Below are 72089 nucleotides of genomic sequence, written 5' to 3' on the forward strand. Positions count from 1 at the left end.
ATTCATTGGCCAAACTACACGAAAAGTAAAGAATAGAATCCTACAGCACTGCAGCTGGTTACGCTGCTAAGTCCTAGGGGTCCCCCTGGTGAATCATTTCTGTGTAAAGAGAGATGACACAGACAGCTTGAAATAGTGGGTGGTTGAAAAGGTCCTCCACCACTCCAGAGGTGGTGACATTGCATCTTCCCTCAATTACAAAGATGCAAATGGATAAATACCTTGAACACTGTGAACCAGGGCCTGAACGAATTAGAGATGACTTGTAGATAACTAGGGTTCTTATCAAAGAAATAAATTATATCATATTGTTTAACCTTGAAGGCCAAAACTATTGCATATTGGTTTAACCTTTTGTCACTGTCCACATACTTATGAGTCTCGTACACATATGTGGTATTTTAGATGTAACTTGTTTTCACTGTCCACATACTTCTAAATCTCGTACGCACATTTTATGTTGGATGTAATCTGTCCATGCTTCACATGGTACCCTATTTATGGAAAATGGAAGGCACTTTTTGGACTATTTTCAATGTCCCTAGTAGTAAATAATCATCACACAATGATACAAAAGCTGGTCAATATGTGCATTGATGTAAACAGTTTTAATATATCAGGAGACTCACTGCGATATAGTGCAAAGGCCGGATGCTATGTAGTTTTGGCAACCAAATCGATACACTATGCCTGCAATTTTTGAAATCAGTAATCTCTTTGCAGTGTTATCAATGTAACGAGTAGTAAATGGTCAAGATTCAATGTCATAAAGGCTGGATATGATGTGCGTTGATGTATATGATTTTACCAAACCATTTGTTAAGTGATTGTTGTTCGAGATGCCAATGTCTATTATAAATATAGATCAGCATTCCATACATACAAAGGAACCTGTCCTTCAGCCTCTCCTTTTCCCACAATCCTGGAAAATGTTGCCTTCATTGACACAGTTGTAGCCTCTTGCTACTGTAAATCATCGAGTCATCAGGCACACTCGATGACTCAGCAGTTATATTTAATAAAAGCAGGATATTATGCGCGTTGATGTAGACAATTTTACAATGTTATTATGCGTGTCTACATCAACGCGCATAATATACTTCTTTTATAACATTAAATATAACAGCTGAGTCATCGTGTGTGCCTGATGACTCGATGATTTACAGTAGCCAAAGGCTGGGATCATATTTGTTAAGTGATTGTTGTTCCAATTGCCAGAGATCAGCATTCTGTTTCCTTGACTGACACATTTGTAGCCTCTGGCTACGGTCCATCATGACATCATCATGCGCACGCGATGATTCATCCTAAATATCTTAGCATGTCCTCCGGCGCTGGCTTACCTTTCACTCGGCAGCTCGCCTTTGTCGAGGTAAGACATGCTCGCATTTTAGGCCTTTGTTCCTGCCAAGTTACTCAATTTGGTTTTAACTTAATATGCGGCATTACTCACCACAGCTTACCCGCATTGTAATCTCTCGCAAACACACCCGGTGCGATATTAACGGCACTGCTTCTCACTTTTTTGAGAACTCACTCGCATTGTACCAAGGCATTCTCAACTTGTTTTTAACTTAATAGACGGCATCACCACCGCTTACCCGCATTGGACGCTCTCGCATATCGCACTTTATAAGGCAAAATACACCTGATGCAATGTTAACTGCAATGCTTCCCACTTTTCTTGAGAACTTACTCACATTGTCTGCTGTACCGGCAACACGCACCCAATACCATGTTAAACACTGACATCACCGGGCCATTTATCACAACGTTGTTAACCCTTTAAATCACTGGGCGACTAAGGTTTTGAGCGGATATCACATTTTAAGCAGTAATTTAACCTTTTAGGCTGTATTCCATGAGCTCTCTCTGGGCACTCCTTCCAGGGATCTCCACCTGGTTTTTGCTTACAAATGCGGCTCCACCCTGCTTCCATGCGGGTTTCAGAATGTGCTTCATTATGGCTCATGCGTATTTTACACAGCAGGACACAATACCCCAGGCGGCCTCACTCCATCCCACATCACCGGGCCGATATGCTGATTATCCTCGTCTGTGGGCATCGGACACAAGGGTAGTAGTGCAGTCTTGGCACACTCATGCATGCCTGATCTGATTCAATGTAATATAATCGCACACTTTGCTTGGTCCATGGCTTACTTCACTCTTTTTATCACGCAGTGTCTGTCTATGGATCTGGTTTCCAATTGGAGCATTGTGATTCCTACTCTTGGTCCCCTCTAGATAATAGCTCTACCTCCTTACACTTTTCCCTGTGAGCTAGCTCGATTCTTGTCGCCACTTTTACCATTATTCTTTCCATTGGAAGGATCCAACCGGATGGTGGATCTGGCTTGCTTATACTCTGCTAAAGATATTTAGTATTTGATACCATCCCTATAGTAGGTCATTTGACTTTCGGTCTTTGCGGATAAACCATGTGAAACACACTAGAGCTAATGCTAATTTGTGTTTACCTTGATAGGCTGTCCTTTCTATGTGTTGAAGAAGACCCACTGTGATTCACAATCACACATCATCTTGGGTCGAAAAATCAACGTACCTCACAATTCATATCCTATGTTCTTCATTCCATGCCAAACGACAAAATTATTAGGAGGCTTATTGGACATTCATATGTCTAGGAACGGATGAGTATTGATGTCAACATTTTATATACTATTTTGTAAAGCACTGTATATATTACCTTCACCTATAACACCTTGTCACCTTTAGATCACTGGTTTACAAAAAGTCACTCATCTTTATATCAACGATTTTCATTGCTTTTGACAGTCTTTCAATTTTGTAATTGAAATAGAAATATATATCAACCATGAGCTTGCAATATATCTACATTGATTGACTTCACATATATGTGGTTCCATTTCTTTCTGCATAGTTAATGTTGTAATTGTAAAATAAATTAAGTTCACCCAACAGAACCATTTGTATTATAATTGTTTGATGCCCAGGTTCTGAGGCATACTGGGTTACCACATTAAATTTTATGTGAAGGTCGAAGTTGTGCTGCAAATAATGAATTACTAAAGGCTTGCAGGCAGATTCATCAAAATGTCACACAAAGCAGTGCAGCAAGACACCTTGCTGCATTGCGGGAGAGGGCGGGACTGTGACATATTTAAGATTATATAGTACATTCCTGTCCTCTATATCAAAAAGGAGAAGGGGGACCAGGAGCTAATTATGGTCCAGTGCCCGTGCTCCAATGTCAAATCGTATAACCAAAGAGGGGGGTCACTTTTCCGTTGGGGTGGGTGCTGTAGAGTCACACTCACATCGAGAAGTGAGTTAGTAGGAAAAAAAAGGGAGTTCAGAAAGATATAACTAGGGCGGGAACCCTCTTCGTGAGGGGGTAAAAGACACTTCTTGTCTCTTGTTGCCCTCACACACCCAAAAAGATGTCATGCTTCATCATTGGGCGATTGCTCCTCGTCGGGCCGGTGCTGCAATGCTCTAATGGTCCCCTGAAGGGTCACTTTGGGGGAGATCTTTTTAAGCGAACAGCCGTATGATGAATGCGGGTATGTGGATAGAGTCTATGTGCACAATGAAGGTGTATGTGAGTGAGTGAGATAAAAATGGCTAAGGGATACTGGAAGAGGAAGTCTTTATTAGTGTATGTACCCTTGTCATGCTAAAAATCCAAGAGGTTGTGAGTTACGTCTATGAGTAGTAATGTACTCTGGGTAACTAAAATGGTCAGGTCGGCATGGTTTCGCGCTCAAACGATCATAGCGATCCTATGCACTTCACCAGGACCGGTGATAACTAGTAAAAAGTGCAGTGAAAAAGTCCAAATGCTAGGAGTATACTAGCCCTCATATAAGTGGAGTGAGTGCGGGCTGTGGATACTACTGCACCACTTCAACTAATTAGTTGATCTACTCCTAAAGGAAACCTAAAGCGGCATGGAGAATTACTCCATGGGCTTCGGCGTAGGTATCTCCGTAGCTTCACGGGGTTTACTGGTACCAGTTGCTTCTCAGCACCTCACCAACCTTGCGCCGGCCCGGATCCTTGCTCTGGCGCACTATTTGCTGCCTAGTGCCAATGCAGGCTCACTTACACCATGGTTCTAAGGTGCCTGTGTTGCAGGCAGTATTGTTTTTTTGCAGGAAGTGGCACCATGCTGCGCAACAATTATCATCTGTGTGTGCTGCAGAATATAGCACACATAGAATGAGGAAAAAACAAGGAGAAATTGAGATAGTTGTTCTTTGGTACGCCTACCCTGGAAGGCATAGAATTTGACAAAATCCCAGATGTACCATTCATAGTAAATCTTTGAATGCACCAAAATCCTGGGTGGAATGTATGGGAACACTGATGCAACACCCAAGAAACACCTCCTTGGGCAGAGTAACGTGAGGCATTGACATGTGCTGCCTTGCATTACTCCAGATTTGCCAAGCCACGCAGGGCCTCGCAAGGTGGCATTGCATGGCGTGGTAAATCTGGATCTAGGTTTTGCATTGACCTGTGTTCCCTTATGTGTTGCAAGGGTGATGTAAAACCATTGATAAATATGCTCCTCAGTCGGGCCATATCTGGGTAACAATTATATTGAACATGACCTATAACTGTCGACTGCAGAGAACATCCCTGGGACTGCACCCACTTAGGGTGTTGTCTGGTCCGCACCACTTCAAGATTGCTGAATGGCAAGCTATGGACTGCACCTGTTGTAGCTGCGACTGTGATCACCGAAGCTGCCATGGCCAGACCCACAACAAACCTCAAGGAACCAAGGGCCGTATGTACGAAACTTCAATTTTGTATTTCCTAAATAGTGAATCCTAAAATATCACTATTTAGGAAATTGTGATTTCCTAATAGCAATTCCTATAGAGTCTGAGTCCCTATGAGGAAATCTCTATTTGGGAAATGCAAAAGCGTCTGTTCACATGGGACTAATGCCCATAGTTACAAATGGTTTAGCATTTTCAAATTTGCAATTTCCTAATAGGAAATCACAAGTTTAGAAATGCAAAAGCAAGGGTACCTGTGGGTCTAAGGCCTTCCTTAAAGCCTCTCCAAAAAGTGGTGCACATGTGAAGCGCACAAATGCCCTAGTGGCGCGTGCGCACTCTATAGCACAACCAAAACTGCAGTTTCGGGTGGCTTTTTATATTTTGCACATCGTTATCATCAACTTGATATCTATGGAAGTAGCATTTCCTAAATGCCCATTTCGCAATTAGGAAATGCTTTGTGCATGTGCTTAGGAAATCACAAATAGGAATTCCCTATTTGCAATTTCCTATTTTTATGATCACAAATTGCAATTTGCAACTGCGGGGTACAATTTGCAATTTGCAACTGCGTTTCTGCTTTGCTACATATGGAAAATCCATTTAGTATTTCTTAATGGCTCAAAATAGCAATGTGATCCATTAAGAAATTCTAAATAGCTTTGTATATTTGGCCCATGGTGCTTCAACCACAGGAAGATGCCTGGGTGGATGCAATATCAAAAGATCCCACACCCAGCAGTATGCATCTGATACATGCTGGTTTTGTGCGGTTTTCCACAAGTATGAGGGAGAACCCATTCAGAATGCAATGCGGCAGTTGAAACGACTCCTGAGACTCTTTTGCCCATTATGGGGTAAGACAAACAGACTGAGCATGCACATTTTGTGAACTACGAGAGATTGAGACTGCAGCTAAGCTGAATTCATGCTCGTCCTGTTTGCCCTAAGAGTGAGGTGAACCCATTACCACAGACGTTGCCCTAGGAGAGGGTGGTGAGGGTGTCTGGTCAGTGTAAAGCATCAGTAACAGTATTCTTGAACAGGGTGACACCAGTTCTAACTTTTATTTCTGTAATAGGAGATATGTATTTATAGTCAGGTGTGAAAAAAGGATCATTTAGAATTACTGTGAATTGATTAAACTTTGACATTCATTGTGCTTGTGATTCTCTTTCTGCTCCTTCATTGTACTAATTGTCTGAGTATGTGTCATCACATAGCACAGAATAATTGGTTCAATGTACCATCTAGTGTGGTTCACCAAACCAGCACTCTAAAGTCACACTTGATCTGCACTTCCGGGGCAAAAAAAAATCATAAATGGTTGAGGATGAATTGGAGGAGTCTAATCAGTTACTTAGAATAGAAGCCATGAGCCCTCTCCCTCCCGGTCAAGACCCCCAACAAAAGAAACACGTTCTCCAACTACACGACCGAAGTTGCTAATTGAACGGAAGACAAATGTCTCAAGCTCAACACCAACAAGAAAGAACTAGTGGTCTTTGGCAAGAAAACCTCACCATGGGAAAGCAACTGGTGGCTGGCCAAACTCAGAGCACACCAAGAACGTAGGAATAATCATCAGCAGCAAACTGGACATAACTGCACAAGTCAATGCGGTCACTGAATCCTTCATCCAGACCCTGAAGATGCTACTGCAAATCTCAAAATGCCTTCCAAGCAAAACTGTTAAAACTGTCAGTCATGCACTATTCAGCAGTAAGTTAGACTACAGGAATACCCTGTTCAACGAGATCCCCAAGCAACTCACTAGAAGACTACAAACCATCCAGACTCATTCTCACCCTCTGATACAGGACATACATCACACCACACCTACACAAGCTCTCTCATTTCAAACTCCTCACACACATTCAAGGCCTATAATCCAATTCGACTGACTTTTTATTAAAGCTAATCCTGACCCATTACTCAATGACTGTCGAGCAACCTACTTCAGCCGCTCGAGTTCCATCCCGCCATGGTACCTGAAGACCCATTCTCTCTACTGCCTACTAGCCCCTCCCCTACCCAACCATGTCGAGTCCTGACCTAGCCGTGTCTGGGGAAAACTCCTATACTATTGTCTACCCCCCAAAGCTCTCCAAAACCACCACTAAATCATTCAAGCACGCTGCCCTAAAAAGACACCCTGAGACGCTCATATCCAACATGCGCTACTGCGCGGACATCGGCACAGTCATTAATGACCTCATCTTCTATTCCAAAAGAACCGCCTCCTGGCAAAAAACCCTTGTGCACCTTCTCAATATTCGTTCAACCAGGAACATTCCACACGGCACTAGGCTCGCAGTAGCACCTTCCCCAACCTTGCGAGCTGACCTCACCATCACCCTCTACAAAAACGGCATCATTCTAATCCAAGCCTCAACCTACAACCTCAACAAATTCTGAGACCTCTTCCCCCTTCTCAGAAACCACGTGCATAACTCCGACTGGATAACCAATACCCGCACCAATGACCCACCACCACGCCATCCTAACAGATCCAGCCATCCATTTACTAGTCCTCCAAGGGTCTCAACTTCTGCTCACCCAATCCCCCTATCATGTCTCCTGTCCCTAACAGATCCAGCCATCCATTTACTAGTCCTCCAAGGGTCTCCACTTCGGCTCACCCAATCCCCCCTATCATGTCTCCTGCCATCAGCATTTCCCCTACACCTGTGATCTCCTCCCACCTAGTGCCCCCCTCTGTCGAGGAGACTGATACACTCCCAATGTCCCCTGCCCCTGAGAGAGCCAGACCTCTAAATGGCTCCCTCCTCTAGTCTCCCCAACCAAGGCACCTATAACAGAACCACCCCTAGACCCCTGAGCTCCTCCCCGCCAGTCATCTACCAAAATCGCGAGCTAGATACTCCGCCTCCAAAGACCCCTGAGCCTGCTTCAGCCAATCCCCTGCCACTATCACATGCCCCTTTGACTGATCCTGAAATTTCGAACCCTCGTCCCTTCGTACCCCTTGTTTATACTAATCTTGAAACTTTGCACTCCAGAGCATCCAAACTCACCCAGAGCATTCATAGCTCCATTCTGGACCTTATGAACCTCCTTCAGCTTGCCGAGATCTCACTGGCTAACCTCAAGTCACCGCATGCTTCCCCCCCACCAAACACCGAGTTTCCCAAGCAACCTTTCCCGCTACCTCTGAGACATCTTCGCCCACGCAAACAACCCTGCCTCCTCTCTGAGGAGGAATCCCAGACTCTCGCACTCACATACAACGCTCCCACTGCCTCCTCTAATCCTCTAGACCTCACAGGAAAGAAAATCCTAGCCATCCTCCAAGACCACAACTCTATCCCAGCCATCCCCCATCCGCTAAATACGAGTCCCGAACACGCATCAGCACGGTCACCATTAACCCCAATAGGCCAGCTACCCTCCACAACAGAAGTGTGGTAAAAAGCAACCTGGTGCCTGTAGTTCTATCTGTCCAGACTCCTGACTCTCTTAACAACACCCCCTTATCTGGTCTTTTAATTAACTGCCGTTCAGCAGTCAAACATGCCGCTGACATTACTGACCTCGTCCTGGACAAAAACCTAGCCCAAGCCATACTAACTGAATTCTGGCTAAATGAATACTCTTCCCCTTGCCTGGATATATTAGTCCTGCCCAACTACAACATCGCCAGACTGGATAGACACTCCAATAAGAAAGGAGGAGGCATAGCCTGCATCTACCGATCCTCCCTGCTTGTCACAGAACTCGTAACAGACACCTCAGACTCCTGCGAATATCTCACACTCTCCGTCTGCAGCAACTCATTACACCTCTGTAACTTGCACATCTTCTACCACCCACCAGGTCCAAATGATGCTTTCACTGATCACCTTCTGGAAATCATGACAACAACGATTTCCTCCAATGCCACAGAGGTCTTCCTGGTTGATTTCAACCTGCATTGGAATGACGCTAAAGATCCCTACGTCAATGCCATCAAAGACCTTCTAACTGACCAAGCCCTGACCCAAGTCTGCTCTATGCCAACCCACTCAAAAGGAGCCATCCTTGACTGGATCATTTCTAAGGAGTCCGCTGTCAAGCTTATCTCCATAGACCCCTTGACTGGTCTGACCATCACTCCATATCCTTCATTTTACCCGGGACCTGCAAGACAAAGTCGTCTCAACCGGTGATTCCCAAACGCTGGACCAGAGACACTAAGAACCTAGACTTTATGAAACTTGAGGCTCGCTGCAAATCTGACCTACCCCCCTCTTGCACATAACCAAGGTTAGCAATCTCAATGAGCACAACTCATCGTCCATTTCAAACATTCTGGACGACCTTGCCCCTCTAAAACTAAAAAGAACACAAATCAAAGACAGAAACCCTTGGTTCACTGGCTCCCTCAACATGGAGAGGAGATCCCTACGTCATTCTGAAAGAAACTGGAGACAACACCCCTCCGCAGCGCATCTAAAACTTCTGTGCCAGGCGAAAAATGCCTACAACAAGCACATCATCAATTCCAAAAAAGAATACTTCAGATCGGAATTGGGGAATGCCAAGAATAGACCCCAAAAGCTCTTTGAACTGGTCAAATTCCAATCTAATAAACTGGCTAAAACACTGAAAAAATCCCCCAAATCGCTAATATCGTCAGATGAATTCTCCTCCTTCTTCGCTGATAAAATCACAGCATTAGAAATTGAACTCAGTACCACCACCTGCCCCCAACCGCCTCCTGCTCTGCCACACTCTTCCGCTCCTATCATCCTGGCCTCTCCTAAAAACCAAGCCTGCTGGACTGACTTTGAATACTATAATGAAGACTCCATCTCAAAAATCCTCTCTACCTTAAAACCAAACAACCACTTCAATGACCCGCTACCTTCCAACTGCCTCGCTGCTGCCTCCCAATCAATTGTTTCTTGCTGGACTACAATTATCAATGCCTCTCTCCAGCAGGGCTTGATCCCGGACCCTTTGAAAGCCGGCCAAGTCCTCCCCATCTTGAAAAAGCCTTCACTGGAGACAGCCTCCCCTGACAATTTCAGACCTATCTCCAATATCCCGCTACTAGCCAAAGTATTGGAGAAGTGTGTTCAAGCAACTAAGCCAGCACATCAACAACTTCCACCTATTCGATGACTTCCAATCTGGATTCAGACCAGGGCACAGCACCAAAACAGCTATGCTCCACATCGTGGACGATGCCCTTCAAACCCTAGACCAAGGCAAAACCTGCCTTCTAATCCTCCTTGATCTATCCTCCACCTTCGATACGGTCAACCATGAAAAACTACTTGAACGTCTCAGACTCAGGATGGGTCTGGATGGCGTGGTACTAGAATGGTTCACGTCCTTACTCCACAACCGCTCTCAGAGATTCCTCATTAACGGCAAACTTTCAGTTCCCACCCCGGTCACAGTCGGAGTCCCCCAAGGTTCAACGCTCTCCCCCACCCTCTTTAACCTTTACCTAGAGCCACTCACCGAAGTTCTCCGTTCCGCCAACATCTCCTACCATATGTATGCGGACGACACCCAAATATACATCAACATCTCTTCCCTCAATGAGATCCTCTCCCTGAACGAGACCCTGAAACTAACTGTCCAATGGCTAGCCAATAACCAACTCAAACTGAATGCAAAGAAAACTGAATTTCTCCTAATCTCCCCATCAAAAGCCAACCCGGAAATTCAGATGTGGATAAAGGCCACCACAACCCTGAACTGCCCACTGACCATTGTGGACTCTGCCAAATCCCTGGGCATAATCCTCGACAGTAACCTCAATATGAGAGACCACATTAACTCGATGGCCAAAGCAGCCAGATTCCACTTGAGATACCTTTGGAAGCTGAAACCTTTCATTGATGCACCGGACTTAAAAATGGCAGTTCAAGCACTTGTCATCTCCAGACTGGAATACGGCTGTTCCACCCTCACAGGATTACCTGAGACCTCCTTAGCGCCTCTAAAAGCCTGCCTCAAAGCGGCTGCCAGACTACTCACAGGTACCAGAAAGTTTGACCACATCTCTCCACAAACGAAAGCGCTGAACTGGCTCCCCCTGGAGGCCAGAATTCAGCTTCAATTGGCATGCACTATACACAAGGCTCTATACACAAACTCCCCTGCTTATCTGGCACAGAAATTAGTGATATCCGGAGGAAGCAGGAATTCCAGGTCCACCAGAAACCTCCTGCTCCAACCTGCCTCCTTTAAAAAAAAAAGCACCTACAACAGGGCGTTCACCGGAGTAGCACCAAGAATTTGGAACTCTCTCCCACCTTCCATCAGGAAAATCCCTCTTCTAGCATGCTTCAAAAATGAGACTAAACCCTTCCTCATGGGTATATTCCTCGCCTAAGGCCTGCCCGCAACCACCTCATTGAGCGGTACTACTCTATGACTACCGCTTTCCCATATCACTAACTGCCCACGACGAGAACATATGGAACCTTTGTTTTTGCTTCTGACTCTGACGATGACTGTAACCATACATGTTGATCTTGTTTGTCTGCACTTTAAACATTTTGCTTGTTCAACAATGTATACCGTGTAAAGCGCTTTGATACCCTCACGGATCATGTTCGCGCTCTATAAAACACAAAAATAAATAAATAAATAAAATAAAAAACTGCACAACTTAAGCTCCGCCTACCCGAACTGTGGTATCTCCTTCCACCAGCCAACAAGACACCTTCGCTCCCCAGGATCCTTATTCACACATATCCCATGCATAAACAGAACCAAATCAGGAGGAGAGGAGTCCTCTTACATCGCTCCTAAAGTTTGAATTTTTAGCCTCCTACTCCCACTGCCGGCCAGCAAAGCTCGCAGGTGGTGTGGGGGGGTGGCTCGTGTGATGCTTTTAAAAAAAAGAATAAAAAAATAAAACTTACCTTGTGCCGCTGGGTCCTGTGTTTTCTCTCCTACTCGCCTGTGTCCGACTCCAGGTCGAACATGAAGCAAGCAGCCAGGCTCCCACCACTAAGCCAATCACAATGCTCCAATGGAACGTTGTGATCGGTCTGAGTGCTGTGACACGGCCTTCAGCCAGGTGCTGTAGGAGTGGGCATGATCTCCAAGCATGCTGTAATGCAGCCTGCCTGGAGACCAGGGGAGTGCGCATGACTGTTTTGGGCGGCCTGAGGGGGCTGACCAAACAATCATTGCGCACAGGATTGTCTACCACTCCTCCCCTACAGCTCCGCCCCGCCCCCACACGCACTGTCACAGCAGGATGAAAAAATAAAATGATGATACCATTCCGTTATTATCTTTGTATTATTTCCTTTCTTTGCTGCTCTTGGCAGTGGGGCAAAGCTATTCCACCTTAGCGGAGGAGCCGCCACTGCCTACTCCTCCTCCTCAATTCTTGAATTCTGCAACAAGCTGAAGACCTGGCTTTTCAATTAACTAACTTGACATGGGCAGGGCCAGGCACACACACACCTGCTCAGCACCACGATTCCCTTGCAGGTAGTAGTGTGCTTTACAAATACACATAATGTAAGCAAGAAAATTGAACCCCCATTCCGTGTTTTGGTAGTCAAAAACAGACACAACCTGAGTTGAAGTTGGCCCCCCTCACGTCTCTGGGTCATGGTGCCCATGAGTCGTGTCATGCTTTTGAATCAGGATGTGTGAAGAGTGAAGATGTGTGCAGACGTGCTTTCATCCCAGTCCTCCTGTGCTCTGGATAACCTGGCACCTCATGATTGCGAAGAATAGCTCAAGCTCGTAATTGGGCTTCGGGAGACAAGTCCTCGGTTCAGAGCGAGAGAATGCGCTCTCCCTCCCTATAACGCTGACTAAAACATTGCTCTCGGTCTCAAATAGCTTTGATGCAAACGTATAGGGCATATACATAAAATACATTTCTGAAGAATTCTAATTCCGGTAACAGTGATGGTGGGCAAGATAGATTTGATGGACACTCTAAAATTCCAAAAGCAATTATAAATGTTATCTAGAGGGCGACAGCGTGAGGAATCAAAAGTCTTGAAAAAAGTGGACAGTCATAGCAGCTAAGGACAGCATCCACCTACGGTATATTGGATTGTACCTTATACATCCCTCGGCCTCTCACACACACGCACAAATTGTATAAACGTATCCTATTTGCTGCCATGGTGGATTGTATTCAACTCCACGAGAGACAGCGAGAGTTGCATATATATGTAAATGCCGTTTAAGAATGAAGAAAAATGGCCAAGACTCTCTCGAAAAAAGCGCAGCAGAATCACCCTCAAGGTTGCTTTGTTTAGGGGGTGCAAATTCGCAGGGTGAGCCTGAAATGAGCATCTGTGCTCTCTTGTCTGTGCCCCCTCCCTCCCTGCCACCAGAAGCCCATTGTGCGCCGGGTGCGTATGGCTAGAACCGCACGTACCCACCACACGCGCACAATGGTCGGAGGAACAGGCGCTGGGTGCTGCACTCACGTCTTCAGTGAGGTGAACGGAGGGCGCCATCTGCATCACCGACGCGTGACGGTGACAACAGTGTAGTAGAGGGGAAGCTGTCAGGAACATTCCACAATGAAAAACATGCGTCCTTTCAGTCTGCACGCGTCACTGGGATGCATCACTGAGTGTGTGCCCCCGCCGTTCCCGAGCCAGCACCGTGACCCGGGGCCAAAGGCCGGCATAGAAACTCCCCCGGGGTCTGTCAGCTGCCTCTGAGGGGGGAGGAGGGAATCCCGGTCAGGGGTTGTCTGGCTTCCTATTCCCGGCAGAGTTGTGGGAGGAGGGAGGGTGGGGCTGGGGCTGGAGGTGGAAGGTGAGCTCGGAAGTTTTGCGGCACCTATGGGGAAGGGGGAGTGACCTTGTCACCGCAGCGTCGGCCGGCACCAATCAGGTAGGCCGGCCGGCATACACTCCTCCTTGGCAAATAGTTAATCTGATGGGAGCGCCATGCTTCAGCCTATAAATGCACTCTGGGGCAGTGCTGCTGGCATACAATCCTAGATCTTTTTAGGAGCACGAGACAGCACCTCAGCCTCAAGGACCCTTCCGCGATGACTGCAGCCTGGCCCCTCTGCTGCTGGTTGCTCTGCTGCTGCGCCATGCTCCACACGGCGCACAGCTCCGAGCTCTTCCGCTGCGCCCCCTGCTCAGAAGAGCGCATGGCCCTCTGTCCGCCAGTGGCCCCTGAGTGTCCGGAGCTGGCGAGAGAGCCAGGCTGCGGCTGCTGCCTGACCTGTGCCCTGCCCCGTGGCGCCTCCTGTGGGGTGTACACTGCGCGCTGCGGACGTGGGCTCAGCTGCCAGGTGGCCGCCGGCGAGCTCAGGCCAGTGCACGCTCTCAACCGGGGCCAGGGGACGTGCGTGGAGCTAGAGGAGACGGAGAGGATGCGGAGCCCCGACACAGCCACAGGTACTGCCTGAGCGCGAGGAGAAGCACGTGGCACAGAGTGCGTGAAGGGAGCCGGGAGGGAGCCGGCGTTTGTGGAGGCGCACGCCAATAGGAAGCGCGCACCAGGATGGTCTGATGGCACACGGAGGGCGAAGAAGGACGAAAGGGCTCTAGGGCATAAGAGGGGGCCTGGCACGCAGAGACTAGAGGCACGTGGTATGAGGAGCTCAGGGGGGAGCGTGGCATAGGCGGAAGCAACGGGGATGCGTGGTTTTAGCACAGGGACGAGCGGTGTGGCCATAAGACATGGAAGGCGCATGAAAAATAGAGACCGTGGGAGGGGTGATGGACATAGGGAATGGTGCTTGTGTGGTACGCGTGGAGAAGAGGATGGGGAATGTGGCTTCGAGACTAAAGAGGGTCCATGTCACAGGAGGGGCGCCCTGATGCCGAGATAAAAAGAGGGCGCTTGGCACGAAGAGACCAGAAAATCAGGCATGATATGCAGAGTCAAGCAGGGTGCATGACACAGAGCGGCCAGAGGAGGACACTTTCGGCACAGGGAGTAAAGGAATATGCATGACAGAGAGAGAGAAGAAGAAGCTGGAAGATGGCCACGTGATATACAGAGCCCGGGGTGCGCATGCTGGGAGTCAGAGGGGTGGCATGGGATTCAAAGAGCCAACTGCAGAGAAGGGGTCATTGGGCGCAGAAATTCCCGAGTGGCTTGCAGTGCATAGACCACAAAGGAAGGGGTTGTGGAGAGTTTCGTGGGTGACGCCTTGTGACTAGCGAGCAGTGAGTGAGACATGGGCATAAATGCCAAATAAAAGCATAGTGCACAAGGAGCAGTGTAAAAGGGTGGGACGCTAACAGCCAGACAATATGGATGATGCATAAGAAAGAGAGGGGCCAATGGGATGTGGGCAACCAGGGAAGGCACGTGCTACACGGCATGCGAGAGGCCATGTGGCACAGCCGGTGGCTGCTACATAGAGAATACGGAAGGATGCATAGGCAGAGATAGCTATGGACTTGAAAGACTGGGAAGGCGCATACTTTTCAGACATTAGCGATGGGGTAGGGTGGAACAGGGGATGCAGAAGTTGTTCTTTAAATAGCAGATATGAAGGCTTGGAACTTTAAGAGCTATGGAGGGACCATGTTACGTAGTCAATAAGCAACCGGGCCTAAGGGTGGTGGAGGCATAGAAAAATGTGAGCATGGAAGAGGTTAGCAGCGCATAGCTGAGGAGCGGTCTATTGAGGCTAGGTGCAATTGTCATAGAGGCATGGAGAGCACAGCACGCGTGGCGAGACAAGGATGCCGAGTGACGCATAAGGGGCAGGTGAGAGGGCGAGGCACGCAGAGATGCAATAAGGTACAGAGCATAACGGGTGCATGGAAAGGAGAACAAGTGGAGATGGGGGAACATGGCTAATGGGTGCCCGGGAGGGCGCACAGTGCAGTGATAGAGAGGTGTAGCTAATGGGGACATGGAAGGGCGCACAGTATAGAGGTGGGGGAGCATGACGTATGGGTTCATGGAACGGCGCACAGTATAGAGATGGGTTGCATAGCTCATGAGTGCATGAAAGGGTGCACAGTATAGAGATGGGGAGCATAGCTTATGGGTGCATGTAAGGGCGCACAGAATAGATATGGGGGAAAATAACTCATGGGTGCATGGAAGGGCTCACAGTATAGAGACTGGGGAGCATAGCTTAGGGGGCATGGAAGGGCGCACAGTATAGAGATGGGGGAGAGCACAGCTTAGGGGGGCATAGAAGAGCGCACAGTATAGAGATGGGGGAACATAGCTTACGGGTGCATGGAAGGGCGCACAGTATAGAGACGGGGAGCATAGCTTAGGGGGCATGGAAGGGCGCACAGTATAGAGACGGGGAGAGCACAGCTTATGGGTGCATGGAAGGGCGCACAGTATAGAGATGGGGAGCACAGCTTAGGGGGGCATAGAAGAGCGCACAGTATAGAGATGGGGAACATAGCTTATGGGTTCATAGAAGAGCGCACAGTATAGAGACGGGGAGAATAGCTTATGGGTGCATGGAAGGGCGCACAGTATAGAGACGGGGAGCATAGCTTAGGGGGCATGGAAGGGCGCACAGTATAGAGACGGGGAGCATAGCTTAGGGGGCATGGAAGGGCGCACAGTATAGAGATGGGGCGCATAGCTTATGGGTGCATGGAAGGGCGCACAGTATAGAGATGGGAGACATGGAAGAGCGCACAGTATAGAGATGGGGGAGCATAGCTTATGGTTGCATGGAAGGGCGCACAGTATAGAGATGGGAGACATGGAAGAGCGCACAGTTTAGAGATGGGGGAGCATAGCTATGGGCGCATGGAAAGGCTCACAGTATAGAGACGGGGGAGCATAGCTTAGGGGGCATGGAAGGGCGCACAGTATAGAGACGGGGAGCATAGCTTATGGGTGCATGGAAGGGCGCACAGTTTAGAGATGGGGGAGCATAGCTTATGGGCGCATGGAAAGGCTCACAGTATAGAGACGGGGGAGCATAGCTTAGGGGGCATGGAAGGGTGAACAAAAAGCAGAGAAAGGAGGAGCATAGCAAATGGATGCCAGGAAGGGCACACGGTAGAGAGATGGGTTAGCATAGCTTATGGGTGCCCAGAAGAACGCACAAGTATAAAGATGGAGGAGCATAGCTAATGGGAGCCTGGAAGGGCGCACAGCTTGGTGGGCATGTGCCACAGTGAGGTACAGTGGAAAGGGCTTAGCATTTCGAAATGGTGCGTGGGACAAGGTCTCTGTGAGGGCCGGGAACAATATGGAGCCGTGAGGGAGACATAGAACACGGCATACTGGTGGCACAAAGGGAGCCTCGTTAGGTAGTGGAAGTAGCGCGAAGGGAGCATTAAACACGTGAGACGCAGGAACATCGAAGTCTGAGAGGACGGAGGGATTCAGGACTGCATCACTCATGCACCTGGGAGCCACAGAGCGCGGATACGGGAGATGAAGCCGAGAGGGAGGTGATAGCATGGTGCGTAGAGAGCACGGGTGTCTTCCTAGGGGCAGGGGCATATAGAGAATGTGACTGAGACATGGTGGATGGAGAGCTGGTCACGGCACGCGCTTTGTCTGCGCAGAGAGAGAGAAGAGGATTGTCATCTACCGAGTATGCATAGTGCGTGTATAAAGAGCATGGCTAGACATATAGCACGCGCTGGGCATGCAGCTAGAAGAAGGGCCCCACTGGTGACGGGTGCACGTGCGCCTAGGCACGGCCGACCATTGCCGTGGCTCCTGCTCTGCGCGCGGCTCTGAGCTCTGATCCGTTACAGACCCGAGACCCGAAGATCAAATTGTGCACGAGTGAAAAGGTCTAGTGGTTATTGATTAAGGTCGACGTCTACTCTAGAGTAGAAAATGACCAGGGTTGAGACTCGGTTGAAACAGCGTGATCTGTGAGACCGGTGTACAGCGCCCCTGTGCTCTCGGAGGTAAGACTGGCCTGATGTCCGGGACTTAAAATGTGCGCCATCTTGGATGGGTTCAGGGGTGCGTGGATGGGCCATTGAGAAAGACTTTGCCACCCACAGTGGCGTAATTCAAGATGATGGTCCCTCAGCAGAATGTCGTAGGGGCGTCAGAGACTACATAACTCGTAGACTTGCATAGGCTCTAGATTACTTGGGGTCCCCTTGGAGGGTGGTGACCCAAATGAACCTCGGGGGCCTGTGTTATGCCCCATGGCCAGCGACAGCTGTGCCGGGCTCTAATTAGGGGCCAGCCACTTTAAGGCAGGGCGAGATTGGGGCCTGCAGAGATGGACAGGTCTCGGACAACGCCGAGTCCCTCCCTGGACCAGCCTCAATGCCTCCCTCATACCCACCACCTCATGCTCTCGCCTCATCGGTGCATCAACCTCCAGAGCGGGTACTAGTGGTGGCGCGTGCTGCCGATGTCCACGAGAGAAGAGCGAGCCAGAGCGCAGGCTTTGCCACGAGGGCACCCCACTGCCAGGAAATAGGGCAGCGATCAATTAGCAAAGGGGCAGAGCTTCTTTTTCGAACACTACATACAGACATAAAGCACTCTGTAATTAAGAAGAACGCTACCGGTATACCATTTTGGTGTATAGTCTAGTCGTGTCCGTTTAATGTCACCCGACCGTCACCTCGTACCTCTGGGCGTAGAGACAGCGCACCAGGCTGTGGGAGCTCTCTTTCCGCATTGGCGGAAGGACTCCGCGCTGCCAGGTGCCCTGCTATCCGAGCATCGCTGGAAACAGGGCTCGCCCTGCATTCGGACTATGGTACGTCTACATGGCCTGCAACTTTCGCTCGGGACAAACCACAGACCTGCACGTGCGTAATTTTACCTCCAGATGCCAACTAGCCCTCAACGTCACCAAAGGTCTTAAAATATTGTATTTTTTTTCTTTACACAGTCGATAGTAACAAACGCATTACTTGAAGGGGTTTTCCCTTCGCCTTTTCGTACAACTATAACATATATGAGATTGCCCCGCTCAAAATGCACTAGGTTCGATGTATTTAATATGCATTATCCCGCTGTTTAATACTCTTTTCTTCAGTCCTCAAACAGGATGCTTCAGAAAGGTGCGCCTTCCCTTTTTAAAAAGAAAGTCCTCTTGAATTATGTCCAATGAAGGGGCCAAAATCACTCCTTGACGTGCGAGAGCAACGGCTCGCAGGATTATACAAATGGCCTTTTCTGGTGGGAAGAACAGATTGTAAGAAAAGTTAAACCACGTGCCTGAAGTCGCGTGGATACACGTTTACTAAATTAACCACGTCAGTGGTACTCATTTCACCAATGTCTGACTGATGAAAGGCTGAGCAAAAAGTAGAGTTTAGAATCGTTACGCTGCACGTTGGATTTCTCCAAGAGTGACAGTTTGAAGAGGAAGCGGCTGCAACTAGACCACTCTTCCCTGACGAAGTAATTTAGAACCTGTCGTGTGCCATGGTTATCTAAAACAGAAGATAAAGGTAACCTCCTATCAAATAAAAGGCATACTGACAATTTAGGTGCACAAACAGTCTGCAGCTAAAGATAAGAGAAGTGATGGGTACATAGAAAGAAACTCGCGCGCTCGCTGATTTCACAGTATCACAGGCAGTGCACACGAACAGACCAGCTCCCTGGCTTGCCACTCAAATGCACTCATCTCTCCCTGGACCCTGACAGACGAGGCATTGCTATTTTGGTTTTCAGTATTGTCACACTGGTGGGTGTTGCTTCTAGAGCTGTTAGTGCCCTAACTTAGAGCCCTGCGCTCCGTGCAATCTTTGCCGTCATTGCATCAGTTTCTATGAACATGCATGCGCACGGTTCCAGGACACAAAGGCAACACCCTGCCTGGTTGCGCAGACAATGCATGACGGACAGCGCTCTTCGGGCCTTCCCGCCTCACACCCGGGGAGGCGCCTCTACCGCCCGCGGCGCTCTTGCGTCAGTCCCGTTGCATCAGTCTGCGTGGAGCTGCCCAACGCCGGGCCGGGCCGCTTTGATGCTTTGTGCTGCGTCCGCTTTTGGCACCGTCCCGCGCTTTTCATCAGAGTCACGCTGGATGGGGATTAGGAACCAGAAAGATACCAGGGCAAGCGTGACGCAGCAGATAGTGCAAGAGCGGCTGCGTATTTCAGCATTATTTTCAAATGGGAGTTGGTCTAATAACCTTGCATCTTTCCGAAACTGAAGGTCAGAGAGGTGTGGCGCAAAGATAATTTGTTTAACATATACTTGAATGCGCTGGCAGTATACTGAACACTGCAGAGTGACACATTTGAGTATTTGTTTCATATAACAGAAAATCAAAAGTGCTTTAAGAAGCAATTCTGACCTAGTTTGTAAGGCAGGACCTGCACAGACTCATAGACATCAGGCACCCACAAAGCCCCCTCCCATTCACCGTTTTGTTCACGGAGTACACTTCGTAACCCGCAGGGCCACGTAGCTGTGTCCAGAGATCCCCAGTCCGAAACACCGGAAGCTGCAACTACAACAAGAGATGCCCACAAATTGGTCGCACAAATCTGAGGGTGTGTCCGCATCTCATTAATCTCATATTCTGTTTGCTGCCCCTGTGGTCAACGTATCCCCCGAAAATGGCGCTTCCTGAAGATTCTTTAAGGCTAATGTTCTACATGTTTGCAAGCGTTCTACATTGTGGAAAGTGGGGCATATACGTAATGTGTGCAAGATGTCACAATGCGTTCAAGTGGGGAAGCCAAGATTAGAAATAAACTCAACAGGACGAAAAGCTAACAGTTTCTATGCAAGTGAACCGTCCACTAGCAGCTGCAGTTGCATCAGTCAGTAGCTGAACCAATGCTCCTATTTTGTGGAGAGCCCCATTAATAGACTCTCTGATACCCGATATTGCTGGCAGATTGTGTTCGGTAGCTATCTTTTCTGGAAAGCACCTGCATTCACCATTGTCCAGGAGCGTGCCATCGAATGAATCTCCAAGTATTCCTATAAAAGGGTGTATACCTATACGGTGCTAGGGCTGTGGTAAGTCTGCATCAACAGACTCGGAGACAGTGACATGAAACAAAATGGCCCCTGCTGAAGTGACCGATTGATCAGGTTTGACTTTCACACACATCACCTTTTTACAAAGGATTGAAATGGGTAAAGTGCTAGTGTCCCTAAGGACAGGAGGTAATGATGTTTTAAAACCATTTAGTGACTTGACTAAACCAGTCCAGCAGTTGTTAGGATGTTGACACACCAGCTCTATAAGATCCTTTCCCTTCTAGAGGCAGCCACCTTGGCTTACCCCTACCTTTAACCCCTAACCCCTCCTACCATGACAGGAGGCACTTCTGACCTCGCCTAGTTTGACCCTCCCCAAGTCTGTTTTCCCCAGGTCTTGCCTCGCCTGACCGTTCTAGAAGCTCGCTGTATGGTCCAAGGCCTTGTCTGACCTTAACATGAGCCCGCGCTTCATTTTCCCCTGGTCTTGTCTTGCTTGCACCTCACCAGAGTCTACTTCGCCCTTGGGGGCATTTCCTTTTTTGACCCTCATAGCCAACAAGTCTCCTCTGCGCTCCACTATTGGGAACCCAGTGCCCCCCTTCAGACATCACCCTGCCTGACTCCTCAAAGACCCATTCTGCCCCTTCTTTGAGCTCACCGTGTACCCAGAATCCACACTGAAGGTGACTGGAGTCCGTTAAGTCCCAAGTCCCCCCTCAGCCTGCAAAAGGGTTCCAGGTTCTTGCTCTCAGGCACGTGTCTCTGCGTGAGGGCCGTTTATCCGATCCATCGGGCATGTAAATTGCCTATCGCCGGTCTCTGTGGACTACGAGCCCCCCTGAGTTTGCGAGCCGCTGAGACACGTCACGGCTCTGTCCCTGGCTCTCACGTCCGGACGGGCAGGCTTTGCAATTCCGGTGACTCCAAGTGAGTTCCAGTTTTAAAATCCTGAGAACGCAGGTCGTCCCTCAGTCCCCCGAGGACGCAGTGACGCTGTTGAGTTTCCACAAGTATTTTAAGCAGCCAGGAAATGGAGGCGAGCTGCCCGGGTGTATTCTTCCTGCAGAACAATGTGTGACCCTCCACGTGACGCGGAGTGGACATCACGTCTTGCACAGGGACCTGTGAGAGTGTTCGCTCGGAAGTAGAATGCGCACGAGGATGTCCGGGTAGAGTTGCAAGGACAGAGCAAGTTCCCATAGCCTTGGAATCCCATCGAGGCCGCTGCAAAGGTCAGGCGGGTTGGGGGAAAGCGCGAGTCAGATGGGTATCTCATGTTCCAAGTTAAACTACGCAATACCTGTACTTATTACACTTACCCCTCACAGCACGTCTCTGACTTTTATCGTCCCATAGTAGATTTCAGAACTATCGCATCTGGGTGTTGGGAAGAAGTTTAGCATGAAATATCACGTGACACTTTGGTGCACCGTTTGGAGAATTTGAATACCGGAACAATTCTTATTGTTTAGACAAAAGTTTCACCTCATGAGCACTAATTTGGAGCCCGAATAGAGCAATCCGCAAGAAAAGATGTCGAATTAACTTTGCAAAATGCCTCCTACTGCAGGGCACCACACGTGGCATTTTACGATTTTTAAACATTTTGATCCACATGAGCTTTAAAGTTTTTTTGTTGTTGTTGAAATGTGGACATTTTTCTGCAGTTGGCGCATTCCATGACAAGTGTGGTAAATCTATATATATATGAAGAAAAGGACACTGTCACAGATAGGATCATACATTTCCAGAGGCCTTACTTATTAACCTGTCAGGTTTTATGTTCGATGTACCTCTCTACACCCTTAACAACTACCCTTCATTTCAGTTCTTTATTGTATGAAGTGCTAAGAATATATGCAGCTGAACGTCATCCTCCCAGAAGAAATAAAAACAAGTCTTTCTTTAAAGTTAAGAATGAACACATATTGGCCCAGACCTACAAAGAGACGCAACCCCAACGCAAAATGCTTTTTGGCATTTACAAAGCTGTGCAAATGTTGATTTGCTTGGCTTTGTAAGAAAAAGTAACTCAGTGCAGTCCATAGCTCTGCCTTAGGTTACTCTGTGACTGTTAGACCTTCCATGGTTGATGCATGGGCGTTGCTAACTAGTTCATTTAAGTGTTTTTGTGTTTCCATTGTATTACTTTTTTTCGCTCCAATGTTGATAACAGTGATCAATTTTGTGCAACACGTCCTTTCTTTTGTTTCTTTAAAGTCAAATGTATTTAATTATATGTTTATGGTACTTGAAACTAACTTCTTCATCGTATACGCACAGCCTTGAAAAAAGTCCCAAGTCTGCATGCCGATTAGGGGGCGAAACGTGTTGGCAGGCTTTGATTTTCCTTTCCCGGGTTGAACATAGCATACATGTTGATATACGAGACGCTGCTGTGATAAATCTCTGTATTAAAATAACATAGTGTCTGTCTACATTTCAAGATTGAAAATAAATTTATCTTGAATATTCTACACATTCTTACATTGTCTACTATAGAACTTAAAAATTAAATCTTTCTGAAAAATGCACAATGTGACTTTCACAACAAATGATGGTGAATCAAAGCACAGCTTCTGTGAAATAAATCAGGTAATTTTAAAGACCTGACAGATAGTTCCCATCTCAACTCATACACATCCCCTCCTAGTGGTATTACTGTTGCTCAGCAATTTGATATGTGAAGCCCAGTCATGATGGGACATTACCATAACAGGCAAGTTGAATTTCCAAACACTTTTTTCAACATGGGTTGTTAGGAAATTGAAACAGTAGAAGCTCCGAATATTGCTTCACAAATAAGAGAAAAGCACATCCCCTAGTGTTAGTGTAAAATCTTCCAAGTTCACCTTTAACTTTCAGAATCCTTAGGGTGGACTTGCTCATTTGAAGCACAGTGACTAGTGCACATTTTGCCTTCACTGAGAATCATTTAAACGCTGCTGGACATTGCACGTCAGTGCTTAGACATATTTTTTATACTATGCTTTAACTGGCTCATATGTTTTTCGACATTAATTGTTACTCTGTGCAGTCCAGTTGATTCCAGTTTCGCACAGAACTGCTCAAGAAGTATTAAGTTGTGGTTATATTGCTATGCTTTTTTACCGATGTATATATATTTTTTTCTGTGGGTCAAGTACTGCCCAATGTCAAACACCCATATGCTGCACCTAAATCTAGTAGAAGCACTGTGCAAGCAACCAATCAACTGGCCTTTACAGAAGAGTTTCATGGCTTGTTTATTTAAGAGTACATTGGCTTGAAATGAGGACCATCCAAATATCTCAAGCTTCTACCACAAGGTGGCGCTATGCTGTTGACATGGCTCATTTGCTTCCAATAACACTTAACCTAAACAAGTTTCAGCATGCAGTTTTAATCACGTCCCTGTTGCAAACAATTATTTTAACCAAGCAAACACTTTACAATCTCATGTGCCATGACTGTTCTTTGTTGGGTTTGATCAAACTGCTATAATTGCCCTAATATTAAATAAACCAGTACATAAATACACTGCACCCCACTTTTCACAGTGTCACAGATGAAGTTGTCCTCTCTACAACTGAACATCCAAAGTGACAGGGTTAGTAAATGACAGAAAATCATAATTGGCACAAAAAACTTAAGCAAAACAAAAAAATTCAGACCGGAGTTTACATAAGATCTTACTTGATTGAAGGAAGACCAAGAAAAGTAGTTCAGGAAATGACTCTTAAAAAGAATTAAACGATGTATCGGGGGTGTGAGATGTCGAAACTGAGTTTGAACCTCTCCTTTCTTTAAATCAATACCTTCCTTTTTATACTTGTCCTGTCTGGACCTGTAAGCTGATGTTCAGTGCCTGATTTACAGCTTATTTTATGATCTGGAAGAGCGGGGGCATCAGATAAGCTTTTCATCATTCATTTCCTGCGGATATATTTTCTGCTCGGCAAGGGACTCAATGTGCGTGCGCTCCTTGTGAAGGAATTACGGTTAATCATCACCATACACTGTCCTGATCCTGTAAAACTGCAGACATGCACTCAAAGGCAAAGCAAGGAACATGGAGGCTTACAGCAGATTAATGCTACGCCACCTCACCATGTCGTCATCACGACTGACGCGTGGCAATCAAGTAATATCTAATTTTTCACTCAGCCACTCCGCAGTGGCAAATTAAATAGCATTTTGGTCTGTAGTGCCCTTGCTTCCTCAGAATTATTGGGCTTAGCCTTTTCCCATAGACATATCAGGCCAATGCCCATTTTACGCGTGGGGTTTGCCAAGGCACTTTGATTTTACTAAAGTTATATGTATTATATATTTACTTATAGGGGCTTTCCGCAAGACCTCTTCCTCCATTGTAATGTTGTGTCATTCACAGTGGGTCAGCCCACCTTAGCCATTGGCTAAACTCACTGTGAGTGAAGAGTGTTCTGCCTTTTCACAAGGAACACACCCACACACAAAGTAGTTCCCTTCATTGTCAGGGGCTTCCATGGCAATCTGTGTTTTCTGAGACCAAATGCTTTTAGCCTTTTGTTTTTAGATTGACGAGGAACTGTCAGATTCCCCAACAATAAAAATGTGCAAAAACTGTGACAAAACAGAACAAGCATTGGTAAATCCAAAAGGCTGGCACCCAAAACACCAGGCCTTTTGGCTTTGCCAATGCTTCTCTGGCTTTAGAGTCAAGGTCTGTATGTGTATTTGAATGTATGTTATAATGCCAAACTCTAGCATAAATAGCTGTCAAATGACCCTGTGTCTTGAGGGTGAAATAAGCAAATTGGGCGTGTTTCCTTTTCAGTCAGCACTAAGCATGCTGGGACTTTGAGTCAGTGGCCACATACATATCGGAAAGTGAAGCCTCATGTCCCAAAATGTTTTGTGCTGTGGCCTGTAAAATCAGGACTGCCAGAGGGCCACACGTGTGGCATATGGACAACTGACAGCTATGAGACTAGCACTTTCAAAGTCAAGCTCCTGCCAGGATTCATTTTAACCCGTTTACCGCGGTGGCGGGCATTCTACACAGTGGGTGGGGCTGTGTCAGCCAACAGTCGTACACAGCACCCGGAAGGTAGTGCTTGCATCAGCCGTTGGCCGATGCGAGCACGGAACGGGTTAACAAACATTGGTTTTCGAGCCGCCCACTTCCATAAATTGAATCTTCAAGGCACACTGAAGTTATGACTTCCCTTTGAAAGTAGTCCACCAAAAGAAGCACACTATCTCCACTCCCTCTTTCTGCTGTAAGGACATCACTCTGGAAATCTGTGTGGATTACCGCTTTCCTTTCTACATGTTGCTGTGGCTAGAATAGCCCGAACCTATGGGCGGCTTCTTTCAGATTCTGAAGATACAAAAAGGACACATCAATAAAGAAATTGTGCTTCTGATATCAAAGGAATAGAGGACTAGACTATGAAAGGAAATCAAGTTAGGGGATTTTGTTAGGTGTACTTAATGCATCCTCTCTTGCTATTGCTGTGCGATTGCACAAAATGATGATGTGCTCTTCAGTGTTATTATAAACAAATGAGATAAATATATTTCTTTGTATGTTTATAATTTCTATGAAGATGTCAAAGAATTAGAAACGTTTCACTTGCCATGCCCTTAACCATTCAGGAGCGCTGTTGGTCCCTTGTTGGGTCACCGAAACCTGTTCGGTCACTACGTCTTTTGACAACAAACCCCTCTGTGCCAGGCCCGTGCTAGTTCCCACACCTATTGGATTAAGTGATAGCTGGGTCCCCTAAATATATTGGACCAGATGTATGACCATTATATTTTGCGACTCGCAATTTACGATTTTAACGACTCGCAATTTGAGAAATGCAGAATGAAATGTACTAATGTGTCTCAGTCACATAGGCGATTCCCAATGGGGCCGCATATGACCGACTCATCAATATTCATGGGGCAGATCGCAATTTGCGACCCATTGGGAATGGACAATAACACAGGGATGGTTTCCTGCTTGGGACGGAAGACCACCCACCCATCTGTGTTTGCCTTTAAAAAAAGCGACATTTGTTTTATCCGCAGCCTGCTTTTCAGAAAGGAAAATGGAATGTGTTTCAAAAAAGAAAAATGAAACATTTGCTTAATTATTAAGAGCAGACAGTGGCATGGAGGCCCACTGCCTGCTTTTAAAAAATGTTTTCAATGCCAGTCACCTACTTGAAGTACGAGATAAACTGCTATTGTTTTATGACCGCATTTCTGTTGCAAAACAATCATACATGCCTTTGCGACTCACTAATCGGAAAGGGACCCCCTTGGCACACCCCCTCCTAATAGCAACTCAAAAACCCTATTTAGCGAGTCAGCAATAGGTTGCAGACCCATAAAATAAGGTTAGTACATGCCAGAGACTGCTTTAGCGGTCACAAATGGCTCGATTCTCTATTTGTGACCGCTGAAAATGGTCATACATCTGGCCCATTGAGATTTACCTTCACTGAGTTACCCAAGACTGTTAAGTAATACCCATATTGGGTCACCAAAATCTAATAGGTTATGTTTTCAAAGTGTCATCCAAAACTGTAGGGTGATGCCTTTGCTGAATCACCCAAACCTGTTGACATGCCCTTGCTGGGAGAACATTTCTTTAGGGGGGTAAGGTGCTCTCTGCTTCATGCAAACCTGTACACAATGCCCACTCAGTCAACCAAAAGTATTGGGTCATGCCCACACCAGGTCACCCAAACCTAGTTGGCTATGGTGTCGCTAGGTTACCCAGACCAGTTTAATCATGCCTTCATAGGGTCACTCAGACCAGCTTTGGCCGTTCGACTTGTGGGTCACACAGACATGTTTGTCCATACTTATACTTGGTCACACAGTCCTGTAGCACCATGCTCATATTGAGTCACCCTGGCTTATTTATGTTTGAGAGCCCTAGTGTTTTACGAACAGTTTTCTGTTAATATTTCACCATTTGTTTGAGGTCAACAAATAATAGGGCTGCCAATATTTCCCAGTGTGGCACAGTTTGTTGTCATGCTTTCCATGCAAAGCAAATTTGTTTTCTTACGATGAAGAAATAGCACTGCTGTATTTGACTTTGTGCTAGAACAGGATTAAATGTGTTTTTAAAGTCACATAGCTACTTGTACTTAAATCAGTTTCACTAGAGGTGGCCACCGAAAAATGACTGTAAGAAGGCACGACCCAGCCATTGGCGATAGCTAGAAAGTGGTGTGTGCTGAATTAATGTCAAATTGGCTTAGTTTTTTGAGCTTGCAAAGTTGCACTTAGCAAAGTCGCAAAATCCGCAATCTTTGCAAACCTTAGCTGTGAGTTAAGTTTCCAGAAATCAAGATTTTGGAGGAAAAATGTCTTACAAACACTGTCTGTGCATGAGTTATTCTACTGAAAGTAAGGTTTTGTGGGTCATCACCAGTCTTCAGTTTTACTGTCTGTTGTTCCATGCTTGAATATGCTGCTCACAGAATACTCTTTTGGAAATTTAGCATTTTCAGTGCTGGTTGTCAAAGACACCATCATTAGGGTTCTGTAGTGATGCTTTCTGTACATTTTCATAAGAGTGGGTTGGCTATTGGGGATGGATGTAAGCCCACTGTATGAAACTAGCATTGACCTTCACTATCTGACCTGATATGAAAGGATAGCACAATGTGGGACGAATTGAGTACATGATTATCCTCTTCCAGGCAGAGAGAGTGCAAGCACTTAAAAAAAAAACATCTCTCCTTAAAGGTGCCACACTTGCAGTACATACTCTTTAACTGTGCTAGGGATCAGTGAGCCACGCTCACACTGCATGCACCTATCGGTATTCAATATGCCACAGGTTCGAATGCTATCAGAACTATTTACCTTTTCAAAACTCGAAGGCTGACAAATTGAGTCCTGTTGAATTGGGTAAAAATGCAATCACCTCTTTCAAATGAGTACTATAAAATGGCAAACCATGAGATAGAAGGGGCTGTAAAAAGGACTATTTTTATTATCTTTCTGTAAGAGCTTTGGGCTTGTTTGAGATTTTACCAATTGCATAAGATATGTTTTGCAGAGTTTCAATCTAACTAATGACAATTCATTTTCTCTTGGCAGATATCAAGGAATCTACTGAGCATGAAGGCACTGATCTCACCCAAGACCAAATGCAGGCGAACTTCCGCCCCTCTGTGTCTGGCAGCTACGACAAAGAAGACTCACTCAACACCAACAGCGCCTATGAACGCATGAAAGCAAAGCGACTCCTTGAAAGGAAAAAGTGGAAAGAGCAGCAGGTGAGTGGAGAGTTGCATGAAATCACTGCATGCCATGGTATAAAGACATGACATAAAAAGAGCACATTTGGTTCCATAACAGGATGTAGTCAATGCATGAGACCAAGGGAGCCTTTCTGCAGAGTTGCAAAAGGTTCAGATTTCCTTCAGTATTACAGTTACTTCCCGCTCCAAGTTTTCACATTTCCCAAATCTGGTATCTGCATCTTCCCCACTCACAAGTTAGATGAGTTTTTTTAAAGTAAGATGGCTTTTCCAGTTAATCTTGTTCATGCTGCAGGGTACATAAAGGACAGTCTCTAATAAGAAAGAAGTACTGTAGGGAACTGAGAGATTCACAAAGGTAAATTACGCTTTTGAGTATGTTTACTCATTTGAGTGAGTTTACTACTTTTCAATATTTACAAATTACACTTTTGTAGTATGTTACATGTTCGTAGTAAGCCCAGCATTGCACATGGATAGCCAATGGTACTGCAACACTCGTAGAAAATAATGGATGTAGGCGCTTAAAATAAAACCCTATCTTAAATAATGTTAAATAACATTTTGTAAAATATCAAAAATACACACAAATAAATATAATTTAAAATACATTATTAATTATAACCAACAAGTTATGTACAATTTTAATATATTTTTTTAATTAATTTTGATCTTTTTTTCTATTTACCTATTAGCATTGAGCTATTAAAGTTTTCTTAGAAATGTTTCCAGAGGCCAATCGTGCTTCGGTAGTGAGACCTGGATCCTTATAATTGTAGTGCTGAACAACAGATCGGAGCAGCTAATACTGCAGAAAAAAATCGAGTCCTATAGATTTAAGACAAGCTAAAGACTTCTCTCTCCACAGCCCTCTATCATGTAGGCGGGGAATTTCCTGAGCAGTGAGATCATATAAAGAAAGGTTTCACTATACAGACCCCCCAGGATATAGCGGCATGGATTAGCAAATTTAGCGGCACAAAAATGGAAATTTAGCGGCACAAATATGGAAATTTAGCGGCAATTTTGCGGCATTTTATGTGGCCATTTTTCCTACAACAAACACAGATATCTTCGTTTTTTGAGTTATTTAACAACATGAAGCTATGTATATTTGGTTTCTTTACAATGTAGACACTTTGGGGCAGATTTACAAGCCCCTTGGGCTGCTTTTACGCCGCCGTTGCGTCACTTTTGTGACGCAGCGGCGGCGCAAAAGATGCACCATGGTGCGGGGTATTTACAACGTGACGCATCTCCCAGCCATTTCCAAACATATTCAACCGTTTGCAAACCTATCCATCATGTATCCTTCCATCTATCATTTCACTCATCCATCCCTTCATCCATCCCCTCATCCATCCTTTCACTCATCTCCATTATCCATCCACCCTTTTACCCTATCCATCTGTACACTTATCCATCCACTCTTCATCCCATCCATCCATTCACTCATCCATTCAGCCATTTACCCTTTCACCAATCCAGCCATCCTTTCACTTACTAATCCTTCCACCCATCCACTATTTTAGTCATCCATCCCTCCTCCCTTTCTCTCTCCATCGACCCTTTCACTTAGCCATCCTTCCTTCCATCCTTTCACCCACCCATCATCCATCCATCCATCCATCTGTCCTTCCCCTCATCATCCATCCTTCCCCTCATCACCCATCCATCCTTTTCCCTCATCATCCATCCATCCTTTTCCCTCATCATCCATCCATCCTTCTACCCACCCACTCTTCATCCATCCATCCTTCCCCTCATCATCCATCCATCCATCCATCCTTTCACCCACCCCCTCATCATCCATCCATTCCCTCATCATCCATCCATCCATCCTTTCACCCACCACCTCATCATCCATCCATTCCCTCATCATCCATCCATCCATCCTTTCACCCACCCCCTCATCATCCATCCATCCGCTGTGGAGCCAGAGAACCAGGTCAGCAGAGCCGCTGTGGAGCCAGAGAACCAGGTTAACAGAGCTGCACTGGCGCCAGAGTCAAGGTCATAGTTCAAGCGCTGTCCTCCCAAGTGGGTTTGTAAAGCTGCCAGGTGGAAGAAGCACATATACAACTGGAACAGCTGAGCAGGGGCACTTTCACACTTCTGTGCAACAGCTATCTTTGTTTGACTTAGTAGTTTGTTGAGTAGCTTTGGTGACCGGTGTATGTAGTCAGAATATCTTTCCCCTCCCTTAACCTCTTTTACAAATTTGATTTGCATTGCAGTACTAATGTATCCTGTAACTGTAGTAGCTAGCGTTCTGATAGCTCACCGTGCCCAATTGAAACCAGTAATATGATCTATGAAATCTGCTATTCACCAAAAGACTTACAGAACAGTTGTGAAAATTGTCATGGTCTGATACTCAGTTAAATATAATTATAGTTCCTCTAGCATAGCAGATGTAGCAGTTTCAAAATCTGACATTTTTAATCCGCATTTACAGGGCCAAAAACAAAATGTAGCTATCCTCTTGATTGGGCATCCACATTGTAATTAGCACAGCAAAACAATTCTATGTATGAAATGTTAGCTTATTCTCCAGAAGGAAGAATTGTATGAGCTGACGAAGGTGCGGAGTGCAACTGCACACAAGGAACCCACCTGAAGTCAGCTGGAGCTCCACGCCACCCAAAGCTCCACGCACACTTCTAGAACAATTCTGAAGACCAAATTCCTTGCAAGTAAGAGCAAACTAAAGTAATTGTCAGACCCCATTCGGGTGCACGAGCAGAGGGCAGACGGGCTACTGCCACCAACTGGGGTGATTACGGTAATTAGGCAAACACAAAGAGATGTATGGAGCACTGAAGCTTTTCAGCCACTCGCCCCCAGTCACGGCGGAGACAGACTGCACAAACGGCGTGACTATCATGTATAAAGGAAGCTTATAGGAAACGCTCCAAAATGAATAAATAATGCAGACAATATTGGGAAAATGTGTCAGACTTCATTTTAAGGCGTGTTTAATCTCAGTAGGCCCTGTATCCGTTATCGTGTAATTCTGCTCTGCAAGAATTCCTCACATAGTTTAATTACCTGCGTTTTTCTGCATGTCTTGGATGGCTCCTTTCCGCTTGTTAATGCTACACCACAAACGGTAATTAGGCAAACACAAAGAGATGTACGGAGCACTGAAGCTTTTCAGCCACTCGCCCCCAGTCACGGCGGAGACAGACACACCCTCCTTTCCATTGGCTCACTGCAAAATGGCGCTCGCCCCCAGTCACGGCGGAGACAGACACACCCTCCTTTCCATTGGCTCACGGCAAAATGGCGGATTTCGCGGGCGTTTGTCCAAATATCGCGGCATTTGCACGGATCGGCCGATTTCGCGATTTTTTTGCAAATCGCGAAATCGCGATAAGCTGGAGGGTCTGCCTATATAAATAATAGTAACTACTCTATATATGACTGGCATGTTGGCGAAACCAGTGTATGTAAGAAGGGAAAATGTGAGGGAGGGGGGAACTCTTCACTCCCCAGGCCCAAAACCCTTTGCCCTTCCTCGCAGGCAATTTATGTATTAAATAAATCATGCACTGCCGGAGGCGTCATGCTTTACCCACATATATAAAACGCTCCTGATTTCTAGGAGGGGTTCCAGAGTCCGGTTTTATCTGTGTGTGTGTTTACTGGCCTCCGTGGGATTCGCAAGTACATTCATATGTATAACGAATTCCCATGAATATTCATGACATCTATGAAAATGGATTGTGTCTGCCGCGAATCCTAAAACAAAAGTAAACTCCACATAGCGGATCACTCATATGATGTAATACAATTTTTTTTGTACCACTTCATTCTTTGATTATCGCTAAGCAGCAGACTCGGACTGCGCAATAATTCATTATCATGTTCCTTAATACAGTATATGTAGAGTAGACTCATCTATTTAGAAGTTGTGTGTGGACTTCTTATAAACTACCACGCGATGGCGCCAGAGTATCGCAATGTAATTTATGGCGAGTCAAAGCGAAGCGACCATTGGAATGCACATTTTCTTTTAATCAAACACATTTTACAATTCTTCTATTGGGAATTCTAGTATTTGTTTAATTGGACTTTTCTTAGTCATTTCCTTTTGTTAGGCTACTGTTAGCTTAATGACTGCTCTTCGACCCTTTCAGACAGCCGTATTCTCAGTAAATGAACACAACCCATGGTTAGCGAAACTGAAATATTTATAATCACAGTGCACTTTTCTGTTTTCGTGATAAAACATAAGTTTAACTATTTCGGGCGTCTAATCTAAATTCTCTGTCTGAATTCCTGTGACAAGGAATCATGTTTATGTCAGCGCGACAGAACGCTGGTGACATCTTGTGGCTGGTTATGGGTAAATGCAGGCCAGGAGTCGCTTATTCTACTACTAGAACAATTAAGTACAATTAGATTCTTTTGTGGGGTGTCCAATTCTGCAGGGCGCCAAACACATCGCCTTGCAGACCCCTGAAAGCACTTCGGTGCACAAACAAATGCAATCATGCCCTTATGTGCTGTTGACAACGGGACCGATTCACAAGGATTTTGTTGTGACTTACTATTGCCGTACTCCGGGCTTACTACTCCAATTTAATGAGCAATCCGTGAGTGTAACACAGGAATACTCCAGGCATACTCACGACTTACCCCTGGAAGTTAAGAGTAAACTTAGAGTATTAAAAGAACAAGTCACACCTTTTCTTACACCAGTCTTTGCGAATTAGCCCAGTAGTTTATAACATGCAAGAGCAGAGTGAGGAATCAAAATATGTCAGCAATGTACCTGGCTAGTGCTACCACACCTTAGTGAAATCTGCCCTACAACATTCACATACGTTTATACATATATAATAAGTATGTCTGGGAATATGTAAAATAGGCACACACTACAACCAGGCACTGGTGTAAGAAGTGCCTGTACAGCCTACGGTCTACGCTGATGCTAGCCTCTGTATATTGGTCACAGACGGATGTAACCTATGACGAGTGTTATACATAATGCTATGATAAATGTTTCTGACTGCAGCATTTGAAAGTCTACCACTGGCTGTGTGTGCTTAGCTGGTAAGACACTGGGACTGATTCAGAAGGATTTTGCTGTCAGTTACTCATGCAGTACTCCCTGCTTACCCCTGAATTTCAGTAGTAAGCCACGAGTGAGCCTGGAATCTAGGAGTAAGCCAGGAGTATTTCAAAGCGAAGACTCACCTACTGAAAACGACATCTTTATCAATCATGCCCTCGTCTTTACTTTGGTTTTCATTGGACAAGCTCAATACTTCTTTCTGCTGGTCCCGATTCACGAAAAGGATTGTTATGATTTACACCTGGACTTCAAAGGGTAAACCAGGACTGCACATAGTTTGCTTCTAAATTCACGAGTAAGACAGAAGTACTACAGGAGTAAGTCACAACTACTCATAGACCAATGTTTGTGAATCGGGCCTCTTGATATAGACATGACACAAACATGATCGTTTGATTACTAAGGGCTTGGTTCACAGAGATTTTGAAGTGACTTATTCTTGTAACAAACTTGGATTCTTACTGAATTACTGGAGTAAGGCAGGAGTAATCCTGGTTAATTCATGGAATTGAGGAGTAAGTCAAGCATGCCTTCTCTGAGCAAAATATTTGTGAATCTAGCTAGCCCTTAGATGATTATTTCCCCACAAACACGTCGGGGACCGCAAGTTCAGCAAGGGTCTTGGTTCATGCAAACATTCCCCATGGCAACTGAAAGTGCGAAGGCTGATGGATGACTGCTTCAATGAAAGTTGTTTGTTACTGTGCCTCAAAGCTCGTATTTATGGTGCACTCTTCTTTCAGGGGCCATGCCAGAAAGAACTCTACAGAACAATGGACAAACTCGCCAAAGCCCAGCAGAGGACAGGTGAAGAGATTTACAGATTTTACATCCCCAACTGTAACAAGAACGGATTTTACCACAGTAAACAGGTAATCCAATTCCCTTGACTGGTCCCACAGAACTTTTTAACCAAAATTAAACGCTGTTGTCTGATGTTTGTGCCAAACAAAGGGATCACCAACTCAGCCTAAATTTGTGGAACTGGTTCAATAGTGGCCGCTGTACCTTTTGGTGGCGCTGTAGGTCCATAAACATGTCTCCTTCCCCATGAGTGGAGTGTACAAGTGCAGTTTATCGAAACAGCTCTGTGCAAATGTGGCCTTCCCTGGTAGTTATGGAGACCAGCTGCCCTATGTAAGAGGATATCTCGAGGGCGGAAAACAATTTACACGTTTTTGTTGCTGATCATTTAGACATTTAAGGCCAGATTTACAAGAAAGTGATGCATCTGTAGAGATGCGTCAGTTTCCCAGCGCCACCCTGAGAAACCCTTGTGCCACCATGGATGGCCATATTTACAATACGGTGCACCATGGCACAAAGATTGACAGATGCGTCAGAAATTCTGATGCATCTGTTAGTCAAAAAGTCACACATTGATGGAGTTGTGTCGCAAGCACGACGCATCTCTAGCAATGTATGGGAAGGCCTATCCTCATTGTGCTGTGTCACTCCTTACGCCTGCTGCAAGCAGTGGTAAGGTTTTGACGCATTGGCATCCAAGAAGTGGCACAGTGAAATCTTGTAGATTTCACTATGTCACTTCTACGAGGCTCTTTTAAGTGGGAACGCCCACCAAGCATACATTTTACCTGATTCAGGTATGATGTGACGCATGGCTTTACAACGTGACGCATCTCCCTTTATGTGTCACATTGCAATTGGGATGCATTTTACGCCGCCGCTGCATCACAAAAAGTGATGCAAGGGCTAAGCAAAAATGACAGAAGGGGCTTGTAAATCTGCCCCATCATTTTTAGAATCTAATATTTGGTTGATGAAACAAAATACATGCAGTATAATTTTTCATTCAGAGGAGCAGTAGTTTATACTACTGCCCCCCACGGGTCTAAAAAAGATCAGATTGGTAGTTTGCATGCCCAGTTAGAGTTCATTGCGAAAGTGTGATGGCAGAGTATGCTTGAGCATTCATACTCTGAACATTCAACTCATACTGGCTTCCATTTAAGTTCTCACCAGCAGCATCTCAACACTCCTATCTACATACGCTAAGAGTCACTAGCAATAAAGACACATCTGCTAACCAATATTGAGCAAAGTCATTTCCTTAGTGTTAAAAAGCATGCCTCCAGCCAGTACTCCAAATTGGAAATAAAAATAAAGAGTTGGAGAAAACAGAAACAGCAATAACTTTAAAATAAAAAAAAGAATTTGTTTTTAGCTCTTAAAATGTGCATTCTGTCTGGAGACACATAAGTCAACGGGCCCGAGCCAGAAGGATTTTGGTGTGACTTGCTCTTGCTCTACACCAGCTTTACTTCTAGATTCCAGGAATTAGTCAGGATTAACCAAGGAGTATTTGTTCACTTTTGAAATCCAGGAGTATGTCAGGAATACCACAACTAAGGTGTAAGGGAGGAACTGTGGAGAAGTAAAACAAAAAGTGACAGATATGCAGAAACATAAACCAAGGGTGAAGGCAGCAGGCGAGGGAGCAGACACAAAGCACAGGGGAACAAAGACAGTATGGGAGAAGGTGATGAAAGAGGTGTACAACCAGAATTTTTCAGATAAATACGATAAATAGCATCCACAAAATATGTAACTTCAAGCACAACCCTGTCAGATGTATTCATTTATTTTCCTAAGACTGCAATATAACAGTGACAGCTACAGAGGAACAGCTTAGCCAGGAAACATAATCCAGGCCATTTTTAGGTGTGGTATGACAGAACAGCTGTCCACAAACTTGTCAGTGCAAAGTCTTTAAAATATGCATATAGTGGGCTTTGGCTCCACCCAGAGCAGTATTTCTCTTTCACCTCATGCCATTGGCTGTTTGGTGGCTATTTGATATAATATTACATATTCTATGGGATGCTTGCATTGAAGTGTACAAGAGGCGATTTTATATCTCAATAGTAAACAGAACCATCACACTTTAAAAAAAATGTTTTAGTGAGAATTGCCATTTTGTCTGCTTAAGTGCTTAATATACCTGGATTAACACACACAGGGAAACCCAGTAGGTAGGGCTTTAACATAATTCCACACATGTTGTTGGAATACTTTCACACATTAAAACCAGACCTACTGGCTTTAATGTTATCTCTTCCTTCATTTCTGTACACGTGCTGCCATTACTCCTAATATGAGTACATATAAAAGCAGTGGCGGGGCAGAGGAGGGGCAGGGTTGGGAGTAGTAAACTCCGGAATCGGGCCGAACAAAGTTGAATAAAGAAATAAAGAATGACATTGCATGCTGCATCGCCGAATTGGCATTGCAGCTCACGCAAGTTAATTCATTTTGTTTATTTATTTCTTTACTCAACTTTATTTGGCCCATTTCCGGAGTTTACTACCCCCACCCCACCTCACCGCCCCGCAGCACTCCCTCGAGGAGCCGCCACTGTATAAAAGTGTGATAACTTGCCGCCCTAGTTGTCTAAAACAATCCTTAGATTTTGATACTTCAAAGTTGTACGTAGTGTAGTATGTAGACAGTTCTGGTCCACAATTTTCCAGCACCTCGACGGGTGAATAGGGGTCTCAGGACCAGAGGTGCTGCACAGCCAAATCTTTCAACAAGGTGTCCACTTCAACAAGCAGCACCGAGTGTGAGTGATTTGATCAATACTTCAAGAATAGATGGCAAAACTGTTAGAGACAGCAGAGCCTGTGACTATAGTATGCAATAATGAGTACTATGCGCTGACCCACCATATATGGGGCATTGTAAACTAACATGGCATAGAGAAGCCTCTTCGAGAACTTTGTAAGCAGGGGTGGAGAGGCCTTTTATGTACTACCACAGCAGACTCCTTAGAAACTCCCTCCAATGTGCTTTCGTTGAAACCTTGTTCAGGAAGGACCATCCCCAAGGTCCATCAACTTTGCCATAATTGTGAATCCTTCTGTCTGTCAAATAAGAGAAAGAGAGGAATGAATGTGCCAATATCCTTGTTGTTGTACTGATTGAAGCTTGATGGCACTTAGCACAGGTTCTATGATCTAAATGGGTATGGTTCCTGATGTGCACAATCTCTAACGCTACCATTTTTCTTTTTGTAGTGTGAGTCTTCCTTGGATGGTGAACGTGGCAAGTGCTGGTGTGTTTACCCTTTGAATGGAAAACGGATTCCAGGATCACCCGAGCTGAGAGGAGACCCCAACTGCCAGCAGTATCTGAGCGTGCAGGAATGAATCCTGTCCCGCCATTGCATTAAAAATGGCGCCCAAGACAAATGGACACATTGTGCTCAACAGGGCACCTTCAGAGTAGAATTCGAAACCTGCACATTCCACAGAGTCAACAGGTTGTGTAATATTGCTGAACCATATCAGACCTAGAGTACCGGGATTGTAAATTACTGAGCTATTTATTTTACAGTATGTTTTATATTACAGAAGGTTATGAATTTGTTTGACCCTGATTTTTTCTATTTTATGTATCTATTATATATCTGTATATTTAAAAAGAGCTTACATATCTTTATATTTAAATACTTAATATTAAGGGTCTTAAATGATCTATTTTTTTTATTTCATGTAAAAGATTATTTTTATTATGTAACCTTGTCTGGAATAACACTCGAGAGAAACCGTTTTGTTTTTGGAATTTTTTTCTTTATTTAAGTTTGCATTTTTCGTTTGTACACATGACGCAAAACCATAAGTTAAATGTTGACACTAAAAAAAAAAATATTCTGAAGCACTGATTCTGTGTTAAGGGATTTTGTGTTATGGTATTTGATTTGAATCTATTCATACTTTTATTTTTTTATAAAAAATAATGAACTCGCTGGTTAATACTGCTTTTTATATCGAAATGTTTGGATTCAACAACATTATTTTACGCTCAGTCTCTAATACTAAGATATCACTTCCACAAAAATGCATGGTCAGCTAACCATCCATGCATATTATCTTATCGAATACAAGTTTTATTTTTTTCCTCAGCACTGATTGTGAAGTTATACAGAAGTGGGTGATTCTATTTGGCCTTTACAAATATGTGCCTCCTACACATGCATATTCATGCCTGAAAAATAGTTTATGAAAAAGCATGCCATTTAGTAATATGTTTTGTTTAATAATTCAGTCAGCACTTTTTAGCAAGATAAATAAAAATTCACAGAGCAAATGATTTAAAGATCCAAAGCTTAGCCCGAGCAGATCTTTAATCTTTGCATATTTTTCTATAAATCGTTGTTAATGGAGAGGTAGCATCAGTAAAACATCCTTTCCAAAATATAAGCACTACTACCTGTATTTTAAACCATCCACCAAAGGTAATTTATCCAAAAGTAGGTAAATATTTGGCCCCTTAGGGCTCATCATGCAAAATGTCAGCTTCATGTGTTCAGATATTGTTATGAATCAAACAGCTGTTTTAGTGACACACCTTCATAGAGCTTTACACATTTGAGCAACATTTTTTAATTTAAGAAATCAGAAGACTGTCTTACCAAAGTTGAGTCCCACCCACAAAGCCATGGCTTTAAAGTTGTAACATTTTCTTTGTTATAGTTACTCCTACATCTGGAGCAAATGTTTGACTTTTGCAGAATTTCCAAAGGATACCATGAGTACCTATGGAAATCTTCCATCTTTGTCAGCTTTCATTGAGTACTACATTGCATAAAATTTACATTTGCAAAATTTACAGAAGATGATCTATTTAGCATGTACGAATTTGATTCCAATGTGTATTTGTTCATTTGACTTTTTATTTCTCCATGGCAGATATTTTTCCAAATGTGAAATCTTCATCCCTTCTAAACACATTAAATATGTATTTTCCCTAACTAAAACACAATTACTCCTTTCCATGAATGGGGTAGATTTGCCTATGTTTCTAAGGACAAAAACTGCCTGTAAGAGGTATGTGAACAACACTGAAATGTAAGAGTTCAGGTGTTCACATTCCTGCGCAGACAGGACCACTCAAGAACATCCACAGCCACTACCCCTAAATTTGCAATTATGAAAATTACTCCACAGTGGCAGAATTTCAACATTTGTGATTACTTTTTCAGCAGTAAAATTTCATCAGTCCTGTTTCTGTAAATCTTTGAAAATGGTTTAACTTGTGCATCCAAGTTTGATAATGGTGCACATTCAGATAGTTAAACATTCCCACCATTAACTAGGGATAGATTCTAACTGCTTTAATTTAATTTTATTTTCATGAAAAACTCAGATTCCATCTACTGCTTTGAAAGAAAGAACTTGCCACCATAGTGATGGCATCCATAAAATAATTTTTGGCAGACAAGTTAAGTAAGATGCCCTTCCAGTTGCATTGCTTAGACTTAGGGGGTCATTAGGATGGCGGGCGAACTTTAGTCCGGCCACCACCCTAGCGGTAACAGGACCGCCCGCCTGCCGTGCAGCAGTCCCGCCACCCCAATTATGATGCAACTGCCACCGCGGCGGTCGCATCTGGCATTTTAACATTGCGGTGGGTGCTGCTGACTGCGGCACCCTCCGCAATGGTAAAATGCCATGTCATGCATTGCCATGCTCAACGTGGCATGCACTGTGCGGTGCCTGCCACCTTGTGCATGCAGCCCCCCCACCCACCTCGGGGCCTGCAACAGGCCCCCAAAGCAAATCCCCACCAGCCCTTCCATGGGCCTGCAAATGCTCCACATCCTAATATCAATGGCGGTGTCTACCATTTTTGTGCCCCTGCTCCACCCGTCCGGCAATCGTTACGCTTGCCGACCGGCAGAAAAGTGGCAGATGGGTTTCCATTCGCCGCGATACCCACTGCCATCGTAATATGACATGGGTAATTCAGGTGATGATGGCGTGATCGTAATCAGCCCCTTAGTCTTTTTCACAAGCCAATTGAAGGCATTGCTCAGAAAAGTAAATTATTCACAAAGACGGACACAGACGAACACCCTTTAAAGAAGGCTGCAGGTTACAGCCAGAGTTTTGTGAATATTTTTGCATTTACTTAACACAACTGACAAATGCCCTTACAACCGCCCATTTTTACTTCCGTTCAGCTTTACATTAGTAACACCAAAGCAAATATGTCTGTTATATATGTGCTATTTATTTTACAAATCTATGCTTTTTCCTTCGACATCCTTTGACAAAGATTGCAGTGTGCAACCACGCAGGCTAACAACTTAGAAATAACTTTTGCGGGATATCGCTAAATGACCAAGTGCCTTTACCTTCTTATTGCAACCTGAGGGCTTCAGAAAGCGAGGCATGCTTGCCTGGCAACCCCCACAAACACACCCCTGGAAGAGAAGCACCCCCTCTCACACCACACTTCCAGGTTTATGTCTAGAGGTTATGCAGGTCGTTTTGCAGACAACTGATTTATTCGTCTGCCCTGGTCAGTGCACTCCCAAGCCTTTGTAGTCAGGAGGCGAGATCGCATCAGCACCTATAGATTTAATATCCTGCCACTCAGGGAGGTCACATGAAAGCAAGCACTATCGGCTCGATCATTGCCCTGTGTCTTGCTCTGACATATTTAGCACATTTCCAGGGCCTAACAATTATGCAACATCTGGGTCATGTTTGTAAAGATACGTCTTTTAACATTATATTGCTTTTAGAACACTATCTGCCATATCACCAGGCCTCATATTTATTTTTTCATATTTAACTTGTCTGTGAATTGATGCACATTCATCACCAGCTAGGAAGAGTATTACCTGGTATTCGGTTAATTATGCTCTTAGCTGCTTATCAGTCAACATCCCTATACATATTTTTCATTATTTATTGAAGCAGGCTGTTCTTTTGTATATGAACGTAATTTTGAGTGGGAGTACCTTATCTCGGAAGTTGACTGTTATGCAGCTCTGACATTCATGTTGCTGCTATGTAAATGTTTGATCTATATTTGTATATTTTGGTTGTCAAAAACCCTATATGTGTGTTGTGGTGTATGTGACATTATGCTGCTAATGTAATACCCTGCACTGTTTAAACAACACTGTAATGGGACAAATTTAAATATGATGTCTTTCGTTCTAATAAAACTGTAATATTTAGTCTTTTTTATAATAAAAAGTAGCATCGAAAATCCTTTGTACTGTGTCATTGCTAATTAATGTTTTAAAATAGTTGTGTTCTTTTGTGAAAGACATCGTAGGGAGGTAACTTTTTCACTTTGATCCAATCTCAATCGAAGTTTTGAGTATTTTCACTTGCAACAAATGCTTGATATCCGGCTCTTCCTAATCCTATATAAAAGGGATGAAACTTTCAGCCCAGATTCACTATTGTGTTGCACAGCTGCTAGTAATACTAAGTGGTGTTTTCAAGATCAGAATAGTTTTTGCGAAGAAAGTTGAGTGGAGTGCAAAATGTTTTATCTTGCATAGTGCAAAATCCCAAATAATGCTTGCAAAGTGGGTGTTTTGTGGTGGGAACAGTGCAATTATCCACTCACTGCAAAACCATCCTTGAGCTGCTGAAGTGGTGCAAAGTAACAAAAATGAATAGCCAAAGTGCCTTAGAGAGTACAACAAAATGAAAGCAGGTGCAAACACTTTAAGCTATTTTTTAAACTCCATTCGAAATATTTCATAAAACTCTCCTTTAAAATGCCAAAATGTAGGTTGCAATGCACAGAGAAAGTTTGGGACTGGTGTAAATTACCCGACATTATGACGTAAGGGAGTTGCAAAGGGAAAACCTCTAAAAATTATCCTTTACACTGTTTGAGAAATATGAGAAGACAAACTAAATGATAGGTTAGGCTGGGACATAATTACGAGGTTCCTTGATCCAACTGTATCCTCACTTGACCCAACTACAAGTAGGTCGCATGGTATAACAGCTCAGATTAAATTACTTACTGAGCATAATGTACTGCCATCAGGTGTTTTTTCATAGCATACGTTCAGGATTAGCTGAGGTCTCCCAAAGCACAATAACTACATTTCTTCCTTATGTATTGAAGGAAGCCCTCTCCATTACACCACTGCACCCCAGGTTCCAAAACCAGGCCCCAAACCGCCCTCCCCCTAAGTTGTTGATGCACCAGAAAATGGATACAGTGCCTCATGTTAACACATACTGAACTGGGGCAATATCATCTAACTGTTGTCAGTTGCATTAAACTTAAGCACTTGACTACTGCATATATTGATTTTATCGAGTTGCTACCCAAAATTGAAATAAATCAAAGTTTAACACCAAACTTACTTTACATTCCAATGACACACTTATTATTATTATTATTGTTAATGTTTTTTTTTCCAAAGACCGATGTCTTTGAGAACGGGGGCATTACCATGCAGCCAATCTTATCCCTAAAATGCCTCCTACTACACTTAGTAAAGGAAGAAATAGTTAAGGTACCTTGCAACAAACTAATTGGCTATGGAGTGAAAGCTTTCTAATCAATCTTAAATGGTACCCAAGGACGAAGTAGCAAGTTGCCAGTGTTTAATGTTACAATTCAAATTAAATTTGATCTGATCCAATGAGCAAGGATAATTAACACCAAAGTAGGCTGGAGTTGGGTTCTAATGGCAATTGCACCAGTCAGTACATAATCTTCTTAGAAGCGCATCTTCAACACAACTACGACCAGATGTAGGAAACATTGGATGCTAAATACTGGTCGTCTATTGTGACCAGTATTTTAGCGCCCAGTGTGGAAGTTTCCAAACCGACCTATCAACATTCATGAAGTAGGTCACAAATGGTGGCTCAATATAAATGGTGTCCCTTTCAGGGATGGTGCCTACAGAGGTCAGTAGACTGTCATGTCTTTGATCTCTTTCTTATAAAAAGAAGCTTTATTAAAAAAAGTTTGAAACTTTATATAAGCTTACTTGAGAGTAAACAGTAATCCCCTGCACCAGTGCTGACCCCCCAAAAACTATTTCTTTCATTCACAAAGGCAAATGGTTTACCACTCTATGTGGGTAGTTGGTAAAATGTCAGTGTTTTGTGACAGGACATTGCAAAACATTGATACATACTGTTAGAAATGGGGTATCTGATTGGCTTGGGTATGCGCCTAAGCCAGGCAGAGCCCACCACTCTAGTCAGGGCAAGTAAGTTATACACCAAAGAAAACATGTGCTCACCCTCTGGTAGCGCTGCGCGGAGCAGTCAGGCAAGTTTAACATCAGAGGCAATGTGTAAAGCATTTGTGCAACACACTCGTACAGCAACACAATGAATACACCACAAAAGCAAATCCACAATGGGCTTATATGAAAACGATATATATTATATTACACATAAAACCAGACCAAAACTACATGAATCATAAATCCACTAGGCAGTTACTCACATAGTGTTCATTATGCTGGACAATGCAAGGCAAAAGCAACATACATCAGGAATTACTTTGGCCATGTAATGCAGCAGAAAAGCATATCAATAACAGTAGGGAAACATAGGCACTTGAACCCCTGCTCTCCTATAGGAGGGTTACGGTAATCACTTGGAGCTGACTGAAATAAGTGCATAGCAAAAAGAGTAAGACGAAGGAGCATTTGCGTGCCTACTCAGCGTGATACAGTAATTTTCAGATTACCTTCTCCTGAAGGCAGAAAAGTCCCTCGCGGCTGTACCCTGCCATGCTCGGGGACCTCCATGGAGGTTTCTCCCCGTAATGCTTACAGAAGCTCAAATGCCCCCAAGGTCAGTCACATCGAGTAAAAGGGAGAAGGCATGAAATTAGGAGACCTGCAAGAGACCTCACAGAGTCCCTCACTCTCACTGTGACCATGTGCAACTGACTGCGAATGCGTGGTGCAGCTGTCCACAACCCAGTACCTTTTTTGGTGCCCGCTCTGGGGGGAGAGGCATGGGTGTGAGGAGCGAACAGGAGGCCTTGCCCGGTCCCTTGCTCCTTTTCAGACCATGATATCCAGCTACCCTTGAGCACAGAGTGCAGTTACTTCAGCGTCTCTCCAAAGGGAGCATGTTGGAGACCTCTCCCAGTCTCGGTTTGCCATGCCCTGGCGCCGCGAGTTAGTCCAGCATGCTGAGCGACAGCAGGCAAACAGGCAAACAGTACCTCCTGGTGGAAAGGTATGAGGCATCATCAAGGGAACAAATCCTCATCTGGGATGGAACAGCTCTCAGAGGCATCCTCTCGCTTGAGCTGTGATGCTGGAGTCACACGGACCTCCCCTCTGATGCGCCGACCGCCGTTGACCTCCTGGTTGCTCCAGTAACCCGAGGGTGGGGCAGGGAAGCCATGCGCCTCATTTTGCTGTAGTAGATGGCCTTACAGACAAGGAGTCGCTCTAAGCCCAGGTATGAGTCTGAAGACAGAAGACTAGAATGGTTTTGCCTGTCCCTTGGGGAGAATGATGAAGTGCTAACCACATGCTATTTGAAACCACCAGGAGCAAATGACAGCACTCACCCTGCACTGACTTAGTCAAGAACCCTGTGCCAGACTCCTCAGCTGCTGAGTCCCAAGGCAGGGGCAGACAAGGAGAATCTTAAATGGCCCTGGGATTCTGTAACCAGCAAAAGCCCACATGTCATTGGAGAACACTGGGGCACACGGCAAGGAGCAGGCAGGCAGGCCAGCACATACAGTTACTTTTAGCAGAGTGGCAGTCACTCCAGAATGCCAACAGGCAGGATGCCAGCACAGCAAAGCAATCAGTCCAAATGGTGGTTCCTCCTAGCACCACAGCAGTCCTCTAGCAATGTGCTGTTTGTAGAGCCAGCAGCATCTGGTTACAAGTCCATGCAGTGTCTCCAAAGCATGGAGTCAAAAATGTCTTTGATGAAGGGGTGATTACAAAGGAATCCTTAGAAGTGTGCAACAAAGCCTTTCAGTCCAGCCATGGCTCCAGATGATTAGTAGGGGGTCAATCAGCCCTTTGTGTGAGAGCAGTATACATCCTATACAAATGTTAAGTGTGAACCACCTCACCCTCTCCCAGCCCAGGGAGACTATCAATATACAGATGAATGTAGATGTATCCCTTGTCATATCCAGCTCTTCCTGTGTTGTGGCTGCCTAGAAAGTATGCACAAAGTGTAGCTGTCACCCAGCCCAGATGTGTATTGGCTGCAAAGTACAAAGGGGCATATTATCAAGACGCAGCGATAATTATCGCTGAATGCGCTTAGCACGTTTTTTTCTATTGCTGGATTATATCGCCATGATTGCACTGTATTAACAACGCTTAGCGCATTGGCGATATTAAATCCAGCGATAGCGGGGAAATGGGCCAACATTGAAAATGATTGCAAAACGGAGAAAAGCTTGCTGATACGAAAATGTGGCCTTAACCCTATAATCCACCTCCCATGTTAAGTATGTCTTAGTCAGGAATTTAGCAGACGTTAGATTTCTGTGTTAATGGCGAGTTAGCGTGATTATTTTCATCGCTTAGACGGTTGGGCCTGCAGCTTTCAGGGAGTCTACTCTTTAGTCCTTTTGAAGCTGCGTTAGTGATATTTGCCCATAAAAGTTTCTGAGGAACGCCTACAGACAGTGCCAAGTCTGGTTCCGGGCAGGGTACATCAGAGCGATGCGAATCTGAGACTGTAAACAAAATGACGACAGCTAATACCCGGAGCTCCTTCCCGATGCATGGGCAAACAGGGAATCACCCAGCAACAACGCAAGCGTGAGCAAGGAGGACGCACCGAGCTGAGCTGGCTACCTCATTCCCTTCCTCCTGGCCAGAAAATGATAGTGGGGGATTGAATCTGGGACCCGCAAAGGAAGATGCCAACCGTGCACCATTAAGTGCCTGACCCTAAGATGGCGGCTGAGAGGAGGGATAGGCTCCATTACACCAAGGCGCCCCCAGGACATCGGTACCACTTGACTCTGCCCTTGTGTGCCATCAATGCTGAGGCAGTCCTGGAGAAATGTGTCATGGGAGTGCTTTTGTGTGTGCGTATGTGCGTGTATGAGAGTGTGTGTGCAGACGCACATGTGTGTGTGTGCGCCGGTGCGTGTATGACAATTTATGTTACCATTTGTTGTGTGCTTGTGCATGTCTGTGCGTGAGATGGTGTGGACATGTATTTGTGTATTTTTGTATTAGAGCATGTGTTTATATGTGTGCTTGTGTTGGTGCGCGCAGATGTTTCTGTTTGTGTGCTTATGTCTGTGCGTGTGATGTGTGTGCATTTATTTATTTGAGTGTTTTTGTATTAGAACATGGGATTGTATGTATGCTTGTGCGTGTGGATGTTTCTGTATGTGCGCCCTCTGTTCGCGTATGAGAGTGTGTGCGCACATTTGTTGTCTGCTGGTGCATGTCTGTGCGTGTGATGGTGTGTGGTTGTGTGTGCATTTATTTGTGTGTACGTCCTTGGGTATTTTTGTTCTGGAGCATGTGATTGTATGTGTACTTGTGTTCTTGATAGTTTCTGTATGTGCTTTTTTGTGTGTCTGCGTGTATATGAAAGTGAGCAGATTTGTGTGTGATTGTGCATTTCTGTGCATGTGATGGTGTTTGCGTGTGCATGTATATGTTTTTTTTGCATTAAAGCATGGTATTTTATGTGTGTTTGTGTTCTTGGATGTTTCTGGCTATGTGCTTGTCTGTATGCATCAGTGCGCATCGGAGAGTGTGTGCTCTCATTGGTGGGTGCTTGTGCATGTCTGTGCATGTGATGGTGTGTGCACACACACTGGATTTGTTATTTTGGTCCCCTACACATTGTTTTACTTCCCTGGGACAACAATTGGACATTGACCAGACCTTGAACCTATCCCCTAACTTGCCTACGCATCAGGACTTGCAACCTGCAGAACTTACCCCAGACTGTGGAGACCTAGCGATTTGGCTGATGCCCAGTAGAGCTACCATATAGCTAAAGAAGAGATGGTTTGTGGACTCCCCCTCCCCGACGCCTCCTACCCAGCTGGACCTTGGGCAGATTTTCCGCTCATCTCTACATCCTGTTTTCCTCCTACCCCCATACCGTATCCCCTTACCCTTCCTGCTCCATTCACCATGTCCCCTATGTTCTTTAAATGCTTTTCTTGATACTTATGTAATTTTTAACTGATGTAATTTGCAACATTATTGTCCCTCATGTAAAGTGCTCTGATTCCATTGGGTCTAGCCAGCACTATATAATAACTCATTAATTAAATCTGTTCCCATTTATTACTCTTTCTCCCTTTGTCTACCTCCGCAGCTCCTAGCTCCTTCCCACTCTCCCCTGAATCTCTCACCTTGCCTGCTAGTCTGCCTAGCCCCCTGTCCTTTGTGCCCTTTGACTAAGCACTCCTTCTCCCCTTGTTGGGGAAAGATCCAATATTGATACTCTGGAGTCTCAGCGTACCTGCTGATAGAGTCCACTGCGCCTAGGGTGCCAATCACAGCTGAGGTATGGTATGACACCCCTTGCCAAAGCACTCCCTTTCCCCTTTTTGGGGAAGGATCCAGTATGTAGGCCTTGGAGTCTCAGGGACCCCTCTGAGAGAGTCCACTGCGTAAAGGGAGCCTCCCGGAACAGAGATAGGGAAGCGATTCCACTTCCCCTGGGATCACAGCTTACTGGACTTTGGACGTTGCTTTGACTCGTCTACCGGTTTGTGTCCCCGTCGCCCTTCCTTTCCTCTTTCCATGTGATGTCCTTCACCCTCCCCTCCTCTTTCCCTCCTTCATTACCTGTCTACTTCCCCAGCTCCTTCCCCCTCCCCTGAATCTTTCCCCTTGCCTGCTTTTCCCCTTACGTATTTGTGCTTATTGTTTATCTTGACCTTACAGGTAACTATGTTGCCATGCTCTAATAACTGTGTAACCTTCGTAACGATGTAACCTGTAACTATGATCTGATGCTCATGTAAAGCACTCTGATACCTCCGGGTCTGGCCAGCGCTATATAAAACCTTTAAAATAAATAAAAAAAGAAATACTTTGCATCTCATTAACAATGCGATGCGAGGCATGAGTAAAACGGGTGCTAAAACATGGAAACACGCGCTAGCGTGTGCTTGAAAATAATGCGATAAAATTATCGGCGCTTTTCGGCCAAAAACTGACGCTAAAGCGGCGATAATTTTATCGCCCCCTTTTGATGCTATGCCTCAAAGAGTCATAGGCACAGAGAAATGCCCACTTTCTAAAATAGAGATTTCTGTGTGGCTCAATGGTTAGAGCGGCAGACCCTGATGCAGAGGTCTAGCCCGGGACCAGGGTTCAATTCCCTGCCTTGGCGGGTCTTGGGCTCAAAAATTCCACGGACCTGATAATTCTCGCCTCGGTGCCTATTCCAATTATGGAGTCCCACTCTGCAACTCTGGGCAATAGCTTGCATAATCTCCACAACGGCCCCCACAACGCTAAGGATGCCTGGCCTCCACCTTGGGGGTGCCCAGGAGTGGACACCTCTCAGGGAAAGCCAGGATGGGTGCCACAGCGGTATTTGTACAAGCGCCTTGAGACCCTTGCGGGTGAGTAGTGCGCTATACAAGTATCAATTTACAATTTATATCAATTTACAATTTAAAATAGTAATGTAAAATCCAACTATCCCTCTAAGGGGCCGATTCTGATGTCGAACGGATCTGAGTCCGTCCGACATCGGCCAGGAACCATGACCGACCGACCCACTGTCATCCGTCATGGCCCTACAAGTACGATGAGACCAAACCTTGTTCGGTCGCAATCGTATCCCACAAAATGGGAGCATGCATTCTGGGAGGAAGCATGGCCACGTGGTGCAATGGAGGAGTGAAGTCCATCCCTGCACCCTGTGGCCGGCACTCCAGGGTGCCTGCCACCTGGTGCAGGGATCTACACAGGACACCACTAGAAATGCCAATACTGTTCACTATTCATTCCATTATTTTGCAATATATACAACCCACGCCCTCCATTTCATTTTTACAACAGACAAAGAATTTGTATACATTACCTAGGTACAACGTAAGGACAAAAAAACTTCAGAAAAAATAATAATAATAATACAAACTAATAAACACATACATAGAAAAAATGCTTGATTAAAATTCACCAAACAATAATCATGAAATCAACAGTGTCTATTGTCAAAAGACCCTCTGCTCATACTACTTAATCTCTTTCCTTAGTATGTTTGTCAAACACTGCAACAAGACTCGGGGAACTTTTTTTTTTGCTGCACTTTCGACGAGATCAGACAATCTCCTTTATCCAAATACTTAGTGTCTCAAAATTGTTTATTTGTTTGGGTTGGCATAAGCAGCCATCCTTGCCATATTTGCAGCTTCTTTAATAATCTTTGTATTCAACCACCTCCGGAGAAAATGTGACATTTTGTGACTTGTTGGTTCTATTTTTGTCACGGCGGATGGCAATCTTCCTCACTTGTCAGACGGATCCCGTCTGACAAGTGAGGATGATTGCCATCCGCCGCGTAAAAGTACAATGAGCTCTTTAAAAATTGAGAAAAATAAAAAGATATGAAGTGAAATCTTCTGTGTCACATTGAGTTAGGGATGTGTCCCAATTGCAAAATAACGGAATGAATAGTGAACAGTATTGGCATTTCTAGTGGTGTTTCGTTTAATGTAGGCCTGGGCGGTAAATTCCGTTCCGTTCCCGGTATTTGCGGAATTTGGGTAATTTCGCATCCCGCGGAGAATGCGAAATTGCCCAAAATTCTGTGTTCTGTGACTTCGCAAAATGTTTTGCTTATTCGCTTTCTCAAATGCATGTTCACGAGATATTTCCCCCGAGCACACAAGCAGCGATTGCGAACAGTAACAAAGCATCGTGAACAAGCAATTCCACGTGTTCGCGGAATTTCTGCGTGTTCGCAGAGATTTTTAACCGGTTCGCGGAGATTTGCGTAACGCGATTACGCAAATTCCACTCACCCCTAGTTTAATGAGCCTAGCCTTACTGTTGAAAGGCCATACCTTTTGTTGTTAGCGGGATCTACACAGGGACACCGTAAGTGCCCCAAGGATGCCATTCGGCAGCCTCGCACCCATGGGGGCCCTACTAGGGGCCCCCAAAGACAGTTTCTGACTTCCTTTTCATGCCGGAAAGACCGTCACGAAAAGGCAGTGAGAAACTGCCATCATACTCCCTCGGTCGTGAAGAGGCGGCCGGGGGGGTACTGAAGGATTTCCGGAAAGAGGTCGGGCTCTCCTAGCCTATCGTCAGCCATCCGGAAATCCGAGTTGGATTCCTTTCCGACGAGCCCATCGGAATGGCTCAGTTGGAAAGGAATCTGGCCAGCACATTCCGATGCGGGCGGAAGGGCTCCAAACATCGTTCCGACCGGAATCGGACCCTTAGTAGGATTTATCACCACAGTTCTAAATATACCAAACGTGGCCATGTCCACTCCTTTCTGAGCAGGAATGACCTCCTAAAAATATTTAAGAAAATTCCCAATGCTAGCCTATGAGAGAAGTAGGCCTCACAGCAGTGAAAAATTAAATAGGCTATTTGTCACTACCAGGGCATGCCACACATAAAGGCAGATGTCTTACCTTTTACTTACACAGCACCCTACCCATAGGGCTACCTAGGACCTACCTTAGGTGTCACCTATGTGTAATAAAAGGGAGTTTAAGGTTTTGCAAGTAGTTTTAAATGCCAAGCAGAAGTAACAGTGTTGCAAAGTCATCATGTGCCCTGGGCACCCCCAACCTTTTGTTGACTGGTACTAATGGTAACTGACTCTGACTGTCCCTGGGCTCTGCCTATCCAGACCCAGGGCCCGTGCTATGCTGAAAAGAATACAGTGAAAACACCTACATACCCTATGGTACACTATGGGTTAAGGTAACCCTATGATTGGCACAACCTCCCCTATAAGACCCTAGTACATAATAGGGCAGGGGGATTACAACTACGTTTTAGACTCTAGCATATAATAGGGCATGGTAGTTTAAAGGCAGGAAACTTTTCTGCACTTTCATGTGTGGACTGCTAAAGCCCGAGGTCAGTTTAAAAGAAGACCTCTGTTGCAGGACTACTTGTAAAATGCAAATTGTGGCCAAACCCGCCTTTGGTGTTTAGGGCACTTACAAATTGATACACTACAATGGTTGGGCATATATAAGGTACCCCCGGGTCTCCCCTAGATGTCCCAGGGGCGCGGGGTCAGATATTTATAAGGAGGACCCTTATAAAATGAGTTTTATATGCCCTGGGTTTGGTGAAATTGCATATTTCACTCCCAACATTGTGGTAACGTGCTTCCCAAAATTGTGCTAGGAGCACTATGGAGTGATGATCTGCAATATTTATACATATTCTGAACCCCTTAGGTCTCCCCTGGGTGTTATAGGGGATCCTGTAAGATATAGGCAGCATCATTATAAAGGACGTTTTATAAGCCCTGATGTTAGAGAAATTTCCCAGTTAATTTTCCCCATTGCAGATCCCCGGCCACATAGGTTAGCTTGGCAAGAAGTTATTAAATAAAAACTAACGTCAAGGAGGTGCTAGAAATATAATTCAAGTACTACCGAGATTACTATTGACAAATCCAACAAAATGGCATTGTTGAATTTATCCTAACATGTACTGACAAGAAGTTATAATATTTTCTTGTTTGTAAGACACAATTCAGCCCTCTAGTGCTCTGATCTGATTGGCCAGAGTTAAGTGGATTAGCCAGGCTGCTTTCATAAGGTGATAAGTAGTCCAGGGGGTCAGGGAGCCATACTGGGCTCTGCTACATAGGAATGCTATGGTAGGGGTGATAGAGCACGCAGGTCACCCGGCCAACAAATTTACCACATACGTGTCAGGCCCATAAATTTCAATTTACCATATTATTAATCGGGTGACCATACACTCTACTACCAGTATCCCTTGTTCTTTCCTATTTATTTCCAGTGTACCCGACTTACCATTCCACCGTTACGGGTACCTAAGATCACAATGGATCAGGGAGCTAGCTGTAAAAGAAAGGCAGACACCAAAATACTTATACTTTATATGTTCTATTTGTACTTTTATAATAACCACAAACTCAAGACGTTTCGAAAACGTTTATCTAAAATTCATCAAGTTCAGAAAACATGAGGTTTACAACGAGCAAGCAATCGATAACCAGAATCATAAAGAGTACATATCCATAAAGGAAATAGATCAAACCAACCATTTATGAGTCTACAGTAAGGTAAGAACAAGGAACCTGCTAGGCAGCCATTTCAGAATTTTACTTAGTAAGGAGAGACTAGAGGACGGGGAAAAATAAAGAACAATACTAGAACTTCACAGTGGAATATTTCCCCATAAAGAGGAAACTACAAGTAAGGTGAAAATAGACTGTACTTAACAAACCGGTGCAATTACTTGAATCAATGAAAAGATGGGTAAAACAAAGAACATCGGTATATCATGATGACCTGGAAAGGAAATGAACTTAAAGGATGGGGAAAATGGAACATACTAGAATAACGACAATTTTGTTCATTCAGAGATGCGAGAAAGCATGGAAAATCAATGTGCAAGAGTATGACTTTATTAAAGCAAAAGAAAGGAAATTATAGAAGGTGCAGAGTAGATTTTTCAGCACTATATTTACCTAAAGTGGTGTGAAGACCAACCCTGACCACGGGTCAGTTAAGGACGGGAGGAACCCCAAGGAAGGACAGTCATCAGTAGGACAGTAGGTGCAGAATGAACACCCCAGGGCAGGACAGGAAACCCAGATTAGGATCAGGACAGGACCACCAAGGCACGACCAGCACCCGCAGTTCGGAAGCAACTCCTGCGCTCCACCCTCTCTGCAGCTATCAGTCAGAACCCCGATTGGGTTATCGATCTCCCCAGCAAAGTGCTTCGCCAGCACTTAAGGTTTCTTTAACAAAACCCTTGAGTCTATGGAAATTTCGGACAGAGTGCTCCGCAGCCCTCTGTATCAAGTCACCTATTGAGTGCGTTGGGTCAGTGACAGGTCAGCTATTCGGACAAGTTGGACAATTTCTCTAGCTAAACCTAGGCTAGTTATACTGTTTTCGGGTCAGTGTACCACCCCCCAAATGTTGCGAGTGTCAGAATCCCCAACTCCGATTGGTCCCCAAGTAGGATAGGTCAACACACCAACCACATTTCACCTTTTCAAGTCTCCATTTACATATTCTGGGACCGCCTATTGAATTTGGGGTTCCCATGAGAAGTTCTACAGAATACAATGGAACATATACAAATGTATCTTTTGCAGGACATTTCAGCTTCGTTCTGCTGGGTCGCAGGTCACTCTCTCAGGAGCATCTTAGCTGTGGCTGCCAGCTGGCTGAGTTCCACTGTTCAAGGTTTTCTTCCCTCTGCCAGGGTGACATGCGCAGTAGGGACTTCTAAGATGGAGCTTTTTCTTCCCTCCCAGGCCCATGAATTACGATACATGAAAAGTAAGCGAGAACAAATTAGAAATACAAGAAAAATTGAATACACTGTATACCGTGAATAGCTACTCTATACCCCTTACTTTATAATAACTATAGCGTTAGTGTTAGAGGCTCACGAAACAGCAGCGTAAAAGCAGCAGCACAAGCATCGGCATGTGAGAACACAAAGCAGCCATGTCAATGCTATTTCTATTTCTATTTAGGGAGTTTTGTAAAGCGCATGGTGACGCAACAACGGCGTGTCCCCGCGCTAAGGAGCTACTTTCATTACTGGACCCTATAGAAACGGCGCATCAACTAAGCAAATAGAGCAGTTTTGAGCTTAGCTCTAAAGATTGATTCAGATGGCTCAAGTCGAAGCGCCATAGGCAGCTTGTTCCATCTAGCGGCTGCAAGGCATCTGAAAGATCTTCCCCCCATCCGCGCTCTGGACACCTTAGGAACCGCCAGGAGTCCAGAACCGGAAGATCTCAGGGAGCGGGGAGGCTCATAAGGTGTCAAAAGTTCTTGTAAAGGGAGAGGGGATCTCCCATTGATGATCCGATGGCATGTGCAAAGTGCTTTAAATTCTACCCTGCTTCTGACTGGGAGCCAGTGCAGAGAACGGAGAGCCGCTGCAGAAGCAGCTCTTCTGGGTAGTCTGAGCACCAGTCGGGCAGCGGCGTTCTGTAGGACCTGTAAGCGGTTAAGATTCTTCTCCAGGGTGCCCAAATAGAGAAGGTTGCCATAGTCCATCCTTGATGTGACTAGTGCATGTACCAAGGTCTGTCGGGCTTGCACAGGCAAGAACTTCAGCGTCTTCCTAAGGCTTTTAAGAATCCCAAAGCATAGTCCGACCACCTGGTTGATCTGAGGGCTAAAGGTGAGGGCTGCATCAAACCAGATGCCCAGATTCCTCGCTTTTTGGCACGGAATGGGTGTTGGGCCCAGGGAGGATGGCCACCATGCCGACGTCCACGCAGACTGGCAGCCCCCCACGACCAGCACCTCGGTCTTGCCCCCGTTGAGCTTGAGGCAATTGGCGGACATCCAGGCAGCAAGGTCTTGCATGCATGCTCTGAAGGTGTCCGCCGAAAGACCGGGTGCACGCGATAGGGAGATAACCAGCTGCGTGTCGTCGGCATACGACACCAAGCTGAGGCCGTGACTCTCTACTAAGGTGGCAATCGGAGCGACATAAAGATTGAAAAGTGTTGGACTCAGGGAGGAGCCCTGCGGCACCCCCTGGTCCAAAGAAATTCGCTCCGAGTAGTAGTCACCCTGCCTCACTTGGAAACCTCGGCCAGTGAGAAATGAATAAATCCACTTCAACGCCGCTCCTTTCACCCCGATCTTGTCCAGACACTGTAGCAAGATGGAGTGTGCTACAGTGTCGAACGCAGCGCTAAGGTCTAATAGAATTAGCGCCATTGTTTGTCCCTCGTCAGCACCCTGCCTGAGGGCTTCGGTGGCCCTCAGAAGGGCGGACTCGGTCGAATGACGGGGCCGAAACCCAAATTGGGTAGGATGAAGATGGTTGCCTTCCTCCATGTATGCCATTAGCTGTTTATTTGCCACCTTCTCCGCTACTTTGGAGAGATAGGGCAGCAAGGAGATGGGGCGTAGATTGTCCAAGTTCTCGAAACTAATATTGGGCTTCTTACGGAGGGGGAGCACCACCGCCTGTTTCCAATCATCAGGTATTGAACTGGACCGGAAGGAAACATCCAGCACATGCCTGATGTAGGGTTCCAGGGTCTCCAGACTGTCACTCAATCTTTTAGGGGGTGCGGGATCTCGAGGGGAGCCTGATTTAACAGACTTACAGATTTTAATTAGCTCTTCCGGTAAAGGGGTGATAAAGTTAAGCAGCCGATTACGGTCATCTTCCTCTACTGCTAAGTCTATTGGCTCTTCCGCTGCACAGGGTATTTCGGGGAAGGCGGCGTAGATTTTCGACACTTTGTCTCCGAAATAAGTAGCGATGCGGTTGCATGCTGCTACTGAGTGATCTTTATCTAGACTTGCAGTTTTGGGGGTGGCTAGAGACTTATATATGCTAAACAGTTCCTTAGCAGAATTCTCTGCCCTCTGGATTCTGTCTGCATAGTATGTGGCCTTTTCAATACGGATTCTGTTATGATAGAAGCGTCTCTTGATAAGGTAGACTTCTTTCATCGAACCCTCATATGCCACTCTCCATTGTCTCTCTGCCCGCTTGCAGTCCCTTTTGGCGAGACGCAATGCCTCGCTGAACCAGGGAGCAGTTATCTGTCTGCGGGCACCTTTATTAAGCCGACTCAATGGGGCTGTACAGTCCAGAGCGGCTATAATACGATCATTAAGCAACTTGTTTGCTGATGTCACATCCTTACCTCCTGGAGGTCCTTCCGCAATGAGAGCCCTATTAAACTCTAGCAAGGAAAATGTTGCCCACCTTCGACAAGGGTAATTGAGAGGGGCGGAAGCATGAGCCTTATATTTAGGCAGGTGAATGACAAACGGGACAAGGAAGTGATCTGTCCAGGGCAGGGGCTCTGGAGGTGCCGCCAGGACATCCCCCCAGTTAGCAAATATAGGATCTAACAAATGCCCACGGTTATGTGTGGGGAGTTGACCCTTAAGCTCTAGCTGTAAAGTATTCAATTCCTCACAGAGCTCCATCGCTCCTTTATCAAGTGGATCTTCTAGATGTGTGTTTAAGTCACCTAGCAGCAAAAAGTTATCACTTCTTAACGCTGTTTCAGTGATACACTCTAGCAGATTGCCTTTAAATCTGGACATAGGCCCTGGTTGGCGGTAAACTAACACGCCTTTTAGAGTTGTATTACCATCAATTGTTATGGTGAAAAAGCCCGCCTCACAACTTGGCAGACAGATTGATTCAAGTTTGCAGGCCCAATGTTTTTTATAGGCAATCGCAATTCCACCTCCTCTGCCTTTCGATCTATCCAGGCGGACCATCTGGTAGTTCTCAGGTAGGGCCTGTATAATGTCAGGGTCACAGGTGGAATCAAGCCATGTTTCTGTAATGAACATTAAGTCAAAGTTTTTATCAGTAAGAAGTTCATGTACATCATATTTATGATAGCTCAATGATCTCACGTTAATGAGGCCACAGGACAAGGAGAAGTTATTAGTCTTACTATCTGCTTTCCCTGTGTGGAAGCGGAAGTGACAGTGACGGCACCCATCGTCCAACCCCACTCTCATACTGTGGAGTCCTGGAGTGCACACATTAAACGAGTAACTTACAAGTTCATTCCTGCTCCAAGTGAATCTGCTAGTCGGGGCAGGGGTTCGGGCCCTGGGCCGTGTCCGGTCGCGGACGGGCGCAGACGGGCTTGGCTTAGGCGCGGCTTCGGCGCGCATCCGGCGCGCCCGCTGCGCCAGCCCGCTGCGCCGTCTGGCCGGAATACACATTATATAGGGTGTTAGGAGGGTGGGAGGGCGGCGCGACTAGAGCGCACCCCCAGCCCTACCTAAGATGGCGCCCGCCGGCGCTAGCAACAGTTCCAATAAAACGACTGGGCGAGGCAGGGAGGGTACAGTACAGCGTGTGAGCAGGTGTCAGTGTGCCTAACGAATTCCCCAATTAAAACAAAGTATTTAGAGCCCCCAGGTACAGATGCTAAAAAACGCTATTTTTCAATCTTTAAAATACAATTTCCTCCGTTAAATGTGCCAACATGAAAGTCCAGCTAAAAGTGCTCGCAGCCCTAGTGTCTCGCGCTAGGGAGAGCTCAAAGAAGGCCTAGTGCGCAAGTGCAATAGATTCCCACCAGAACTGCGAGTACGTCACGTCACGTGATTGTGACCGACGCATGCGCAGAAGAAAACCCCGCTAAGCCGCGGCCATTTTAATGACAAGCGTTGTTAAGGTTAATACACGCATATGCAAGCATCTCTCGGGTACCCCAAATGTCAGAATAAAAGGGAAATTAGTAAGACAAACAGGTTGAGTTAATATGTTATAGTTATTCGAGGTTCATGAGTACGAGCAAGTCGCGTAACGTGCAAAAACTTGCTCCATCAATTCCCTCTTTGATGATATTTACTATCATCACAAAACCAATAGAATCAGATGCCAACTTTCCCAGTTTGCCCAATTCAATCTCTTCCAACATTCGATTCAAATTTTCTTTCGTTTCTTTGTTAGGGTGAGAATTTTTCACCCTTTTATAAATCTGATTATTCAATTCCTCTAATTCAAGTTCATCCACATTCCGTTTCACACCTCTCTTATTCACAGTATATTTCTTTTGGTGCTTGCGACATTTGCAACAGACAAATATGAGGAATATGACAAAACCTATTCCGGCAATTGGCATCAGTACCTTAAACAATAAACCCCTACCTAAATTTGCAAACCAATGACCTACAGCAGAGAGACCATCAGTAAGTCTCTTCCAGGCACTGTCAACCTCCAGTGGTTTGAGTTCCTTTTTCAAATTTGTAATGTTCCTTACATACTTTTGGATTCCCACACTTTTATCAGGTATGTAAGTGCAACAATGTTGCGCTTTCAACATTCTGCAGACTCCGCCCTCTTTCGCTAATAGAGTATCAAGGGCAAGTCGGTTCTGTAAAACCATCGATCTGATCGCAACCATTTCGGTATTGACCATCAGGAAACCTCCAGCAGTGTCGGTAGATAACCGATCTACTACTGTTGATAGTTTGCAAATTTTGTTTGAGTTCAGAACCACTCCCACTGCAGGTATTATTGCACTAAAAATATCTCCTACAATCTCACCAGCAGTTTCTCTTTTAATGCGTACTAATTTGTTAGTTTCTTCAGCGCTTCCAGTGATTTTCCCCACGTGGTATATCTTTGGGAAGACAATACCAAAATAGCAACTCCCGTACCAATGGTTGGGTAATTTGTAGTAAGCCTTGTTCCCACAAATAAAATAAATTCCAGGAAACACCAGCTCTGTCCCATCTTTGAAACCCCACCCTCCAATTACCTTGTAATTATGTTCGCATTCACTGGAACCAATGAAAACATTGTTATAATAACTAGTCATTTCCCTCTTTAGACAGAGCTTCCCCTTCTTTTCTAAATCAAGGAGCATAGCAGCATTTGCTCCACCATTTGAGGTGCTCCCTATATTTTCTGCCCATCTAGGAACTTTATGGTTCCTGTCTTTGGCTTTCTTTTGGAAACTCTCTCTTCTTTTCTCTACCATGTCCAGAAACTCCTTTTCCTTCTCATGTAAAGAACAAGTCAGGTTATTTTTGTGTGCATCATCTATATTAATTTTTCCTACCGTTAGAAAATAATCACTCGGGAGGAGGAGCTTTGCGCGTTTCCAAGATGGACGTGTGAGCTAAGGGCTCCCGATACCCCTTCCGCCTCCCGCGACTATCCTGTGCAAGATCCTGATTTTGACGATGGGTGCTCTTTATTGAAGCCCTGCTGATGCCAGCGTTCTTTTCAGAAATCGATTTGGCCGTCGGATACTGGACCTGCTGCCCTTTGAACTTTGAGGCCTATATCGTTTGCCAGCCGGGGGCTTGAGTCCCCGAGGTACCCAGGTGGCAATCGAACAACAACGGCGGATACGCCACGCCCGCTACCCCTGGTGTACTTTCGGTTTCGTTTCTGCTCTTTGTTGTGAAAGCTCATTTCCAGAGCCGAGTCCCGATTCTGCTATCGCTGCCAGCCTGCTGCTTATGCTGCGCCCTTATCCACTCGCAGTTCAGAGCCTGCTACGACGAAGTTTGCTTTGCCTTGATTCTACAATTCCCGTTGGAGCTCCTTCCACGGCATGACGGGCAGAACAGTCGTTGAGAGACGCGGCAATAGAGGCTCGTCCCGAGGGGGGGTCACCCAATCTCAGACCATTGATCGATTTACTCGACCACGGGGCTCCCCGGGCGGATTGAGTGGTGCCCTGGAAGAAGCTGGGGATGGTGCTCCTGATGACGAGGAGCCAACGCTGAAGGACGTTATGGGCGCTATTGCGAGTGTTCAATCCGCCATGGGTCAGCAATATGAAACACTAGCGGCTAAGATTGATACGGTGGCGATTGATGTCACCCTCATCAGAGCGGACCTTGGGAAAACGAATGAGCGTGTCAAATCTCTCGATCTCAAGACTGCTAGTTTGACCACGGATGTCTCGGACCTTCAGACCACGGTCCGCCATCTTAGGACTACTTGTGACCTGTTTGCCAATCGGTTGGAAGATTTCGAGGGCCGGGCCAGGCGCAATAACGTCCGCATTGTGGGTGTCCCGGAGAATTCTGCCGACATGCCTGTTGATATCCTGGTGGAGGACCTCGTGTTGAAGCATCTGGTGCCGAAAGGCCTCAGTAAATTCTTCGCTGTGGAGCGCGCCCACCGTGTTCCGGGTGGCAAGCCAAAGTCGGGAGCCGCTCCGCGGCCCATAATTGCTAGACTTTTCAACTTTCGTGATAGGGACGCTATCCTGCAAGCTTCGCGCGCCAATGGGCCCACTAAATTTGAGAACGTTTCAATCAGTTTTTACCCTGACTTTACTCAGGCAGTTCAGAAACAGAGGATGGGTTTTACGGGTGTGAAAAGACGACTCAGGGACCTGGGACTGAAATATGCTATGCTCTTCCCGGTCCGCCTGAGAATCGAACATGCTGATCGTGCATTCTTCTTTGACCGCCCTGAGGTGGTTAGTGACTGGTTGGACACTTTGTCGACGCATCATGAGGGCCCGGAGGACTCGAGAGGTGCTGAGGGAGGCGTGGAGGGCCAGGAGCAGTGAGTCTACATCGACGAGCCATTATCCGTTGCAGTGGCTTAGAGACTTTGTTTCAAGCATTGTGTGAATGCCCGGGGGTGGGGGGGGGTTCGGGGATCTTCCTCCTCTGGGGACTTTTTCTCTCTTTCTGTAGGTTAGTTTGATGGGGCGACAGGCACACTGCAAGTTGGGGTGGCTATTAGGTCTACCGCAGGGGTGCAGGGAGGGGGGTTTGAATTTGATGGGTTCCTTGGGGGTGGTGGTGGGGTTCTTTTCTTTTTGTTGGTTTCGAGGCTGTGCTTTGCTTTACAATTGCTTTCATGTGTCTGTTTCGGGATGGGAGGGGCGGTCGGTCTTCTTTCGGGATGGGGGGTAGGGGACTCAGGGTGTTGAGCTGGAATGTTAACGGTCTTGGGGACAGGATAAAACGTGGGATTGTGCTACAATATTTGAAGAGACACACCCCAGATGTGGTCTTGCTTCAAGAGACCCATTTGGTGGGCAATACATGTCATGCATTGGACAGAAGAGGCTATCGTTTGGTGGCACATTCCGGCTTTACTTCGGGATCGAGAGGGGTTGGTGTCCTGGTCAGGAATTCCCTTCCCCTGGAGATAGATAGCACCGTGCTGGATGACAGGGGCCGCTATGCTGGCGTTACGGGGAGATGGGAGGGGAAATTGATTTCCTTACTGTCTATTTATGTCCCGCCTGGGCTGCAATCTACCACATTCACCGACTTGGGTGAGGTTGTCCTTGGTTTGCCCGATGGCTTACTGGTGTTGGGTGGGGACTTTAACTCTGTGGCAAATGGAGAGAGTGATCGTGGCCCCCCCAGGCTCCTCCCTGCCTTGCAGTTATGGTTGGGGAAATTCTTGGATGCCTTTGGTTTGGCCGACTGCTGGAGGCAGCTGCACCCTGGCCGGCTTCAGTACACTTTCCACTCGGGGGCTCATGGCAGTCTCTCGAGAATTGACTATTTCCTCGTGCCGGTGGTGCAGCTGCTCTCTGTGCGTGAAATTAAACACTTGGCTAGAGGGATCTCAGACCACTCCCCGATATGGCTCCACTTGGATATCTGTTTGGGGAATGGGGGCCGAATTGTCCCGATAAATCCATGGCATTTTCAGGACCCTAAGATCAGAGCAGAGGTGGTCAAATGCATGAATTTTTATTTTGCTGAAAATGAGGGATCCGTGTCTTCCCCAGTCTCCCTATGGGAGGCCTATAAAACTGTTATCCGTGGTCAGACTTTATCCCTAATTGCTGACAAGAAGCGGCGCACACAAGAAGAGGTGGTGAGATTGGAGTCTGAGATAATTGTGTTGGGGGAGCGGTTGGAAGCTGGGGTTACGCCTGAGACGCTGCATGTTTTGGCTCTTAAGCAATCTGATTACAGAGCCTTGGTTACTACCTCGGCTGAGGCACTGCATCGTATGCAACAGGGGCGTCTGTACGACGTGGGTGACAAAGCGGGGAAGTTGATCGCATGGCTGGATAAGCGAGACAGACTGAATCGTGTGGTGCCTGTGGTTGAGAGAGTTGATGGAGTGCGAGTCGTGGACCCGGTTGAGATAGTTGAGGTGTTTGCCCAGCACTTTCGGGTTGTGTATGCGCCGGTTTCGGGCTTGCCGGAGGAGGACTCGCGCTTGCTACTTCGTGATATCGAGCTGCCCAGTTTCTCGGAATCAGACGGGGTTTTAATGGAGACTGATTTCTCCATCGATGAGGTCGCGCTCGCTATTCGCTCTCTTCGTTCGGGTAAGGCTTTGGGCCCTAACGGCATACCGGTCGAGCTGTACAAGCTATGCCCGGATAAAATGGTGCCGTATCTGCTGCGTATGTTTGCGGCGTCGCGTGACCTCGGCTGTCTTCCTAGAGACCAGAGGCTGGCCTCTATTGTGGTCATCCATAAAGACGGCAAACCCCGTGAGTGCTGTTCCTCGTATCGCCCGATTTCGCTTTTGAACGCGGAACCTAAGATATTGGCGAAACTACTGGCAAACCGACTAGCCACGGTGATTAGCGGACTGGTTCACCCTGATCAGTCCGGTTTTATCCCCCAGCGTAATACTGCGCTCAATCTTCGTCGACTGCATGGCGTCATGGCGAGGGCGGGATCTCTTGGTGAGCCGGCCATCTTGGTTTCTCTTGATGCTTCGATGGCCTTTGATACGGTTGAGTGGCCATATTTGTGGGCTACTCTTGCCAAGTTTGGTTTTGGCCCGAAATTTATTGCATGGGTTAAACTCCTGTATGAGCAACCGTTGGCGCAGGTGGTGGTAAATGGTAGAGCTTCAAGGCCCTTCACTCTTGGACGAGGCACGAGGCAGGGATGTCCTTTGTCACCGTTGTTGTTCGCCCTCGCGCTCGAGCCGCTGGCCGCCTGGCTCTGGTGGGAACCCTCCTTGAAGGGTATTCGGTGGTCCCCTGATTTTGAAGACCGTGTTTCATTATATGCCGACGACATTTTGTTGTATTTGACGTCCCCCCGTAAGTCATTGGGAGTTCTCTTTGATGTCCTGCGTTCCTTCGGACGTAACTCCGGGTTGGTTATCAATTGGTCCAAATCCTGTATTTTCCCGCTTACCGGTGGCCCTCTCTCTTTGCCCCGAGTGTGCCCGATCCCGATCCGTACCGAGGGTTTTAAGTATTTGGGTATTTATATTTCACTTGACCCTGTGTTGCGCTATGATCGGAATTTGTTGCCTCCACTTGCCCGACTTCGGTCGGACGTCGTGGCTTGGTGTAATCTGCCCTTGTCCCCCCTGGGACGGGCGGCACTGTTTAAAATGATGTCTCTTCCCCGGTTCTTATATGCTGTGCAAAACACACTTGATCTAGTGCCGGCTAGCTATTTCCGCGAAATTGAGGGCCTCCAAAGGAAGCTGGTGTGGGCTGGCCGACCTCGTATTGCGTTGGCTAAGCTCACGTTACCCTGGTACGATGGGGGCATTGCGTTACCTGATATACGACGGTATTATTGGGCATCTCAACTGAGTGCTGTGAATCATGCTATGTATGGTCCAGTTCCGAATCCTGCTTACGAAATGGACCGGTGGCTCTTGCCCGGGGGAAACTATTACAGGGCGTTCTATTCTCGGGGTGCTAGGAAGAACTTGACGGGACCCACTGGAGTGGCGGTGCGGGTATGGGGCAGCGCGACCGCGGCTACTGGATGGACAGATAGGCTGACCAGAGCGACCCCTCTCTTTGCCGCGGAGAGGCTGGGTGAGTTGTGGACCTCAAAAGGGTTTGATAGATGGGACCTCATCGGGATCAGTAAGTTGGATGACCTCTGGGTTAAGGACAGGGTTAAGTCCTTTGCTGAATTGCAACAGGAATATGGTTTGACTGATTCAGAGTTTTTCCGGTACCTTCAGGTTCGTCATGCCATTGGGTCGGTTTTTCCGGCTGGGTCTGCCATCCCGGAGAGCTCCCCCCTGGAAGACAGGGTGCTGGACGGACATGTTCCGGACAGCACTATCTCTCTTATATATAAGAAACGTATTAATACTCGGTCGGATTTGCTTCTTCATCTGCGTACTTCCTGGATTGATGACGGACTGGAGCTGGATGATGAGGATTGGCAGGCCGCGATATCCTCTCCTAGGGAGGTTGCGATTCCGGCGCGTCTGCGACTCGTTCAGCTGAAAATTCTACACCGGGTCTATGTCACGGGTCCCCGACTGATGCATATGGGTTTTTCAGAGGATGGATTGTGTCGGCGGGGCTGTGGTATGCTTGCTACCTTCCTCCATATTATATGGGAGTGTCCGGAGGTTGTATCTTTTTGGAATGGAGTGTATGCGTTGATGAGTGAAGTTACGCATGTTCAGTTGCTGCCTGAAGCCCGGCGTTGTCTTTTGAATGTATGGGAGCCGACTGATTGTAATGTTGCTCAGACTCAATGGGTGACGCTGGGGAATGTGGTTGCAAAGAGTGACATTGCACAATTGTGGGGATCTCAGAGGGCTCCATCGGTCTCCGGGTGGGAAGATAGTATGGACTGGTGCATGTTCAGGGAAAAGATTGTGTATGTCTCCCGCGGCAGGCCCAAAAAATGGGGTAGGATATGGGGCCAATGGAACTCGTTCCGTGGGGATGTCTGCGACCCCCCTTTCATTGATCCCCCTGATACTCCTTGTTCCCCTTAGCTGTGTGTTTCGGCTCTTTCCCGTGCTGTATTTTTTGTTAGACCACTGGCGCTGGGTCCCCTCTTTCCCCCCCTCCCTTTTTCTTTTATCCTCTGAAGATTCTCCTGTCTTTCCCTATTGTTCTAGGTCTGACTCGCCCCGCATCTCATGAAACGGACGTAACAACTTGGGCATAGCCTTGTCTTTTTCTTCTTTGTTTGTTTAGTTGTTTAAAAAAAAAAAATGAAACCTCTTTATATCCTGTCGTTTTGTAATTGATCGATGTCATGCACCATGGCTGCCGGACCCCTGGTTGTCGGCTGATGAGCTGTGTACCTTAACGTTGTTTTGAGATGCTGCACCGGCCGGCCCAAAGGGTTGTAGGCACATCTTTGTTTCTATTTGTCTCTTGCAAATAAAGGTTTTAAAAAAAAAAAAAAAGAAAATAATCACTCATGAACTTAGCTACGTCCCTTGTCGTATGTACAGGGTTCAGGTTTCGTCGAACAGGAAGTTCAGAAAATGTCACGTCAGAGTTTGAATAATAATACTGTAAAGGTCCTCTTTTATAGAATAAAATGCTACAAGAAATTCCATATGTTAGTGGCAAGTGATGGTAAGTCACTCCCTCAGCTACAGAAGTAGGTAGCTTCATACAAATATAACAGTCGTCTATTTCCATAGTTTCTACATAATGCAATAACAGGTTTGCGAAAACATTTAAATGCGTCTTGTTCTTAATTTTGTTAAAGTGTAATCCTTCCTCATCTGGTGCTTCTAAGTTTAATTGTCTTCGTTTTAGACTAAGTGGTTTGTCCAACGAGTCTACTCTTTGTGGTGTCTTTCTAGTATGGGATTCTACAGTGTCGTCAGGTAAATTATTATTTGGGTACAGACTTGGGTTCTTGCTCATCATTGAAGGAAGTGTTATTGTTAGTCCTATCCAAAGGATCAGTACTATAGCTACACTACATAAACATACTTGGCAGCATGTTTTACAACGACTTTGTCTCGGTCTTCCATTCACACTTGAATCAGACATTTTTCGCTCAAAAGAAGCTTTTTAACCCCTCTTTGTAACTGTGCACAGGTAGCTTACACTGGGCAATCTCAGGTCAGATCGTCTTCTTCGGTAGACTGGTCAGTAGTCTGTTCTTCGTCACTTTCGTCACTTATCTCAAGATCCTCAAATTCCTCCAACACCAGGTAAGTCCATTCAGGATCCTGATACTTTTCGTTCAGTCTTTTTATTCGTGCACTTCTTCGCTTAGTGCTTTTTCCAGTCAGCTCTGTTTTACTGGAAGCTTGTTTCCTTTGCTCAAGTTTTTCTTCCACTGTTTTCAGTCTCAATCTCAGTCTTTTGATGTACCTTGGTTCTTTATTTTTCTTCTTGAGTCTTTTAACTGGCACTGTTGTTGGGCATTCGTCTAGTCCTCTTTTGTTTTCGTTCTGTTGTGGCACTTCTGCTTCTGTTTCTTTTTCCCTTTCTATCTGACTAGTCCGAGGACTTATTTCAGTTTCTTCTGCCTGGTTGCTAAGCTGGCCTTGTTCAGGTGTATACTGAATTTGACTTTTCGATGTTTCGTTTCCTGTATCCTGAACACATTCGTCTATTTCTATCTGATCCTGTCCAAGCACTTCGAACCTTTGATTTTCTTCCGCTTGAACTTTCGCCCTAATCTCTATCTGTCCCTTTTCAATCTCAGGAGTTCTTGGAGGTGTATCGATAACTAGTTCTGTCCCTATCTGACTTTCCTCCTCATCAGATTTAACATGGATTTCAATGATCTGATTTTCTCCTTCTATTCCTGTCTCTTCCTCACTATCCCACTCTCTGTCTGCATATGTCTGGCTTCTGGTTCTTATCGGATCAACAGTCAGGTCGATCACGGGGATCCATTCATCTTGACTGGTGCTCGGTTGTTCATCATCAGCTACTTCAGGACCAACATCCGGAGACCCCTCAGCTGGACAACCTTCAGCGTCAGTTTTTTCGTCTTCAGTCACCTTCTTCGTATGACTGGCATGGATCCACTTTGGTACTCCCGCACACTTGACCGCTGTCGTGGTCACCAGGATCACCTGTCTTGGATTTCCCCACTTCGGTGCAAGGCAATTCGATCGGGTGTGCTTTTTGAGTACCACCCAATCACCTGGATTCAATTTATGGACTGGAGTTGCTGGACTGGCGACGGCGTCTTCCCCAATCTGGTGAGAGATAGAACGCACTTGGTCACCCAGTTGCTTGCAGTACTCAAGTACCAAATCATCAGAAATGCTTATCAGTTTGTGTCCTGGTACCCATGCTTGTCGCATTACTCTTCCCATCAGGATCTCATGGGGACTTAGGCCTGTATTTCGGTCTGGAATACTTCGGATTCCCATCAGGACAAGAGGTAAAGCCTCAATCCAGTTCATGCCAGTAGATTCACACATCTTCCCTAATCTCGACTTGATAGTGCCATTTATTTGTTCCACCACTCCGGAAGCCTCTGGACGATATGCACAGTGCCGTTTTTGTGTGATTTTGAATGCTTCACAGATCTGACCAATTATTTCATTCTGAAAATGCCCACCTCTATCTGATTCAATTGTGACTGGGACCCCGTACCTAGGTATTAGTTCTCGCAGTAACAACTTTGCTACAGTGATGGCATCATTCTTTTTGGCTGGGTAAACCTCCACCCATTTTGAAAACAGGCAAACAATGACAAGGACGTATCTCATTCCTCTACAAAGGGGTAACTGAATGAAGTCAATCTGTAGTCTTGCAAAAGAACCTCCTGATTTCCCAATTTTCCCTATCTCAACTACTGTTTTCTTCCCAGCATTGTATTGATGATATGTCAAGCACCTCTGGCAGAGTGACTCTGCTACCTTCCTGAATCTCGGCTTGAACCAGGTTTGCCTGAAAACACGAACCATGGCATCCCTACTAATGTGTGTATTTACATGTATTAATCTGGCCATAGGAGCAAGCAAACTGTTAGGCAACACAGGCATACCATCATGGCAAACTATAACACCATCCTCGCTTCTCGGTTGACAACCAAGATTTCTCCATTTTCCCTTTTCCTTCGGTGCTGCTGCACCTTGCAACTCTCTCAGTTCCTCCCATGTTGGCACATCCTCAAACACCATAAGTTGGCAGCTGTTTCCATTCCCCCCCAATTTTATATTGACAGACATTTTATGTCTTGCACAATGTTGGGCTAGTTGGTCAGCATAGTTATTACCTACTGTTACATTGTTATTGCCAGATTTGTGAGCAGCACATTTGACCACTGCTAATTCTTTTGGTAACTGGATTGCTTCCAGTAATTCCTGTACCACTTTTCCATTTCTGATAGGAGGGAAGAAGTCAGGAACTCTCTTTGCAGCCACAATTGGCCGAAGTCATGCACAACTCTGTAACCATACTGACTGTCAGTGTATACGGTTACTCTTTTGTTTTTCCCAATTTTACAGGCTCTTGCCAATGCAATCAATTCGGCTACTTGTGCAGACTTTATTCCATATAGATAGGATGCTTCTATAGTGCGAGATACTGTGACTACAGCATAGGCAGCACTTAGGCCTCCATTCTCATGTCTCAAACATGAACCATCTACAAACAGCTCATAGTCTTCTACAGGCAGGGGCATTTCTTTAATATCTGGGCGTGGTTTGGTACTAATCTCAGTCAGGTCAATGCAGTCATGCGCGACCTCTCCCTTTGCTTCTGCAATCAGTGATTCAGGCTATAGGGTTGCTGGGTTCAATATGTTACACCGAGTAATGTTTACATTTGCAGCACCTACAAGAATCCGCTCATATTGAGTCAGCCGACTAGGGGTGAGATACTGGGTTTTAGTTCTGGTCAGTAAAATTACAACTGCATGTGGAACATATACAGTTACAGGATGTCCCATAACGATGGAGTCACTCTGTTCAAGACTCATGCAAGTTGCAGCTACTGCTTTCAGACATCCGGGTAATCCAGCAGCTACTGGATCCAAAGTAGCAGAAAAGTATGCTACTGGACGTCTAGTCAAACCATGCTCTTGGGTTAGGACTGACAATGCACAATTGTCTCTGGTATCACAAAACAGTGCAAATTCTTTCGAATAATCAGGCATTCCTAAGGCTGGGGCTGTACATAGACATTCTCGTAATTTAGTGAATGCTATCATGCTTTCTTCATCCCATTCTACTGGGTCTTTTGCTCCTTTCCTTGTCATTTTTATCAACGGCTTGGCTAGGACAGCAAATCCCACAATCCATTGTCTGCAGTATCCTACAACACCAAGGAACATTCTGACTTCTTTCTGAGTATTTGGTAATTGCATGTGTCGAATTATCCTAATTCTTTCTTAAGTAACCCTCCTGATACCTTTCTCTATCTGGTGCCCCAGATATTTTACTGAATTGGTACTGAACTGTAGTTTGTCAGGTGATACTTTGTGTCCTCCTTCACCTAGATGATTCAGTAAGGCAATGGTGTCATCAACACAGTCTTTCTGACTCTTAGACGCCACCAAGAGGTCGTCTATATATTGCCCCAAAACTGAGTTTCCAGGTAAGACCAAAGATTCAAGGCACTTTTTCAGAATCTGATTAAAGATTGAGGGGCTTTCTGTGTACCCCTGGGGGACGCGATTCCAAATGAACCCGTGACTGTCGAATTCAAATGAGAAAAGAAATTTGCTGTCTGGATGTAATGGGATCGAAAAGAATGCATGACACAAGTCAATTACAGTAAACCACTCAGCATTCCAGGGAATCTGATACAGGATCACTGCTGGGTTCGGAACAATAGGACAACAAGGAACAACAATTTTGTTTACCTTTAGTAGGTCCTGCACTACTCTGTACTTACCACTAGGTTTCTTGATTCCAATTATGGGTGAGTTACATGGGCTACTCAACACTTCTTGTATAATATTTGCCTCTAGCAATCTTTTTATTTCGATGGCAATTCCTGCTTTCACTTCTGCACTCATTTTGTATGGCTTAGTATTTGGGTAAACTGCATTTTCTTTTATTGCTATTTTTATCGGGTCAACATTTGCCATTAATCCTACATCCTTTCCAGTAAAGTCCCATACTTCTGGTTTCACTGTCTGTTGGAGTTCTTCAGGTAAGTCTTGTATTGTTAGTCGTTTAATTTCTGAGTCAGGTCTTATTAACATTAATTTGTATATTCCATCTTCGTCTGGGGTTTGAATTTCGACGCCCTTTGGTGTGCAAAAGATGGTACAGTTCATTTTACACAACAAATCACGTCCCAGTAGGTTTACAGGACTGGTATCACAGACAACGAATCTGTGCATTTCTTTGAAATTCCCTATTGTAATCTCCATGGCCTCAGTAACTGGGGTACTAATCAATTGATTAGATACGCCCACTACTTGGAACGCTTCTCCGGATGGGGGTAGGTTTGGAACGTTGCTGTTCTTACAGTAGAACGGGTGGCCCCAGTGTCCAACAGAAAGGTGACGTCATTTCCTTTAACCTTTCCTTCAATGTATGGTCCTGACAGGTCCACCGGCAAGGAGGCGCCAAGCACGCACTCCTTGTCCTCCCCCCTCAGGCACCGTCAGTAAGGTCCATCACAGAGGAAGGTGTCATTTAACAAAAACTGAGAAGTTGCTGCATTTCTATCCTCCCTTCCTCCCCAAATTTCTATGTCTTCACCCTGCTGTGCTTTTCCCTTAAAATTCGGTCTAGGTGCTCGGGGCAACTGATTTGCCTTTACCTGTTGCTGGGTCTTTCGTGGCTTTTCATTCTGCGTCTGTGGATTTAAATCATTAGTTTGGGGGTTACTGTTTTGTGCGTATGGACACTCGTCTCTCCAGTGCCCCATCTGTCCGCACCCGTGACAGGGGAATTTCTTTTTAGCTTCCTCTCGGCTCATTTTTACTTTGGGCTTCCCTCCACCCCCAGAACCTTGGTTTTGGGTATTAGTATTCATTTTATTTAACTGCTTTTCTTGTTGCTCAGCTAATTTTACTTGTGCCCACATGACTTTTTCCTTTAAGGCCTTTCGTTTGTCAGCCATCTCATCCTCGCAGTACTTGGCGTACCTTAAAACCTCATCTATTTTCTTAGACTGCCAACAAATTTTATTGTCTTTGATCCATTGACAAATTTCAGGTCTTAAGCCGTTTACAAACCTGTAAATGAAGTGGGTCATGTCCTTCATCTCAATGTTATCTATACCGCTGTATGTTTTGAACACCTGCAACAGTCTTTCATAATAGGAATGCACAGTCTCATCCCTATCCTGGGTAGTTCTATCTATTCTGGTCCAATCAGTTTCTTTTGCAGGCACCTTTCCTTTCAGATGTAACATTACCTGATTGTATTTGTTCATTACATCATCAGAAGGAGCCCCTGTGAGAGGGTCCCTCGGGTATTCCTTACTAGGCCAATCAACAGCAATTTTACATTCCGTCCACAAATCTACGGGAACTACGATATCGAAAAACCCATCCAGATCTTTCCACAGCTATTTTTGAACCTTCACGAACCTCTCAACCTGTCGGTACCAATCTACAGGCTTCTCTCGTAATTTCGGGAAGTCATTAGTAAAAGACACAATATCCTGTCTGGACCATGGAACGTGCACATACTTTCCACCTGGCACCTCTCGCATGGGGTATAACTGTTCTGGTTTGTCTGCTTCTTTTAGAATATACTCAGAAGTTATCTGTTTGGACCTAACCTCCTCCTTTTTCTTTGCTCACCTGGCTTTCCACTTTTCCAATTCTCCCCATTTTTGCAGTACGTTCAACAATTCTTTAATCTGTACCTTCGTTCCTGACACATTCATATTTTCCAGATCTTTGTCTGAAAAGTCTGCTCTATAGGGTTTCTGCAAGGGCTTTGATTTCGAAATATCTATTCCCATACTAGCCGCAGTGTCTGTTAATTTCTCATGAAACACTCTGGTATTACGGATTACGGGTAAGACTCTTACTAATAAACAGCAGCTCTTCTTCAGAATAAGTATTTAATCGGTCTAACCCCACATTTCCAGCCATCAGTTCTTCTATTTCTATTCTCAA

General features: G+C 45.6%; 1 protein-coding gene across 1 annotated transcript; it reads left to right on the top strand.

The window, feature by feature from the left end:
• The first annotated feature begins 13722 nt into the window (after nucleotides 1-13722).
• Nucleotides 13723-41966, top strand: IGFBP1 (insulin like growth factor binding protein 1). The gene is made up of 4 exons (XM_078688174.1): nucleotides 13723-14140; nucleotides 28695-28873; nucleotides 34685-34813; nucleotides 37979-41966. The coding sequence occupies exons 1-4, from the start codon at nucleotides 13783-13785 to the stop codon at nucleotides 38108-38110; spliced, it is 798 nt and encodes a 265-aa protein (XP_078544300.1). The 5' UTR covers nucleotides 13723-13782; the 3' UTR covers nucleotides 38111-41966.
• Nucleotides 41967-72089: the final 30123 nt, after the last annotated feature.

The sequence above is a fragment of the Lissotriton helveticus genome, chromosome 4_1 (assembly GCF_964261635.1).
Source record: "Lissotriton helveticus chromosome 4_1, aLisHel1.1, whole genome shotgun sequence".
NCBI classification, from domain to species: domain Eukaryota; kingdom Metazoa; phylum Chordata; class Amphibia; order Caudata; family Salamandridae; genus Lissotriton; species Lissotriton helveticus.

Coding starts and splice junctions, on each gene's coding strand:
- IGFBP1 (XM_078688174.1), top strand. CDS start 13,783: ATGACTGCAGCCTGGCCCCTCTGCTGCTGGTTGCTCTGCTGCTGCGCC. Junction 14,141..28,694: donor GAGCCCCGACACAGCCACAG/GTACTGCCTGAG, acceptor TTCTCTTGGCAG/ATATCAAGGAATCTACTGAG. Junction 28,874..34,684: donor AAAAGTGGAAAGAGCAGCAG/GTGAGTGGAGAG, acceptor CTCTTCTTTCAG/GGGCCATGCCAGAAAGAACT.